The sequence below is a fragment of the Polyodon spathula genome, chromosome 3 (genome assembly GCF_017654505.1).
Source record: "Polyodon spathula isolate WHYD16114869_AA chromosome 3, ASM1765450v1, whole genome shotgun sequence".
In the NCBI taxonomy this organism is placed as follows: domain Eukaryota; kingdom Metazoa; phylum Chordata; class Actinopteri; order Acipenseriformes; family Polyodontidae; genus Polyodon; species Polyodon spathula.
The window spans coordinates 28,673,953-28,746,041 of record NC_054536.1 but is presented as its reverse complement, the minus strand read 5'-3'; the positions used below and the strand labels follow the sequence as shown (position 1 = coordinate 28,746,041).

The 72,089-nt window shown below is 37.4% G+C and overlaps 1 protein-coding gene across 1 annotated transcript; it reads left to right on the top strand.

Annotated features, from left to right (window-relative positions):
* Nucleotides 1-20,119: 20,119 nt before the first annotated feature.
* Nucleotides 20,120-60,447, top strand: vwc2 (von Willebrand factor C domain containing 2). The gene is made up of 4 exons (XM_041244941.1): nucleotides 20,120-20,396; nucleotides 31,470-32,193; nucleotides 34,520-34,649; nucleotides 57,132-60,447. The coding sequence occupies exons 2-4, from the start codon at nucleotides 31,528-31,530 to the stop codon at nucleotides 57,281-57,283; spliced, it is 948 nt and encodes a 315-aa protein (XP_041100875.1). The 5' UTR covers nucleotides 20,120-20,396; nucleotides 31,470-31,527; the 3' UTR covers nucleotides 57,284-60,447.
* The last annotated feature ends 11,642 nt before the right edge of the window (nucleotides 60,448-72,089 follow it).

The window sequence follows — 72,089 nt, the reverse complement described above, 5'->3', positions numbered from 1 at the left end:
CACCTGGCTACAGCTCCTGCTTGATGGCAGCAGCTTTCCACACTCTTCCTTTGGGCCTCCTGCTTATGTGCCCTCTTCAGGCCTGGTTCAAGTGAGTAGTTTTTCGAGATTTACAATTATACTGTATTTACAGTATAATTGTAAATCTCGAAAAACTACTCACTTCTAAATCTTTTGTAGTCATCTTTGTATTACTTTAGTATAAATACATGTTAATTTGGATTCATATGTTGTTTTTGTCTGACTTTATGTGAACGAAAAGACACACATTTGCCTGTTTTTCCATTGGAAATAGTGATATTTTGAAATATCACTGTCCTGGTCACAAAAGCAAAGTCTGTGGGGAATAATAGCCATGTTCTATACTTTTGAGGCATAAGCAATTAGGAAATAACACTTACTACCCAGGAACAAAATTATTATTTTTTTTTTTTGGTACACAGTGTGACCAATGACCAAAAGAACTTTTTCTGTAAAATTTTAAAATTCCAAGCGAATTCATATCACTGAGTCAAACTGGTATGAAATCTTACAAAGGCAAGTTATTGGAACACTATTATTTTCAAGTTGTATCTAGCTACCATAGGACGCTGTTACTGTCACGTTGTTGTTAGAATGATTGAGCTTAGCTTTGATAAAGGGTGGAGTCTTCTTCCGAAAACTTTTATCTCAAGTAAGTCTTCATAGTTATTATTTTCTGATTAATACTGTAGCGTTTCGGGTTCTTCGGGATAGAAATTAGACTGAGGCTGGACTGAATTGAAAGGCTCAAGCTGTTTATTTTTACACAATAATCAAGAAAATAAAAGCATAAAGTAGGAAACTGGGAGTCAAAAATGAAATATAAAGTGATTATTTTTGTTAATTTCTCTAAACAATTAGTTCTCTCTCTTTACTCTTGACCCCCACTTTACCAGTCATTTTCAATCACCTCCTTATAGCCCCTTGATCCCAGCCCCTTACGCTAGACCCTCGCTCCCCGAGTCTTTCACACCACCCCAGCAACCCATTCCCCTACACACACACACACACACACACACACACACACACACACACACACACACACACACACACACACACACACACACACACACACACACACACACACACACACACACACACACACACACACACACACACACACACACACACACACACACACACACACACACACACACACACACACACACACACACACACACACACACACACACACACACACACTACACACACACACACACACACACACACACACACACACACACACACACACACACACAAATGTACAATAAAATATTACATGTACACAACCCGATGCCCAGTTTTTTTGCAGCACCCTATAGAATGAACTAATAATTTTGCTTCATAAAGTCGAATGAAACCTGTTGAATAATGTTACATTAACATATTAAATTACATACAGCTTTGTCATTCCCATATACTTCTTACTATTATTTATTAATAAACACATCATCAGCATTATTAAACAAATAATCCATAAGAGTTGTAATTTACATTTCTGAAATGGAGCGTTACTACAATGTGATTGACAAATTATTCTGCTGTTCTTATTTTCACATTGCTGAGCACACAGTGGTCGACAAATTTTTTAGTTAAGATGCTTTTTAAAAAAAAAAAAAAAAAAAAGTGAATACAGTAGCAAAACCGGAACGATTTAACAGTTTTACTGTTTCCGACCGGGACAAAAAAAAAAAGTAGGCCATAATGCAAGTGACCTAAGCAGCAGTTTGTTTGGTAGCATCTCCAATCATTCATACTGCACAAGGCTAAAACAGTAATTTGGTTGGTAGCAAGAGGATGTGTATGCAGTCATGTACACAAAAAGAAAGCAGTGTTCACTTCTATAATGCTTTCCCCAAAATAGAAAATCCTCCTGCAGCCAACAGATTTCTGACTGGTGAGAAGGAAGGGGGCCAAAACACTCCCCCCCTCCCCCGGCACCTTCGAATATACAAAAGTGAGGGGGCCCTTAAAAGAGGTAAGGGTGCCAGGACTCTCTTGGCCCCCCATAATTCGAGCACTGGCTGCAAATGTGTTTATCATTTCAGTGCTCACTGTACCAATTCAAATCAATCTGCTTTCACTCTGCAGCATCATGTCCCATAAACCTTTGTTGCTAAATGTTTTCTGTCAGATACCATTCCTATTTTGGTCTTGACAAGCAAGAAAAAATAATTGTGAGATGCTGACTTCAGAGACATGTCCACTAGATTGGCAAACACTTGAGAGATACCCTTTGAAATGTTGTATATCTTTTCTGTAAATTAGCCTACTTCAAAAAGAGCAATACTGGAAGCTTTGATCAGTTTGAGCAAAATATCATTTTTTTTCTTTTTTTTGTGACTATCTGGCAAACCACTGAAATGTAACTTTGCACTATAGCTGTCAACCCTAAAACATAACAAAGAAAGAGCCTTTGAAAAAAAATATAAAGGGCACTGACATGTCGTGGAATGCTTTTGATTTTATGAGCGACATCAGTAGAATTGAGTAGGTGGACCGGTCACATCGAAAGGCTTTTTTGTCACATAATTTATCTGGAATGAGGAGGACTTTTCAGTCATGGGCAGTTATAATTTTCCAGGCAACCTCACTGACAGATTAACATAAATGTAGATAAAATGACAAGCTCTCAGTATTGGATCAACAGAACATAGAGCTACAAAAACTAATGCAAACATCATAGAAAGGCAAGTTAAACGTGATACAAATATATCAACATTTCATTTGAAGCTCTACAACCATGATAGCTTTGGATGATAAATGATTACTTCATCACAATATTTAATTTGCTTTGTTATTTGGTACTTTTTCAAAGCAGTTATAATGATGTTTGCACCAAGAGAAACTTCAAGTGGTCTTGGGTACTGGAGACAATCAATTCTTAACTCCTTACAAATGGCATTCAGTAGCAATGCAATGACAATAAAACGGCAAGCCAATGGATCTGTATAGAGCAATTAGCGCACTAGGGCAGTTACAATGGTTTTAAACACTGGCAGAAAGTTACAACAGTAGTATCACATGTCGCAATACACATAGGTAATCTATACCAGATAGTACTTGACTGAGTGCTGCTGTATTAGGACCATTGTGCAAATCAATTGTTTTGATATTGATGTTCATTCTGTAATCACCTCTGGTTCTGTTTTCCTTCAGCGTATTTGTAACAGACCTAATATAGACTTTAATTTAATTCCTCCAAAAATCAATTACTATATTAGGGTCAGCTACACTGACACCTTGTGGTGAATAAAGGGAGTAAACAACAGTCTCTTGAATAGTTCCGGTTCCAGGTTACCTCTTCCCAGTCGCTTCATGGCGTTTTCTCTGCTTTTATACTTCAATTTTATTAACATGAAAATGCCCAACAGTGATTGAAAGTTGTATATACTGTAAAATAACCCCACCCCCCCACCCCCAATACTGTAATGCATTATTCTCATATAAATTTGCTATGTTTTTAATATATATATTGTTTTTATGTGCATTAATTATTATTGCATCTACACGTGGTTGTCATGGATACAGTACCACAATGTGGCCGAATCAGAATTGCTCTTCGGGTATATTTATTATTTTATTTTGTTATAGGAATTGAGGAAACAAATGAAGCTGCCTGAAACTGAAATGCATTTTTTTTTTGATATGTTGTCCTCCCTTTTATCTGTTGTTTATAATAGTGTTGAATGTTTTTTTTATAAAGCTGTTTATATATAAATGTTTAACAGCAGGATCTATTATAACGATGGTACAGCAATAATATGTAAGCAGGGTTTTATTTTATTTTATGCAAATACATGTATTTCTATACACTGTTTTTACAAATGTGCCCAGTCTCTTCTCGAATGGAAAGAGGGAATTGAGGAAACAAATTAAGCTGCCTGAAACTGAAATGTGTTTTTATTTTAACAGTTGCTGTGATATTATGCTGTTGAATAAATTGCCTGCCATACCCAAGCATTGTTGTCGTCAGTTTGGGAGATGAGGAAAAGGGGATAGAGTAGCAGAGAGGGCCAACTAGAAATAAAATACAACACAACGCAAAGACATTAAGCCGGACCAAAGTTGAACCGGTTATATATTCTCTAACAAAAATATTGTAAATGTAATAAACCAGCCAAATTAGAAAGACTATTAGCTTTACTGTATAATAACGTTCTATCTACAAAAGAGCACAAAATAAAAGCTAAAAAAAAAAATTTAATCAAGACTTAATTGGCAATAAAAATTGGGAGAATGTGACATCTGGCAAGAGGTAAGCAAACAAGCTGCAGCACTGCAATGTAGTAACACATGCCCTTAAATAACGGGCAGGGTTTGGGTCCAAATCTGCTTTTTGGTGATCACTACATTTTTCAGCTGTGTTTTTCCAATTTGAAAGCCTTTCATATTAAATGTCTCCTCTGCACCTACTGCCGCCAAGTAGTATCGGTTAACAATGAAAGACCTACTAGCATTCATTCCAACAAAAGCCTCTGTCACACGATGGCTCGTGTGGTGACATCAGGACAGGAAGCAAACAGACAGACAACAGTGCTGGGATATGAATTAATGCACCAGTGTGCCGATTTACTGTAAAATAAATAAAAGGTTTGAACAAAACAAAACACTTTACAGAACCAAAACAGCACAGTGGCCAAAACAGAGAAACAAAACAAACAGACATGGAACAAACGCAATTGTCCTAATTTAAGCTTTTTATTCTCTTTCAGTCACGTCTCGTTCTGCCTCTGAACACACTAAATCCCGTTCAGCCAAATCTGCAGGTCTTTTATAATGTGGTAGAGGGGTCAACTGGCTATCAGTTACCTAATTTACCCCTCAAACACATTCAGCATGGGTTTTATCATATGGGTGGTCAACAGCCAGTTTATCAATAAGCACTCACTGTTGACAATGCATTCTCACGATTTTATCTGGATGGGGCATTCTAACCCTATCCAGGCTGTCAAACAACAACAATAAAATGGTGTGTTTTAAATACATAAAACATCACATTTAAATAATAATACAACTCATACAAAATAACACAAAACATAATATGCACAGGGGCAGGGAGTACCCCATCACAGCCTCACTATTTAATTAGATAGCTACAGTTAAACTGTTGTATTTTAAAACAACGATAATACCACTGCCTCCCCAAAATTGTTAGCTAAAAACTGCTTCTAACTCAATACCATGTCTTCAGTTGCCTGGAAACTGTACACAAGAAAAACCATTGAATCCACCAGAGGCTATAGGAGGCCCTTTATGTCTGCAAAAGTCTCTTCGTGGATACTGGCGGCGATGGAGGATGCAGCCACCGATACCTACGGAATGCAGATACCGATACCTGTAACAGACAGCTGGTCTGGATCCTGACTTGCCATAGCTGCTGTTGCATTTGGACCCCTAGATGAGTGGGACCAGGTAGCTGGAGGAGAGGAAGACCGGTTCGGCAGTCATGACTTCGCAGGAGCATGAGGAACATAGCACTCCTGTCCAATCAAGCTGGACTTTCCATATTCCTGTCGAATAACGCTTTCAGGAGTTTGTTTGTCGGCCAGTCCTTGTAGTACAAGCGTTCTGCTCTCAGCCGGCAGGGAGCAGCTCTCTTCTCAATGCGGGGCTGGGCCGCAGCATCACGGGACTGTCTTCCTAATCGGATGGAAGGAGATCTGCGATCGGCGATTCCATTTCCAGGCAAACAACAAAAGGGGTAATATGAAAGAATGGTCAGCCAGAAACAGGTAGGAATAATCCGATAAGGATAGTCGATAAGCAAAACTGTCAAACCAGGTTTAGAAATAGTAGATAAGGAAATGGCAGCATTTATCCTATGCAGTAGATTGCATAAAAGGTCAATGAGATCGGGTTACAGAGAGATCTGGTTGCCATGTTAACACTTAGATACTTTTTATTCACATTTTAAATGATAGTAATCACGTTTTGATTTAATGTTAGTTTGTTTTGATTGTATCACCTTGTTTTAAAGCACGTTTATTTTGTATTGCACTTTGCTTTTGTAGTTTAAGTATAGATCCCACTGACACATTGATGCTCTCCTGTTCTCAGCCCCCATAGGTGTCAACTGGATAATTTTAAGAAGCTGAACATCTGGTATAAATGTTCCTGATTTCATCCATTCGGGAGATTGGATTTTGTCGTTGATGCGATCCTGGGTTTGTCTGGAGTGGAGGTTGGATGCACAGCTAGCAGAAGCAGAGAAGGAATTAGAGTTGTTTGTGTTCAGCGGTGGGTTGGCAACAGAATTTATGAAACAGCCGCCGACATTTAGAGCGAGGCTCCTGCTGTGCTTCCTGTCTCCCTCCGTGTGTGTGTGTGTGTGTGTGTGTGTGTGTGTTTTTAACTGTTTTAGATTTAGTATTTCTAAAAGGAATTGGGGATATTGAAGGAGTGCTGGAGACGGGGAGCTTTACAGTATTGGTTTTATTGTTGTTTTTAGTAAGCCCCATCTCCCTGATCATATTGAGCAGCACTGCACTTTGTTCTTTAATTACAATTAACTATTTATTGAATAGTGCAAACCCCATGTTGTGACTGTATTCTAGACTTGTCCCATTTGTTAAATATAGTTAACCAGCTGTGTTTAATAAAACGATGTTCGTTGCCTTGCATAGTGTTTTGGTCTTAGTTTATTTCCTTCTGGTATTCTGCGAGACCGATCCCACCCCCTACACTTTGAACAGTAGACCCAGACACAAAACTATAGTTAAGTGCCTTTTCCACACTTTTATTACACAAAACACAAAAACCTAGCTTCTACTTGGAGCACTAGATAAACTTTTCTCCAAAAGTGAACTAGCATGGGACCACTAAGCGGTTTACCAGTTTCAAAACAGTTGATAAATTTACAACACACAGTTGTTCATTGCTCACAATACAACACACTGTTGTAAATATTCTTCAGAGTGTCCACACAGGATTAGGCATCCAACTCCAACACACTCCCCACACCAAGAAGAAACCCCAGCTTTTATGTCAAGTGGCTGAGGCTTAATTGATTAACAATTTACCCAATTATGCCTCAGCCACATTCCAGGCAAGGACTTAAGGCAGGATAACTCTATCCCTGCTAACCAAAAACAAAGTTGAAAACCTACAGAACAATATTAAAATATTAAGTGAATATTGATTTCAATAGTGTTGAATTAGAATTATATTGATTTCAAAAATAAAGTTATGGAAATATTCTAAATAAACAGAAATAGACCAGTGAATCAGAGAGAGAGAGAGAGAGAGAGAGAGAGAGAGAGAGAGAGATTCTCAAACACAGTACACAACCATACAAATAAAACCAGTAGCATACATCCCCAGCCACGGCTGTAAATTCAAGATTCAAGCTATCTGTGTGACAAAAATGTTGAAGACTATAACACACATCAACAGTATGTACAGATTAGTAAAACATAAGAAATAACAATGAAAACTGTATATGTCATTAGGTAAGTACATGATATGTTAGTATCATGATAAAGTATATTCAATCCAAACCACTAATAAAGCCAAAATAAATTCCTCACCAAAATTTCCCGTTATACAGTAATCCCAGGTAATACACAGAAATGTGTATTGCACTTTTCCAAACAATGGGTTACAGTCCCGAAATAATAAATACACATAAAGACACACACAATCACAAGTCCAGAGTGAGTGTTAATGTGCAAGTGGTGTAATACAAGTTATTAGTGCACAGTGGTGAAGTGTTGTCCAAGTTGGTGCTGGCCTTAAGCGACAGCTCCCGGTACATGTTAGCCATCTAATAAGAACAAATGAGTACAATTAGACACGACAAAACAAACAAACATTGAACACTCAAGGTTACTTTTTACTCTCTCCACGTGTTTGCTCACAACCACAGCAAAGAAATAGATCGTTTTGCTATGTCCCCTTTTGCACTGTCAGTCATGCCCCCGTGGTTAGCGAGTGCAATAATTTCTCCTCCAATCTGCATTTTCCACATCGCTTCCCATCTGGGGCGATGACTTGATGTACCGAGGCACCACCCCCTTTTAGATGGCCAACTTCCACCTTTCCCTGGAATTAATTGTCAGACGATCCAGTCCGGGGCACTCAGCTCCCTTCACACAGCGCCCTTATAGATCGGGAGGGAGATTTATAACCAAGATTCATTCATTCTCTGTCACAATGACATTTTGAGTTTTTCACATTGTGCTAATATTTAGTTTTTTTTGATTCAGCCGAGCATAAACATCAAGCACTTCGGGGACTGGACAACATCAATGAGCTAGATTCTCAACTAAAGGGGATTTTTGTATTAAAAACGTTAAAACATTTTTGTTGATTGTGTATTTGTGGCAGGCTGGCGAGTGAAAAGAGGCCCAGAGACAGACTGCAGTTCAAAAAAATAACTATTTTATTATAAATAAACACAAAAATGAAAGGGCACAAGGGCCAAAACAAAGTAATTTAAACACAAAGAAAGACAAAAAGCAATACTTACAAAAATAACAATTTCCAGGCTGGGCAATGCCTTCACTGGATTCAAACTTTCCAAACAACCAAGAAAAAAAAACCAACCTGCTTCCTCAGCTCCCTCTCTCTCCAAATGAGAAGCAGAGGCCTCCTTTTATATCAAGTGGCTGGGCGCTGATTGATCGTTAATCAACCTAATCAACTAATCAACCCCAGCCACCTGAACATAATAAACCCAGGCAGGTAGGGGAAGTTAACCCCATCCCTGCCAATTTAAAGGGCAGAGCTTTGCTCTGCCACACACCTCCCCCCATGTACAACGTACACCGGCCGCAATCGGCCAACTCCCCCCTTCCCCCCACCCCCCTCCCCCCAGAGTCCAATTATGTCCCTTGGGTGGGCTGTTATGGTGGGTGGTGGTGGGCGGGGTTGATGTCGGAGCCCCCAAGCCTTCTTTGGTTGAGGGGGCCCCGAATCTCCAAGGTAGCACGGCGACGGCGGCTCGGCTCCCTCTGGTGGCGGAGGCGGCGACTGCGGCTCGGCTCCCTCTGGTGGCGGAGGCGGCGACTGTGGCTCGGCTCCCTCTGGTGGCGGAGGCGGCCCCTCCCTCTCGGGCTCTGAGAGCGGCGGCTCCTCCCTCTCGGGCTCTGAGAGCGGCGGCTCCTCCCTCTCGGGCTCTGAGAGCGGCGGCGGCGGCTCCTCCCTCTCGGGCTCTGAGAGCGGCGGAGGCTCCTCACCCCTCTCTGGCTCTGGGAGCGACGGCGGCTCCTCCCCCTCTCTGGCTCTGGGGACGACGGCAGATCCTCCTCCCTCTCTGGCTCTGGGAGCGACGGCAGCTCCTCACCCCTCTCTGGCTCTGGGAGCGACGGCAGCTCCTCACCCCTCTCTGGCTCTGGGAGCGACGGCAGCTCCTCACCCCTCTCTGGCTCTGGGAGCGACGGCAGCTCCTCACCCCTCTCTGGCTCTGGGAGCGACGGCAGCTCCTCACCCCTCTCTGGCTCTGGGGACGGCGGCTCACCCCTCTCTGGCTCTCGGGAAGGCGGCTCACCCCTCTTTATTGGAGTGACCGGGGCATCTCCCATGTCTACCGCCAGGTAATTAACCACCATGAGGGCAACCTCTGGGAAGGACGCCGGGTGGTGTTGTTCCTCCCACTGTTCCCACCTCTCCCCATCTCGACGCCACAGCGTGTTGATAACTATGGGGAGATCGTGGACGAGGTCTGCCTCAGGGTGCATCAACCAGTCCCAGATCTCCTGGGACGGTGGTGAAGGTGGTGGTGCTGGAGGTAGTGGGGTGGCCCCTGATGCCCGGGGTGAACACGGCACCTCTTCCTGGGCCTGGTTGTAGGGGCATCCTGCCCAGTTGTGGCCGTCCTCCTCACACCGGCCACACCAGTTTGCCGGTGGCACGTCTGGGCAGGACCGCCAACGATGGTCCTCCTTCCCGCACCAGGAACACCAGGGGAAGAGGCTGGCCGGGTCCTCCAGCGGTGGCTGCAGCAGCTTACATTTCTTCAGCTGCTGCTTTTCCTGCCTTTGCCGCTGTCTGCTCTTCTTTCCCATTTTTTTTTTTTTTTTTTTTTTCAAAAAAAAAAAAAAATAATTATCCCAAAAATTCCACAAAACAAAACAAAAATACTGCTCTGAGCCTCTAGGTGGCGCTATCCCACTTCTGACACCAAATGTGGCAGGCTGGCGAGTGGATAGAGGCCCAGAGACAGACTGCAGTTCAAAAAAATAACTATTTTATTATAAATAAACACAAAAATGAAAGGGCACAAGGGCCAAAACAAAGCAATTTCAACACAAAGACAAAAAGCAAAACTTAAAAAATAACAATTTCCAGGCTGGGCAATGCCTTCACTGGATTCAAACTTTCCAACAACCAAACAACCAAACAACCAAACAACCAAACAACCAAACAACCAAACAACCAAACAACCAAACAACCAAACAACCAAAAAAAAAAAACCAACCTGCTTCCTCAGCTCCCTCTCTCTCCAAGTGAGAAGCAGAGGCCTCCTTTTATATCAGGTGGCTGGGCGCTGATTGATCGTTAATCAACCTAATCAACTAATCAACCCCAGCCACCTGAACATAATAAACCCAGGCAGGTAGGGAAGTTAACCCCATCCCTGCCAATTTAAAGGGCAGAGCTTTGCTCTGCCACAGTATTTCAGGCCATTCCATTATACAATTATTTTTTGCATCTAAGACTATTAGGTCTGAATTAGTTTTTTCCTGAAGAAACGTTCTACATAAATAAAAGATGTACTCTGAGACGGTTCCCTAAATAGCTCTTATCTCCCGTTGAAAACAGATATTATGCAAATTCTAATCACTCACCAGGTGAAGCAGACACAAGTAGAAAATAAATAAAACACTCATCTCTGTATGTTTCAACTGTCTACTTCACAAATGTATTGAGGAAACCTCAACCCTTTAGCCACTAAATGCTATACATTTTATCTTTCACAGTACATGGGCGTAACAAACAGAAGTGAATGCAAGAGTTTTTCTCATATGTTTATTACTGTAGTTTTGAAGCATGAAAAAAACACATTATAAAGTGTTATGAAAATATATTTCTCAGATACTGGCTGTTGGAAGTAGTTCAAATAAACAGATTAGTAGTGCTCCATTCCGAGTATGTTAATGCAAAGGTAAAGAAAAATAAAAACAGATTATAATGTGTTTTGAATCCCTAGAACAAACTTATATGTCAGAGAGAGGTAGAGAGTAACTTCTAAGAAATTAAGGTGTTTCATTGATGTAAACATTGCTGTTTTGTATGAAGCTAAACAGGTTTATGATGTGGTTTCATATTTCGTATTTTCAACACTGCTATGTTATTAAGATGAAATCATCAGAATGCAAAGAGGTGTAGCTGACAAATGCATACTGCAAAACACACTTACGTTTTCGAACAGGGGTGTCAGTTTTGCCACAAATAATTTGATATTTCCATTGCTGACCATAAAACAGACAAGAAGTCTTTTGTTACAGGACCTTTCTTTTACTTATTTATTTTCTTGTTTATTCATTTAGTTTTTTTGAGGTTCTTAATTGCAGCAGGCCAAAAACACAAAAAAGCAATACACCTAACCTTCATTAAAGTTAACTCTTATTTTGATCAAAGTGCAAGATCTGATTATATATGGTGCCTCCAAAATCTGTCAGCCTCCCTACACGTCAGGGCCAATGAGATTTGATGTTGTCTCTTTGTAATTGATACTGTACATTATGGAGAATGCGAGAATAACCAGAACAAAACTGAAAATGAAGGAGAGGAAAAGCAACTCTGTGAGAGGATGGATACAAATGTGTACCGTCAACTGGCAGAGTAGATGTTTACTAGATGTCTCTGATGCTTGCTAATCTAAAGACACTTAAGGTAATCTAATATTTGTCATATATATATATATATATATATATATTTAAGCAATATAGCCTGTCGAGGCAGGCTCTACCGTGTGGTAGACGACAGTGACTGGAGTTATGTGTCCCGAGCCATAGGTCACCTACCACACTGTACAGCCTGCATCAAGAGATCTCTGTCGCTATTAGAAAACTATTTATTTCTTTATTTTCTCTTTAAAAAAAACTTTAAAACCTTTATTTACCTTGAACTTCTGACATTTCGCCAGTTAACATTCCACTGAGGAAAATAGTCCCTAACATAATTAGAATAGAAAAATGACATACACATAGAGAAAACGTTATTATTATTATTATTATTATTATTATTATTATTATTATTATTATTATTTATTATTATTATTAACATATTATTTATTGGGGTCTTACTCTTTCTTTGTATAATTTATCTGGACATGTACAATCGTTGAATATTTCACGTAGTACTGAGTCTGACTCGAAACTTGTTGTTGGAGGCGGGACGTCATTCAAGCAGGCAGGGAGTGGATTGGCTGGTGCTGAAAGAATTGAAACAGGGTTGGGAGTTTGACTGGCTATTTTTGAGGGAGGGTGTTGTTAGGATCCAGCCAATGACAGAAGTGTGGACCAATCATGTCTTCCCTGTTGATTTGCTGCCCAGTAGTTGTGAATTGAGCCTTCATTATGGTGTGCTGTCACAGATATGATTTCGCTTGTCTATAGACCAGCGTCAGAAAGTAGTTTTTTATGTTATCAGATTAGTTGTAGATTAGAATGTTAAGGGAAAAAGATGGTACTTGTGCAAGGATTGATTTTAAAATATAATTCACAGTTAACCCTCCTATTATGTTCAGATTTTAGGTACATCTGTTATGTTTTGGGTCATATTGACCTGGTGCAATTTCAAATGAATTTAAACAGCCTTATATTGATTACATGTTTTTATTTGCAAAGGTTTTGCTCTTTTATGCTCTTTTAGTCCAGGAGCTGTGATAAAACTTATTTGACTTACAACCTGGCATCTTTACCGGTGAGATGCTGTTGCAATACTGACAGAGAAATTTAGGCTCTGTCTTGTAGATATATGTATTGTTTGTTTTTTTAGTTATAGTATCTCCAGACAGGTGCAGCCATTTCCAGAAGTAATAATACAAATATAATAATAAAATAGTACATTTAAAAAGTTTGTTTTATTCCTGCACACAAATCTATGCAAAACAGAAGCCTGCTAGATCTGTAAGCTGATTGACTGTTTGCACTCAATCATTTTCTAAACACGAACTAAAAAGCTGCTTCCGAACTGTACCAAAATGCTTAAACACACTTATCAAAAAAAGAAAAAAAACATTATTTTAGTAATTGCAATTAGAACCACAAGGTAAGGGGACATTTTAAAAAAATGAAAATGTAATTTGAAGTTAATTACTCTTGACATACTGGTAAAGTAACACCCCACTTTGGTAGTACATTTTGTTCTGATAATATCAGATTTAGAGCTGTAATCATAAATCTATTTCAATAAACTGTTCTGGCTTGGTCACTGTATCTTTGTCTGTCAAACACGATACTTGTCTCTTAATGATTCTCTCATGCTGTGCTGGTCTTCCTTATCAGTTCCTTAGTACAGACTTATTCCCACTGAGCTATAGTCTCTCTTGTCAAAGGAATGATAGTACATATATAAACTGCAAACTGACATCTGCCAATGTTGATAATTTTTAAATACAATCAAGATTCTGTTGAAAAATATATTGCTGTAGCACTACAAAAGTAAAATAACAGAAATCTTGTGAATCCTGCAGGGTTTTCTATAACCTTTGTCATGAATTTAGGGTTTCATCTTTCAGAAATATATATTTTTAATCAGTGTATGCCTAAAATATGACAATTTATTGGTCCATAAAGGGTTAAACATGTTTGTATCCAAGGACTCAAAAAGTACTTTAGTCTGTAACTCAATATTGGATAGCAAGCTGAAGATGGACAAACCACAGTGCTTTCCTTGGATGTGGAACTGAAAACACTTTCCCCATCAAATGTGCTGCTGTTTTGTTACTGAGTTTGCAGGAGCAACCTATGAATAATTTATTTTTAATTTAAAAATCCCAAAGAAAAAGGGCAAACATCACTAAACTAAATTGATTAAATATAAAGCAAAACAGATTGAGACAGTAAGTCAGAGGAATAAAAAATAGAACCTCAGCTGGTGATCAATATAATGACATTGGACGCAAAATTACAAATACTCTGTAGCTCATTCTTTTATACACATGACTGTCTGATTATTGTATTATTCAAAAGGTAATTCCTGACATGTACTCTGCAACATTTAAAAGAGAGATAGGCAGGGAGGGAGGAGGTCAAGACTGCCAACCCCTTGGCATGGCCCAAAAGGAGTTTGAGGTGACCTCAATGCATGGCACAGACTACAAAGAGAGATGTGTTTAAGTTTCCCTGCCATGAAAACTATTGGCAACTGCCACTGAATGAAGGTTGACACTTGGGAGTTGCTTGACTTTTGGTGATGGTTTCAGGGATTTTGCTGTCAATAAAATTATCACTTTGAGGTGTATTTAGAGTTTCCTGCCTGAAACTTTGGATAGCTTTACTTGTTTTTTTTTTTTTTTTACAGCTGCAGAGTAGAAGTTGGAATCTCAGCGTTAACTAATGGAATGTGACTGGCTGTTCAAAAAACTAAGCTGCGAAAAAAAAAAGGTAAATGACATCCAAGAACTAATTGGGAATAAGAGTCCTCACACGTCCTGTCTGTATTGTTATGCACATTATATATGCTATGTTATTTCAGCTGACACCTCTTCGTGCATCCCTGAATAAAGTGCGTTTTTGATTCTTCACCTCTATTATTCAAAGTGCAGAGTTGATGGGAATCCAGACTGCTGCGGGCTTAGACAGACACTGCAAAGCAAAAGGTTTCAGCAGCTGGAGACAGGAGTGTCAGAAAGGGCAAAACTCTTAGACAAGCTTACAGTTGAGGTGTATTTTTATTAAAATCTACAAAGTTTTTTTTTTTTTTCTTCTTTTTAAGTTGAGTATCGAATCTTCTAAAAATAACTAAAAACGGCCCAGGATTCCTGAAAAACAACACATCCTGATCCAGATGCTTCTTAAACAGTTGAAGAAGCATTACCTAAATGTGGTTTCTGTTTGAAGTGACCTGCTCATTTTGAAACAAAAAAAATAGCTGATTTCTGTTAATCTGAAATATTTTTTTTTTTTTTTTTTTTTTTTTAAATTTATCTCATTCAAATTCAAAAGATTTCAATAAGGCTGTTGGGATTAGGGGGATGGGTCTGGGACCAAACGACCTTGGTTTGTCCATGTCCAAACTCCTGGAACATTGCAAATGCAAAACAAGGAGCAGTTTACGGGCTATAACTGTGGCCACTCCATAATAAGAAATGCAACCACAACCAGTGTGGTGGCAGGTTTTGGGGGATTTAGTTATGATAACCATGTTAGTTTAAATTTAAGCAAATTTAATTGCAGCGTACCAAATTTAGTCCACTTGATGCGTCCAATAGGGGGAGTAAGTGGTTTACATGTAAAGTAGCTGCACGCACTTTTGTTTGTACAGTCACAAAGCTAAGTGATTAGCATTTCGAGAACAAAAGCCAAAAAGCAATCCGATGGAGAACACAAACTCTCAAGTTCCACGACAGGGTGCACATCTGTGTAAACAGGTGCAAAATCAAATGGAGGACTGGCATCATTGTAGAGATCATATATTAATACCATACTTTTCAAAAGTTTTAGACAGGTGTGAGATTAAACAATTATACCAAACAGGTGCTAATGATCATCAATTTAATATGTAGGTTGAAACACAATCATTAACTGAAACAGAAACAGCTGTGTAGGAGGAATAAAACTGGATGAGGAACAGCCAAACTCAGCTAACAAGGTGAGGTTGCTGAAGACAGTTTACTGTCAAAAGTCATACACCATGGCAAGACTGAGCACAGCAACAAGACACAAGGTAGTTATACTGCATCAGCAAGGTCTCTCCCAGGCAGAAATTTCAAGGCAGACAGGGGTTTCCAGATGTGCTGTCCAAGCTCTTTTGAAGAAGCACAAAGAAACGGGCAACGCTGAGGACCGTAGACGCAGTGGTCGGCCAAGGAAACTTACTACAGAAGATGAAAGACACATCATGCTTACTTCCCTTCACAATCGGAAGATGTCCAGCAGTGCCATCAGCTCAGAATTGGCAGAAAACAGTGGGACCCTGGTACATCCATCTACTGTCCGGAGAAGTCTGGTCAGAAGTGGCCTTCATGGAAGACTTGCGGCCAAAAATCCATACCTCCGACGTGGAAACAAGGCCAAGAGACTCAACTATGCACGAAAAAACAGGAACTGGGGTGCAGAAAAATGGCAGCAGGTGCTCTGGACTGATGAGTCAAAATTTGAAATATTCGGCCGTAGCAGAAGGCAGTTTGTTCGCCGAAGGGCTGGAGAGCGGTACACGAATGAGTGTCTGCAGGCAACAGTGAAGCATAGTGGAGGTTCCTTGCAAGTTTGGGGCTGAATTTCTGCAAATGAAGTTGGGGATTTGACAACAATGTGTAATGCGCGGAGCCAAATAAATGGGTTTACAGTCCCAAACAATAAACGTTATCTGCCCCACAATACTAAAACACGGTCACCAGTCCTGGGTGTGTGTAGTAGTGCTCGTGGTGTTATTTGGTGACAGTTTGTGCAGTGCAGTTTCGGCTTGTGTTGGCCCAAAAGCGACTGCTCTGGAACGTGTTTAGCTGTCTAGTGATACAATAAACAAAACAATTACTAACGATCAAAACAAACAAACACTCACAAATATTCCTCGGCAGTTTCTACTGCAGCTCTCTGTCCTTCCAGGTTTAGCGTTTCTCTGGCCCCTTTTATGCTACCCCTCATGACCCCTTGGTAAATGATTTCAGCTGCGTCTATAGCTTGCAGCTGCTACCTTGTTTACCTTCTGGGTCAATACGTTCCTGCAACAGAGTCTCGCTTCCATCCAGGCTGATCGACTTCCCGACCTTGGAAGCGAACTGTCAGGCCAGCCCGTCCAGATACTTTTCCTTTCACTATTTAGCACCCTCACAGGTCAAGAGGGAGATTTATAACCAGAACTCATTGTATTTTTGTCACAGGAACAAAAATTTCATCCACATAGTGATACTATCAATAGCTGCGGCAGCCATGCCAGTTGCTTGCACACCAACCCTCGTTTTCAACCAAACATGGCTGCTGCGTAAATAAGGCGTATTGGCTCGCTCCACTACGCTCACACTTTGGGTGTTCCTGCTCGTGAGACTGACAGCTGAGACTTCTTGCTGTGGGTGCTACTGGAAAATGAGTGCATGCAAATGATGCACTCACTGAAGTCAAACTGTGGCCAAGAAAGGCAAGGGACATGGATATGGCCTTTTATGAAGAGATCGAATGCTTTACAAATGGCATACATTGGCCTAAGTTCATAACACCTTTGTAACAAGGAGAAAAATGTTTGTTTTCAGCATTAAAATGTGTTAGTATGCTACCCTTTAGCACTGACATGCATATGTACCTTTTTAACCATTTATAACATTGTAGTTTTGTACCTACGTAAATATCAACATATTAATACCTACCAAAATAGACATTGTTTTCACCACTCATGGATGTACATTTGCAACCGAAAGAATACAATGTTTACACTTTCAATACTGTCCAAAAGTCCCTTCTACCATTGTTTTACTTTCAAATCTTTTCTCATCTCTCTTATATTACTCTACTTATTACTATCTTGCCTTGTCTGTTTGTCTATTTACCATACACATTCTCAAATAGCTTTCCCTCGCTTTATTCATTATTTGATGAAGTAAAAAAAGAAGTGATATCTATAACAAAAACATTGTCAATGTAAAAAAACAAGTTAGAAAAACACAACAGCCGTTTAAAGTGGTGATATCAAACACAAAAGCTCAAGTTAGGAGAAGCAATTGGAGCAACCTTGTCAAGCATCAAGCAAATAGGCACAATTGGAAAGGTGCTGGGGCCCAACATTCACACATTTGTTGCTTCTAACTTGGCTTCTTTTTTTCATCGCTCCGCTTTATATTGAAATGCTTTTTGTACAACTTCAAGGGGATTGTGACCATTCCTTTATCAGCTCAAAAGTCACATCTGAAACAAAAAACTTTGACAATGCACAACCAAAAAAAAATGCTCCAACACCCCAGCCCCGGATCTGCAATGCCTGCCCCATCAACTGTCACTCCCCATACACTTACCTTGCATTCTCATTATCCCTTGCACTCATTGTTATTATTGGTCTTGTTCATCAGCTTCATTGCTGGATATATATTGCTTCATGCTCTTTCAGGTATTCTTGTATGTATGGGCTAAATGTCTGTCCATGTGTACCCTGATCTAACTTTGCCTTACCTGCATGTTGTTTGTCTGTCTTCCCAAAGCATACTTGTCTGCACCTCTCATTCCCTGTCTGTCTTTCTCTCTGTAGTAGTGCTTCTAAGAATAACCAAGAACACTTCTGTCTGTGTTGATCGCTTTCCTTGGCACATGTGTCTTAGCATCTTTATTCTGGTTAAACCCAGCTGATAAGGGAATTAGCATTTCAATGTAAAGTGGTGCGATAAAGTGGAGCAATGAAAAAAAGAAGTCAAGTTAGAAGCAACAATTGTGTGAATGTTGGGCCCCAGCACCTTTCCAATTGTGTCTATTTGCTTGATGCTTGACAAGGTTGCCCCAATTGCTTCTCCTAACTTGGCCTTTCGTGTTTGGTATCACCACTTTAAAACAGCTGTTGCGTTTTTCTAACTTCTTTTTTTTACATTGACAAATTTTTTGTTATAGATTATAATATACTTGGAAAAGTGCACAATAAATAACTGGTCTCACTCCAGATGCATTAATAGTCCAGTTATTCTAATTAGCTTTTCCAATTCACATATAATTCTATGACAACATGAAAACAACCATGGTTTTTCTGGTTTTAGACTTCACCTGACCTGCCCACTGGTAACTACACATGTTGTCTGAAATGAACCCACCTACTGTACCAGTTAAGCAGTGTGTGCTGGAAGGCCTTGTCAGAACATGGGTCAGGTAAGGGCGCAGAGACAATTTCCTTTTTTGGAAATATCAACTCTTACCGTCAAGTAAAACATAGTTTTTTGTGTTTAATATATTATATACATTAACATTTGTCCAATTTCAATTAATTCTTGAAAATATATCATTCCTTCTTGGTCTATTTTTAGAAATGCAAACTTTTTTTTTTGTTCAGATCAAGAAAATGTATACAATAACCTTTTTTTTTTTTTAACTTGTGACATCATGCTGACTCAGATCTGTCCTGAGGAAAATTCAAGGAATGGCTAGCACTGGCTTATACTGATCTGAGCTGATGGTTGGATTTCAACTGGTTGTCTGGTTGTATTGGTTCAGGAGAGTTAAGGTTACTGAGCAGGTTAAACTGGTCCAAGACCTAGTCAGCCAAATTATCCTAAGAGATGGCAGCAACAGACAGATGATTTATCAGTGAATGTACACTGTAGGGGTTTTTGGTGAATTCAATTTGTTTTGATTACAACCCCACGCCGAAAAGAAACGGACTTTAAAAAGTTTCGAAGACAACTGTTTGTTGCATAAGCTAATAAATCGTAATCTATTTGCTGTAATTTTATATACAGTAAAGTATGTTTATCCAGTAAACATGTGTTTCAGTCCCCTAACTCCCAACCTGACGTTGCTAAATGTTATTGGATAACACTATGCTAGTGCAAAATGGCACTCCCCTGATCAGAGTTGATAGTGTACTGTTTTCCAACTGGTCATGCTGATAAAGAGACTTAATAACGATTAAGCTACTTTAAGGAAAAGTCCCATGTAAAGTCTATAGTTTTCTACACGTTTGTTATACATCTGTTGTGTAGTCAGTAGGATTTTTCATTTTGTTCTGCATTATTTTAGGTTTTTTTGTTTGTTTTGTTTTGTTTTGTTTTAATTATCAGAACTGCGAATTTATGTAGCCTACAATAACAGTAGCTAATACCCTTCAACGTGACCGCCCTCTTTATAAAACGGCACATTTCATGATATATTTCAATACATGTAGCGCCTCTAATGGAACGTGGAGTTTATTGCACGCTTACAGTAATTTCAATTTTTTTCTGTGTAATTCATGGATTCATGAAATGTGCCTCCTTGCAGTTGAGAGCTCCTCCTCCGAACGTAGTGGCCCCTGTCTCTAACCCAGTTGGTCTCTGCATCCAGTTCGTTCCAGCCGCACTCTGTGGAAAGGAGTTGCTCTTCAGGTCGTCAGGATTTGGAATCAATGAGATAAACTAGCCAGCCAAGTGAAATTGAAAGGTGGCAGCAGCAGAGAGGAGAGCTGTCATTGACTGCAGGGTTTTTGCGGAATTCAGTGTGTTGATTACAACCGCACGCGGAACAGTATACTAAAGTTTAATTGCTGGCTGAGAACAATTTATTAAAGTGGATTGCGACCCAAAAACGAATACCGAACAGGTAACTTTAAAAAAAAAAAAACTTGAATGTTTGTTTGTTTGTTTGAAAAGCGATGGGTTTAACCATTTCATGAATTCAAAAATAAGCGTATTGTTCATGTACTATTAGGTTTGATTGATTATTAGGTTCTTGTGTTTTTTTAATGACTTGGAAAATACTAAATGTTTCTAAAGTAAAACATGATTCAACAAGTTAACAGATGCAGTAGTTATTTGTTTCATGAATTACAATTACAATTACATGTATTCATTATTTTATTTTTGTTGTGTGCTTGTTAAATATTATCAGTATTGCAAAGGCCTCATTTTAACTTCAGTTTGCTTCTTTGGCTATTAATGTATAGCTGTCAGCCACCTACACAATTTATTTCGAGGCAGTTTGGAGCTTGACGGCCATTTGCTGTGTAAACAAGCTGGACAGTCAACATACTGACCTGTCTTTTTTCTTCCTAAGAATGTCAAGGCTAAACTATGAAAGGATAGTAAACAAGCACCTATACAACTGAACAGGACTTATTTAAGAAAGTGCCTAGTGAGTTTAACAACTTGTTTTATGGCTTTTTTTGGTAAATATATATATATATATATATATATATATATATATATATAGATATATATATAGAGAGAGAGAGAGAGAGAGAGAGAGAGAGAGAGAGAGAGAGAGAGAGAGAGAGAGAGATTATTATATGCATAGATATTATATTTTGGGTTTTACTAATAATACTTTAGATTAGAATAATGTGTATTATTGAGCTCCCATGTCAGCAGTAAATATTTAATAAACTGTTTTCTTGGTCTAAGAATACTGGTATTCACAAATCATATAGCCTAGTGATGTGTCTGAAGCATTTCTTGTGAATAGAAAAACATTGGCACAGACACTAGCAATAAACAAAAAGGGAAATGTCGGCTCTCGTAAATTAATCTCCTGGGTAATTTATTTGAAGCTTTTTAACAGTCAACATTTCCATTTCCTTTTGAGGTTTCTGCTTTGAGAATGTGGCTTTGCATCTTAATATACATTTTAATTGCAATTATTTTAATACTAACTGGCCCCTGGTTCAGTTAAATGTAAGAAGTGTCAGTTTTGTAGGGTCCATTGTGCTTAATGCTTTAAGCAGCTGATGCTTTTGGCTTGGGAGTAGACACAAAAATATTAGATTAATACCTGAGGATCAAATTAACTCATTTTCACAATTTAGCAATAGCGACTGTGCAGTGCTAACTAAACAATACTTTGTAAAACAGACATTTAACAGTATACAGAAAATCTAAATTTGTGAAATTGAGAAACTCCCTCCTGACCAGCTCAATGTGAAATACCACTAAGCTATATTTAGTGCAGAATAGGATTAGAAAGCAGTATAAAATGAACTGTAACTATAAATGAGCAGTGCAATAAAATACTGTAAAACTATAAATGATCAGTGCAATAAAAAAAGCTATAATTCAGTGCTCTGACATCACAAAGTCTTAAATTTTGATGCTAAAACAGTGATTAATCACATTCTCTTGCTGTATCCGTTTGGCAAACCAGAAAACGGTTATAGACTTAATAGAATTAGTTCCCTGAATATGTATTATATATCCTGGCATTTAAGCAAAACTAGGCTGCGGGTTGCTTCTAAAATAGCGTTTACCCTATGATTTATTCAGCCTTTTCACATTCACGTTTTTTAAAAACTCTTTGGCTCTTTCTCACTTCAAAGCCTTTACCCTATGAGAGAGAGGGATTTAGTAACAAACAGTAATATAATCCATTAAGGCAGCACTGATCCTTTTTTATTTTTATTTTTTTTAAAGGTAATCTGATGATCAAAACAAGTCGCAGTATGAGCTTGGGGTGGAGATTTGTTGGTCTGGTCTTTGTCCTCCAGCGGCCGGTAGCCTAGAGTCATCAACTCCCGAATTACTGGGTGTAAAAAGACACCAATTGGCCCAAGGGAAAGGAGGATGCCCACTGAGCCTCGGGTCCCTGGGCTGTGTGAGATAATAATAATTGGGCATTCCAAATTGGGAGAAAATCAGGGGTAAAATAATTGGAGTCTAAATTTATATAAAAAAAAAAAAATATATATATATATATATATATATATATATATATATATATATATATATATATATATATATATATAAAAGATTGTTGGGTTGAAGGTTATTAACTTCAAGACTAGTAGTGGTTAATTGTAAACAGGCTTAGCTTCTAGCTGGTGAAGTAAACAAAAACAAAAAGACACTTCTAGAAAAGTTGGTAACATTTTGCTTGTGAGAACAGGCTGAGTCATCAGATTGACCTTCAGTTTGTTATTACGTCAGAGTGCTGTGACTATGAATAACCCATGTCACTTTTCATCAGTGTTGAAGAGAAGTAACATACGTACAAGAAAATCAGGTTAACTGCTCCAGAAAGACACAAACAGGCACTGCATCTCTGATGCTTCCTATCTTATTATTGTTATTTTTTTTTTTGTATAGTCCTTGTCGCATTTTAGATGTCATTTTAAAATGCAGTGAAACCTGGCTTAATGGGCACCTCAGTAAAGGCCACCCAGCAAATAAGGCCATATTTTTTCAGTCAGAATTCCACTGGCTTCTTAATAGACCTTCAATAATAAGGCCACCCCCATATTAGAGCCATATTTTGTTGAGGAGTAACTGAAGTAAAATTTAACTTTTTTTAAATAAAACAAAAAGGTTGCATATGTCAGTCAGTTATTCTGCATATTTTTAATGATCATAAAATAGAGTTGGTCAAACATACTGTAGTGGAGCAGGTAAATCCAAAAGCTGCAGGCTTTATCCAAGAAGCATAACAATTTCCACATTCATAGTTTATGACTAGACATTTAAAATGTCTGATGTAGTGCCAAGCTGAATTTGATTTGGTTACCATGGAAACAAAGTTATACAATTACTGCCCTTTAGCATAGAATATACAACCCAGTGGCCAGTTGCAAAAACTAAATTTCCACTTAATGCTCTCCTTAACTGCTTAAGTTGCAGAAACAATTTTAGACTCCAGTTAATGCACTAGGAAAGTGAAATGTATTGTGAAGCATTATATAAGTTACTTAAGCTGTTCTGTGAAGCGGGACATCAAACTTTCTTCCAAGATTCCACTTATATCTGTGTGTGTGTGCATGTGTTTTTATCCATCTGTTTTTCTATACAGTGCATTATGTAGAATTCAGTATAGGCCTCGGTAATGTGATTATTAAAAAAACATAAAAAGAGCAATGCTTTTTTTTCTGGAGGGGTGGGGTGATTACCGACACCCAGATCAGTTGTAAGCTACAGCATCTGACTGTAAGCATTATACTGGATAACAATTATTACCGGGAGATCAAGCCAGACGAAATCAGAGGATTTGGCAGGTCTGCTTAGATGGTACTGTTTTTGTTTAATACCAGAGCTTTGCAATCTCCCTCCGCTGCACGTACTACTACCAATAGCTCATCATTTAAACTGTCAACATATTGTCAGCGTTGTGGAAACTCATTCAGCTAAATGCCACCCTTCTCTGTGACCTGCGACCTAAGATGTCTGCCACATTGGGGTCATGTGACTTTTTGGTCTCTGGATGTTAAGACCTAATGCTTTGAGACATTGGCTTCATACTCAGAACACATGTGTTTTGTAAATCCTTATGTCTTGTCCATTCTCCAAAAATAGTTCATGCTAATGTAATTAATCATAACTGTAATAATCTACTGACTGATTTATATACATAAAATCCATCCTGCAAGGATCACAACCTTGTGTATGGTATATTTTGCACAATATGTAATAAAATTAAAAATGTGGGAGAGAAAGGTACATCATTATATAAAAAAATACAGAACCAGCTATCAAATATAAAAAATACAAAAGTAAATGAACCAATAGTTCAGCACATTACAAGGAACAGACACACCATGGATGACCCAATGTTTGTGGTTTTATAAAAATTAAATTAGATGATGTACAGTGTAGAATACAAGAAAATAAATGGATAATAGACCAGATAACATGATGTGTGAAGGTTTAAATAGAAAGGCACAGTAGATAGTTACATTAATGACATCACAAAGACATTAGATTTAAAGAGAATATATATATATATATATATATATATATATATATATATATATATATATATATATATATACTTTCCCTTGACAAAGGTATGTTAAACGTAAGAAAACGTGGGGAAGTTGGCTCTTTGAGCAAAAACTATATACAGTCTAGCTTCATCATAACGAACCCCCCAGGGACCTGGAGAAATGTTCGTTATATCTGGTTGTTCACTATAAGAGGGTTTGGCATTTTGCTGTATTAGAATAATAAACACCCAAATTGAACTAAATAGCTTATACAGAAGTTTTTTCAAGACAACTTCACATTGATCAATATTTAAACTGTATATTTAAAAGAAAACAGTAAAGAAATGAAAAAAAAATTAAAAGCACACTTACATGCTGAATAAAGTGATTACGTGCCCTTTCTCTTGAAAAACATATCCAGCGTAGATTGCTTCATATTTTTCATGTTTTCTTCAATGCACGCTGTTACCTCCTCACGTCTGTTGCCATGGTTGCAGTTGTGTTAAGATGGTAACGGTTACATACATCACACATGATTCACACTACAATAGGTTATCTATGAATCAGCCTTATCTTTGAATTAGCCTACCAATGTCTTTGTTTTCACTGGACGACACATTCACACTGGTGAAAGTTCAGTTTCAATGACTACCAAGTTCATTTTATCCGAGTGGATTTTGTAAAAGTGATTGTTCTATATGGCTAATTTTCATTGAAAAACACAGTTCCTGCATGGATCGTTAAAAAAGAGGGTTCGTTATAAGAAGGGTTCATCATAGTGTAGTAATATATTTTCATGGCAATTATTACAAATGGAAATATTTACATACAGTATATAGAGAGCAGCATAACAGGAGTGCCACACATGACTGACAGAATGCAAACAAACACTTCTTTCTGATGTAATCAGCGAGCAGCTTGCTCTGTAGCCAGGGTAACGTGGTCACGTGAAAGTTGCATGTGTGTGTAGTGCATGGTTGGTTTACGGAAGAGTTGAAATTCAATACCGAGTCAAAAAAATAAGATCAAATTTCTTTACAAGAAAGAGGAAACTGATTTTGACAGTGAGGAAAGTAGTGGTGTTAAAGAGAAGGAAAAAGCAGAGCCGAGTGTCCCCGACGAATCAAATAAACACACTGGAGGCAGAGCGTCCCCGACGAATCAAATAAACACACTGGAGGCAGAGCGTCCCCGACAAATCAAATAAACACACTGGAGGCAGAGCGTCCCCGACGAATCAAATAAACACACTGGAGGCAGAGCGTCCCCGACGAATCAAATAAACACACTGGAGGCAGAGCGTCCCCGACGAATCAAATAAACACACTGGAGGCAGAGCGTCCCCGACGAATCAAATAAACACACTGGAGGCAGAGCGTCCCCTACGAATCAAATAAACACACTGGAGGCAGAGCGTCCCCGACGAATCAAATAAACACACTGGAGGCAGAGCGTCCCCGACGAATCAAATAAAAACACTGGAGGCAGAGCGTCCCCGACGAATCAAATAAACACCCTGGAGGCAGAGCGTCCCCGACGAATCAAATAAAAACACTGGAGGCAGAGCATCTCAGACGAATCAAATAAACACACTGGAGGCAGAGCGTCCCCGACAAATCAAATAAAAACACTGGAGGCAGAGCATCCCAGACGAATCAAATAAACACCCTGGAGGCAGAGCATCCCCGACGAATCAAATAAACACACTGGAGGCAGAGCATCCCTGACGAATCAAACAAACACACTGGAGGCAGAGCATCCCCGACGAATCAAACAAACACAAACTGACATGCACCTCTCCTGCTCTACCTGTACTGCACTCCCATAATAAAAATTGCTTCGCTCACTCTCAGGGAGAGTCTTTGAAATAAAGACCTTATAGGCATGGAACATCGTCTCCCTCACCCCACAGAAAGGACAAGGATATTAACCAGGGGTTCCTCCAAGCACAGATATACACTGTCCACCTCCATAGCCCACTCCACCTTAAACAGGACCCAGGCACGCAGCAAGCTACTGTAGAACTGTGGGAGTTGGGAGTGGTCCAGTTTTGCAGTGTTCAGCAGGAACATGTCTCTGTCATACCCCTGCCCCCCAACTTGTCTCAAAAAAGTAAAGGCCCAGGGTCTCCAACTCAGTGGCTCTGTGGAGTACAGCACAGATCAATCAGACCCTAACCCCCCACCCCTACAGTACAGTACACCCTGCCAGAGCCAGTGCAGCCCGTCCCAAAAGAACCGCACCAACTCACTCTGTAACTCCCTGAGCAGTGCCGCAGGCAGCTCCACACAGGCCATACGGTGCCACAGCATGAAGGCCACTAGGGTGTTAATGATGAATGTTCTGTGTAGGAGAGCTGGGGGAGCAGCCAGCGCCACCTCTGCAACCTGCTCTTCACCTGCTCCACCGCACCCTCCCAGTTCATCAGGGATGTTGCTCTCTCTGTACCCACGAACACACCCAGACACTTCACTGCCCCTCGCTGCCACTGTAGTTCCCCCTGGCATTACAGGAAGCTCCCATCCCTGCCAGCGGCCCAACACTTGGCCTAGTTGATCTGGCCGAAGATGCTCTCTGAGGCCTTTTGACAGTGGTGCAGATTCTGCACGTCCTGCTGTCCAGTAATGAAGACAGTGATAGTTAAATGATTTGTGCTTACAATAACTTTATCATAAATAGATACCACAATAGTTGTTTAAAGAGTGGTTGCTTTCAAAATAAAAATGACCCTTTTTACGACCAGCCCTAAACCTGCCAGGTCTTGAAGTGTGGTCTGGGTCACCTTTCTCCCTCTGGTGGAGAATATCCAGGCCAATTGAGAGTATTGCATATCTAAGCAAATGTTTTGTAAATGTAAAGTAATATGTAAATATGAAAAAAAAAATTGTATCATTGATATGCCCAGAGGTTAAAGACAATGCAGCGGTGAAAAGGGTAACTTCTACTAGACACCACCTGTACTAAAACTTTATTGAGAGAATCATGTAACTGGACACCACCTATAATGGAACTAACGAGAGACTCAATAAATACAGCTAGATTAAAGCATGGAGCAGTGAATGGGTTAAATTTGTTTGAACAGTACTGGTAAGGGAACTAAGAAAATCAAAGAATACACATGTGTACCAAACATAAACTGTACTGTCTCGATGCAGCAGTAACTTCAAAGGTTATGTTCTGCAGGGTGGCAATATCGACAAGAAAGAGAATTGAGGCTACGTCTCATCAATCAGTATTTCTCGAGTAAGCAGAACAAAAAGAAAAATATGCCATTGCACAACATGACTTACAGTATTGTAGATGCGTTAAAGGAGAAAGAAAAAAGGTGTTGTTTTTTTTTTCCATCAGACAAAGAATACATGTTTAAATTAAAAGGTAAGCAGTGCAGCTTCACTCTACATCTCCAATTACTTTTTGTAATGAATTTAAGTAACATACTAAGGGCCTCATTTACTAAAGGGTGCTAAACGTTATGGTGTGTGATAATGGAAATGAGTGTGCACGTTTGTGATTGCCGTATTTACTATTGCAATTTTATTAATTATATTGTACAATACTCTTATTATAGCACGCAGTAAATTTAGTGCGTCACGCTATGGTAATTAGAATGAATATGTGATTTTTATGGAATACATGCTGATTTATTTAAATGAGCATCCAGCTCAGAATAATGAGATGAGCTGTATTCAGATGGTAATTACTAAAGGGCGCTAATTTTAGTGTGTACATTAAAGTGATCATTTATTAGTGCGTATGAAAACCAGGCTTTAACCACTGACAGGTGCTCTATTTAAACTTTTCTGGGCTGAAAACTAGTGATGCGTAGTTACAGATTCGATCAGTTTTGTGAACCAGATCTGTTTGTTTGATTCACTGATTTGCTAACGCAAACTAAATACATCTTCCTGAATTACTTGGTTGTGAAAATTTGTTTGAATGGAAAAAGCCCAGAAATTGATTGTCTAGGTAGTTGTGCTTACACATGAAATTAATGCATTCTCTGTTAGTAAATGTGGCAGTAAATTTAGATTTATCCCACATGTTAGGCTCACTACTTTACAAAAGTAAAGTGCATTACTAAATGTAATCTGTAATGTGCACATTAAGGAGTGAGCCTAACGTGCACCATAAATCAAATTACTAACAGAAAACGCATTAATTTATGTGTACCATTTACGTGTACAGTATTTGTATAATTTACGTACCATAGCCTGCACACTACATGTATTGTGAGTGATAATTGAATTTGTGCAATAATGTCCAAGACTTACCCGTGACCACCTTGATAGAAAAGCCCCAGGAGTCCAGGAGTATCTTTGGGTCAGTGGCTTATTGTGAAAGGTGGAAGTGGCTTACATTGACCGCAAGTGAGGGAACAACAGACAGCACTCAGCAGGGGACAGGCAGAGACAATGCAAACAAAAATTGCAGAGGAGTAAGAAATTCTAGTGGAGGAGGTGGTTTTAAATTATAATACCTTATTTTGTCCAGTGTTTTATTTAACCCCTCTATTATTTGTACCAATGTAATGAACTATAAAATAAAATATAAGAAATCATAACATTAATTCACATTTATTCACGCTTAATGTAACCTGTTATTTACAGGTAATTGTCACTGCTCTGTGTGAAAACTTTAATGCAAGTAATCCCTCCATGATACCAGATAGATTTCAGACCAGAAAAATAGGTTTAAATAGTGTGCCTATCAATATTTAAAGCCTGGTCATTATTGCTCACTTTAAGGTGAACAATACGATTATTGCCCTGTAGTAAATGCGGTGTGAATAAAGTTCCTTATTATTTAGAACAGCATGCCTTATTTAAACACATTATTATTTATTACCATACAAATTACATATTCATGATGATTGCTATAGTGTGGCACAATAAAATCAGTGTGCTTCATAATATGCCCACTATTTTGCACGGTAATGAATAAAATACGAAAATCAGGAACGTGCACACTAATTGCTATTACTGTGCACCATAATGTTTAGTGCCCTTTCGTTAATGAGGCCCTATATCAGGAATTACTTGTTAGGTCAATGCTAAATATCATGCTTCTATAAAAGAGTGCACCATTTCCCTCATATTTTGAGCTTAGCCGCTCCACTACTGGTAGGAAAATAGTATCCAAAATCTTAAATAAAGTAGATGTTATCTTTTTGCTCACTGCTCCATTTTGTGAAGTAAAGTAATTAAGGTGCTTGATTCTATGACCTTTTTTTTTTCTTGTGAAATAGTAAGTCCATGTAACAAATAGAGTGTTATTTATTTTCATCAATGCTGGTTAGTACAGCAGTACATTGCGCCCACTTTATTGAATTGGACTTTTGGGGATCGAAAAAGAAGAGAGTCAATGAGAGTAAATGGTAGGATGGAAATGGAAGGCACTGCATTGTGGGGCGTCTTGAAACACATACGTGAGGTCACTGCCGCACTTCTTTATATTTTCTTTTTACTCTTAAAATGTATTCTTACCAACCAAATCTTGTATTCTTACAAACACAAAATAAAAGGCATTTTCAATACAACTTAATAAGGACAGTAACTGCAAAATGCCTAAAATCTAAGAAATAAAATTGAATTTAACTTATATTTTCACTTTCTTTGTTACAAGGTTATTGGACTAAATGTAAATTAAATAGAAAGTAGGACTTTTTTTTTTATGTCGTATTACCCTATTTAGATTTAGGTGCTTTGACCACAAGTTCACTGGCCTCTCTTCAGTTCTAGTTGCCTATCGTAGTCATATGTAATGTTGACTAGATCAGCCAGTGTCTTTATATTAGTAAGCACCAGTACCATCTGGGACACACCAGTGTAACACCAGCAAAACATTTCCCTCAGAGATGAGAATAACTAGATGGCTCTGTCTCTTCTAGAAATTCAATCTTTACATATATGACAGGCTACTAGACTGAAAAGCAACTCTCAACTCAGGTGAAACGTATCGAAAAAAAAACCACTAAAATGCTTAAAACCCTTAGGGCCCAAGCTATTTCCGCCTGTTTTTTTTACTGTTGTTAGATTTGTGGCTATGACTCTTTAAAGGTTACAGGTACATGTCCTATATGAAATGAATGTACACACTCTAGGCTTCCATAAAAAATAAATAAATAAAAAGTGAAATAGTCTGAAACTCACCCTGTTCAATACAGATAACAAATTACACAGAAAATGAGAGAGGCTTTTAGAAGAAAAAGATCATTCATTGTTTGTAAAAAATATGTTTTCATGTCTATCTCAAATTTGACAGTGTACAGTGAAACTTCCACATGTGGGGAACATGAAAACTTTTTATTGATTTATATATTTATTTTTAACAAATTGGATAATAAAGGAATTATGGCCATATATACAAAAGGGACCAAATACACCCAAAAAAACTGATTAATTGAAAATGTGCAAAAGAAAACAAAAAAAATAAACACATTCAAATTATTCGTCCCAGAGACCCTGATCATGTGGCAAGGTGGGGTTATTCACAGTGACTTGAACGGCCAGCACAGTGACGACCAGGGCAACATAACCCTAACAGCTCTTCTTTTGTCCATCTGATCCACAAACAAGAAAAACTAATTATATATATATATTGTAAAATAGGTCCTTATGCCTATGATGTTGCCATTTCTCTTATTTTGGAAAGATTTGGGGTGAAAATATTTGTTTACTGCACGAGGTAGGTCAGGTAGGTACAGCACAGCAGTAACACACTCCTGACACACAATTATGATAAAGTGTCGTTATTTTGTAGTTCTGTCTAGCAAGTTTCCTTTTGAAACCATGATTAAACTGTGAAACTGTGTAGCCTGTTCATTATTCAGCAGTGTAATGCACAAGGAGCCGTGGTTATTGATTTGATTTATTTCTCCGAGCGATCATAGGTCCCTTGTGACACGTAGCAAAATGAGAAACAACTTGGTAGTGGTAATTAAGAATACATTTTTATTAATTTCATGTCTTATTTGTATGTATTTTTCTTTGCAGGCAGGTTGTGATTGTGATGGGAATTTAAACTCTCGCACCCCTTGGGTGTCAGTGAGTCATGAGGCACTCTCTTGTTCTCTCAAGAGCTCTTCTCATTGCCTGCTGCCTGATGGGCATCTTCTGCAACCCAACAATCCCCCTTCCGATGAGCCAGGAGAGGCTGGAGCATGCCTTGACCCAGAGCAAAGACGACCAAGCATCCAAGAGTGGCCTGAGCCAGGCCATGCAGGACCAACTCAAAGAGATCACGAGAATTAGCAGAGAGGAGGCGGCAAAGGATGGGAAAAATAAGGGGAACAAACCCAGCTGGGGTAAACAGAGGCCAGGCTGGAGTCAGGATCTGGGGGTCAAGAGCGAGAGGCCCCCGGGGGACCAGGTGCAACAAGATGAAGATGCAATAGAGCAGGTAGATGAGGGGCCAATCCCCGGGGCCAGTTTCGCTCCTGACACTCTGGATGAATATGCCTACCCAGACTACCGTGGGAAGGGCTGTGTGGACGAGAGCGGCTTTGTGTTTGCCATTGGGGAGAAGTTCACTCCGGGGCCTTCTACCTGCCCTTGTCTTTGTACCGAGGAAGGGCCCCTCTGTGCCAAACCAGAATGCCCGAAAGTCCACCCTCGCTGCATCCGCGTGGATACCAGTCAGTGCTGCCCAAGGTGTAAGGAAAGGAAAAACTACTGTGAATTCAGGGGCAAGACCTACAAATCTCTGGAGGAGTTTAAGGTGAGAACGCTTTTTTTTTTTGCTTTTTTTCAAACAAGTAGCTTAAAAAAAGGTCATATTTCCTTTGTGTTTTTATGATGTTTGCAATTATGTTGAGTGCTTCTGGGTTCTGTTCATCTAATTTTGATGACCGCTTTATTGGGACCTGTACGTAATGTCAGAGTGGGCCTCCATTTGACCTGATCACAGACTTGGCACAAAGGTTTTATTGTCCTGCTGGGATTACTTCACATCACATTATTAACCTTATTTATATCTCTTATTAAGGGAGATGCCAAATCCAATCACATAGGCAGGTCCTAATAAAGCGGCCAGGCAGTGCATTAATGTTACTCACATGCTAGTTATTATATATATATATATATATATATATATATATATATATATATATATATATATATATATATATTTTTTTTTTTTTTTATCAGAAATAAAAAGTTATTTGATATTTTTTGTCATGTTGTGCTCAGCAACTCTGTTTGGTCTTTTTAGTAAATCATACAATTTTTTAAAATTGCATTAAAAATAACCACAGCCATGTTGAGATTGGAAACGTGCATGTATTATTAATGGGATGAGAACTGAGCTTTTTCATTTTGCTTCTAGATTGCTTGAATCCTGAATAATTTTAACACTTAGACTGAAGCTGCTAACGTTGAGGGTTAAGTTAATTACAACACTTATTTTTAAAGAAATATTTATCTTGTGTTTCAATAACTCCATTAAACAAGCACTATGTTCTGTACTACCAACTAAATTAGCAGGTGACAGAAGGATCCCGTGAATACTGCAGTGAGGAAGCTTCAATAATACATAACCTGAAAGCTAGAGACTGTTTTAGTTGGTTTCACTGGGATCCACGAGCTACAGAGATCCCCTGGACCTTCAGGTGTTTTTAAAATACATCTCATGATTCCGTCTAAGAGCAGCATGTTTAGTTCTCCTCTGTAATGCATTCTGGGCTTTATTTGCAGAAAAATACTTTGAAGTAAAACAAAAATTCTAGTAATAATGATATTAAAGGGAAAATACTGAGCCGAGTTATGTGACAGTTGCACAAACACACAAAAATGCGCAAAAGCCCCTGAGATAATTTTGCTTTCTCATTATTGTAGCTGAATAGCTTGCATAGGTCTACTGGATTATATGACACATAATTTTAATATGTAAATGTGCATACTTTACAGGTCAAATGTGATGAAGAAGAAAAGAAAATGAAAATAGGGGAGTGTGAACAGGCTGGCTGTAGGGTGACGTCAGGCCAGAAAGGAGTACACACGCAGACAAGCAGTACTGGGGTTGAAACTGAGACACTGCTGCGCTCACTACATTTATTGCAAATAAAAAGTTTAAACAGACAAAAAACACGGCGCACTGGCCAAAACAGACCAACAAACAAAACAAACAGACACTAACAAACAGGGTGGATGAACACTAAACACAATCCAGTATGGTGCTGGTGCTTCCAGCACTCGTAGCATTTATTTATTATTACCTTTTTATTTTACTCTCCTCTCCCCTGTTCTTTTGCCCTGAACACACAACCCAGAGTGAGTAAAATGTGCATCTATATATACTGTTGTGCCGGGATTCAGTTACCAATTAATTATTCACATGAATCCCAGCACATTAACTAATTTGTGCAAACCCGTGCTCACATACTATTAAATACTTTAAATGCATGTGAAGTGCAATCCCTGTGCATAAATACCTATATATTTTAAATCACTCATGCTACACAGACCCCTTTATATCCCATGCGGCAATATCTGTACACCAACATTAACACACCACATGCAACATATAACACAAAATACACACGGGGCGGAGCATACTGCCACAGGGAGACATTCTTTTTGTGATTTGTATACAGGGGGCCACAGGGTGCAATACATTTTTGTTTTATAGTCTTCTTAGCTCAAACATCAAAGGCACGCCATACAATTATAAAAACCTAAGCAATCTCTTAATGTAAAATTAATTATACAAATATGTAAACCTTACTGATACATCTGTGTAATGTAAATGTAACTCGTTAGTACCACAAACAGACTTACAGCCCTTCGTTTTCTGTCAGATTCCCGCAGTTAAAGTAGTTGAAAAGCTGATGAGCCATAGGGTAGCCAAATACAGTAAAGTGAAAGTATTTCAGTCCGAGCTTAATCAACAATTTGCTCTTTTATATTAATTCTTATTGAGAAAAAGTTTTAAGTTGAATGATTTTTTTAATAGTTTGTAGCTGGGGTTTTACTGATTAACATTAGGTCTGAAGAACCTGAAATCTGAATATTGTATTGGTATTGTAATGTGGGTTTGTGTGTTTCAGGTTTCCCTGTGTGAACAGTGCCGTTGTGAGTCTAGCGGGGAGGTGCTGTGCACACTCGCAGCGTGTCCACAGACTGAATGTGTTGACCCAGAATACGAGCCTGACCAGTGCTGCCCGATGTGCAAAAGCGGTATGTTTTACTAAAGGAACCCACCACTTTTTATATATTGTTTCGATAGCATATGTTGTTCCCCAACTTTGTTTGCAGCTCACAGACAAGCTTCAGCCAATGTCCTTGATTTTACCATTATGACCGTTTCACTTTAACGATGCCATGTAATGCCTCATTTATTTCAAATGCAGAAAATGGTGAAACTATGTAAAAAGCTTTCGGGGGGAAAAAAATTAAATAATTGACTTGCAGCAGCAGACAAAAGTCTTGGTACCCTGCACTTAATATAAGATCATTTAAGAAAACATTTTAAATATAAGCATTTAGTGAACATTAACCACTAATTAGTATGATAAAGACCAAAAAAAAATAAGGATTACTTAAGCAATTTCAAATATTTGTTCATGACAAAAGTATTGGCACCATAACATTAAAAGTCTGTAAAAATGTAATATAACTAATTAAATATATCAATTGATTGAAAACCCTTACAAAAGTAACTAAGCTGCATTATAAAGTCAATAGCCAGAAAAATAGGTTGTTATTTCCAACATCTGTTGAAAAAGAACATTTTGCAAAACAGCAGATGGTCAAAACAAAGGAGTTGAAGTCATGTTAAGAAAAGCACTGGTAGTAAACTGCAGCAAAGGAAATGTCTACAGAGCATATCAGAGAAATATAGGAAACCAAAATCCACAATCAGCAATAATCAAGAAGTACCACGGAACAAATTCAGATTCCAGTAAAACGCCTGAAAGAAGTGGACGTCCAAAGAAAATGACAGATACAGCAGGTAGGACAATCAAGCAGATTAAAAAAAAACAGCTAAGGACCTAAAGAAAGATTTAGAAGCAGCAGGCATAATAGTGCATGAAAAAAACTGCACAAAGACGTCTGAACACAAATGTTACAGGGCTGCATTATAACGAGTATGTTATAATTCAATAAATATTAATTTAAAAGGGACTGTAACAGGGGTGTTCTGTTACTAGTGTGGGTACCCGCTGAGAGACAAGAGGAGACACAAAGGGTTTGGTGTTGAAAACGGCGCTCAGGTGTCCAGGTTTTATAATTTATAAATATTACAGACATTTGCAGTGATACATGGCTGCCACCAGGGTACCAACAATCCCTAGTGTGGGAGGAAGTATACATAAATGTACATGAATACGGGTAAAACAGCTAAAAAAAAGTTAACCAAAGGGAAGTCCCGCTCCAGGATCCTTCTCCCTGCACAAACTAAATGTACTTTGGTGTGGGATTAAAATCCCCTAAATTAATTAATGTTCTACAGTATACCAAGGATCCTGGTTAAACACGCGGTGGTCCTCGGTCTTGGTTCACTCACCGTGGTTGCACACACAGTCGTTAGGCTTTCAGCTTGTAAACACAGCACAGAACAAAGGACTGGCTTTCTAGACCCTTTTTAAAGGCATATCAGTAGGAGAGAGTTCAGAAAACTGCAAAGCAGCAGGCAAATGCAGCTCAACCTGGATTCAATGCTGCACCCAGTGACACACTCAAGAGAAAACAATGCCAGGTATCTAAATAAAATAAAAATAACACTTCTGATATCTGCACCGGAAAAGTTGAGAAGTGTTACATCTGTGTGGATTGTGCTGCTTAGGTGCTACTTTGAAGTCTGTTTCCCTGAAGCGCATTCACGTTACATAATGGGAATTGAGTTCATTTCTTTTTTTTGTGTTACTTTAAAAACAAAAAAATAATTTTGTTTTTACAGTTTACACCTGTCTATACACTCATTTCTTTAGAAATGTTTATTTTATTATAGTTTTTAGTTTTTTGAAGTAGTACTTTATATGTGATAAGTTGGAAAATAAACAGTTTTATGTTTAATTGTTAATTTAAATACAGTGTTTCAGCCGTGCAGATGTTTGATATGATGTGCGTAAATAAAACTTTTGAGTTGTATCTGATATTTTGTCTTTCATTTTAATATTGGTGTTATTTAAAATGTAACTGTCATAATGACTGCTGGCGGAGGTTCTAGGTATGAGTAGAATCGCAGCGGTTCTAGGTATGAGTAGAATCGCAGCGGTTCTAGGTATGAGTAGAATCGCAGCGGTTCTAGGTATGAGTAGAATCGCGGCGGTTCTAGTTATGAGTATAACCGCGGCGGTTCTAGGTATGAGTATAACCGCGGCGGTTCTAGGTATGAGTATAACCGCGGCGGTTCTAGTGTTAGGACCAATGCACAAAATGAATGAGAAAAATTTACACCTTGTGGCAGGAAATGGCCGAGCCGTGACGTCAGACGAGGAGGAGGAACTGAACACACAGGCAAGGTATCTGCAGTTTCAAAAAGATACGGCATGCACTGTTTATTCAATGAACAAAAATAAATAAAATGTTTAAACAGAAAACACTGCTCACAGAGTGAAAATAAATAATTAAACCAAAAAAATCTCGAGCACAATATGATGAGGCTGGGCAATAGCCTTCACTGAGCTACTTTGTTTTATTTTTTTCTCTCCCCTCTCACTCTCCCATTCTCCACTTCTGAACACCCCACACCTAGAGCAGGGAGAGCTTTAATACCGTGGCTTTAACTAGCTGGTAATTATTCTATTACCCCTCGGCCACAATCTGCATGAGTTTATTAATTTGTGTGACTGCTGGATAGTTTAACAACGCACTAGCCGACAGCCACACATTACCACAAGGTTTTTAATCAGCAACTGGCAGAGGACGGACTGCCAATTTCGTCTCTGCCAGAAAAACAATAACAAAAACAAACGCAAAGCGTTCCGCCATCATATATATATATACAGAATAAAACCCAATACAATAAACAAATAAACAAATACAAAATAACACAGGGGCAGAGGGGGAGACCCCGTTCTAAAATAAATACAGAATACTGTACAGGGCTGCTCGCCCTGTTACACGCCTACATACAGAATTAAGGTTTTGCATCATTCGCGTCGCCTGTGGTGTGCATTAGTTAATTTAAATCAAAACGTTTATGGTGTGCATTGTCTCTAACGTCACGTGACAGAAAGACAATGATTCTTGGTGGTAATCTCCCTCCCAGCTTGTGATTGCACTAAGTAATGGGAACAGAATACTCTGGACTACTTGACCTGACACTTTGTTTCGAGGGTTAAAAGGAAGTCGGTCATGTAGAAAACGGAGCTTCGGTACACTAACTCATTGACCCGGAGGGCACATTATATGGCAGCTGCAAATCATAAAAAGCAGCTGCAATCGTTTACCAAGGGGTCATCAGTGACGGTATAAATAGGGGTCGAAGCAGTGTTATCTGTTCCTTCGTTTTGGTTGTGTCATTGACCTGGAAGGACCTGTACTGTTGGTGAAATAAATAGTAAGTGTTTGTTTGTTCTGTCTATTGTTGAGTGTATTCACTGGACAGCTAACACATTCCAGAGCTGTAACTAGAGGCCAGCACAAACCCGGGACAGCACTTCACTTATACCACTGTAAACTGTATTGTACCACAATCACTAATTCACGCACTAACCAGACTTGTGTATGTGTTTTATGTTTAACCCTTTGCGGTCCTATGTCGGACCAGGTCCAACATCACAATTTTCCCTTTCCAGTCTGATGTTGGACCCTGTCCGACATAATCAAAAAGACGTAAAGCACAGGTCTCTAGCCATTTTTTCTCCGGAAAAAGCCGAGAAAACCTAATGGACGAGTGAAATCGATAGGAGCCGAATGAATCTGAAAAAAAGGGCGTATCCCATTGCCCCATGTGCTACAGAGATAACACGGACATAAACAAAGGAGATAGCTGCTTCGGCATCCAGCGCTCAAAGAACGTCATGGACATTTGAGATGTTATCGTACTAAAATAATGAGTTGGATAGCATTATTGAGAAGTTTGGTGATAAAAAGAGTGATCAGGAGAGGATTTATCAGGGTTAATGTTGATATACGATAACGGGACTATTATTGTGGGACCAGCCCAGGGATTCTAAATGTAAGTAATACAGGCCGCTGTATTACTTACCAGCATTATTATTTACTGTTTGTTTCGCCATCAGGCACTGGACTTAAAAATAAATAAAACAAACCTTTTCACCTTGATTACAATTGTCTGGCTGTTCTTTAATCACCTGCATCTGCAAATTATCAACCACTTTGCCACACATCGTTATTTATTTTACTGACAAGTTGTATTGTTTGTGGAAAAAATAGGCAGAACAGCAGATAGGTGACTCGGAGATTTGTCTGAGCTGCTGGACAAAGCATTGAACTTTAGGAGTTACAATGTGGAGATCAGGATTCAACCACTGGAAAAGATCCTTCGAGAAAATATATACACCTGCTCTCTATAGACGCCCTTACCAAATAACTGCCTAGGTAAAGAAAAGATTGAGAAAATAAGTGATTGGTGCTATTTTCTAGCAAGTACAGTAAGTAGCATCTCCTTATGAATCCCTTTGGGATTTTCTGCATATGAACATAAGAAAATGAATGAAGGAGAGGAGGCCATTCTGTCCACCAATTCTCCTGGGGTTCCTAGTGCCAGGTTGGCCTCAAAGTTTGTCAAGTCGGGGCCTAAAGGATCACGATGATTCAGTATCAACAACATGGCTTGTGTAACAGTCACTGTTGTGAAATACGCTGCCATTACAGATTCTGCCCCGCGTCGATGAGGTGATGTGATGGGTTACACTCCGCCCCTGTGTGTGTTCGTGTTATTTTATATTTGTTATTATTATTAAAATGTATTGTTTAATTTGTGTAAAGCACGACGTTTTGTTATTGTTATTTTTGCGTCGTGGATGGGGTTAAACTTCCATCCATCCATCCATGCTAAACCCGTGCAGAATATGACCGCCTCCAGATTAATTGATTGACTAATTTATTATTCATTTGGAGACGGTCACATGTATATAAACCTGCAGCTTTGGCTGATCGGGGTGGGTTGCCCAGTGGAGAAAAGAGACAAGTGAGAACCGATACTGAAAGTAAACAATTGCTACTCATGCTGGATTTGAACCAGCACGATACTTGTTTCATTTAGTGTTTTGTGTTTTGTTTTGCACGTACAAACCTGCGTTCTGAGTCTCTTCCTGATATTCACCAGCCTGGGTGGTGACGTAATCCTTACCACAGATGAGATGAGGTTAAAAGCTCTAAAACTATGAATGCAGACAAGCCCAGTTTTTTTTTTTTTTTTGCATAGTGGGCAAGATGCTTGCTTGTGATCTTCCAGCTGTTGGCACTGTCACGAGGCCGCTGTTCCTTGAACACCATGGTCTGTTTTAACTTAACCCAGCATCAATGAGGAGCCAAATGAAAACAAGTACGTCAGGAATGTGAATCCTCCACCATGACTGTGTAAGAACTATCAGTGCCATGGAAAGGGGTATATTTCTTTGACCTACATCCACAATATGTGCATTTAAAATACTGGTACTCTCAATAACTTGTGCAAAAGAATGTACTTTGTAAGTGTAATCCCCATTGGACAAGTTGTTCTCTAGATGCACATACATGCCTTGACATATCTAATACATACAGACAAGCGCTCCTTCTATCCCCATTGTGGCATGGGATAAAACTTGAATTCCTATGTAGCCAGTTGCCTGTCTTTCAGTGAAATGATTTCTTCATCTCTTTGTCATATTAACTTTTGTGAAAACTGTGTGCTGGTGGTATAAAAAAACAAGATTCCACCTTATTAGATGCTACATACACCTCTGGTAAATAATTCCTATCTGGATAAAAAAAAAATCATTATGTCAGAGAGTCATCTAAACAATGGAGCACGAGCAGCCAAGGCCAAACTTACTATGAACATTGATTTGCTCTCCGACAGCTCTAGAATAAAACATTAATGAAGGGATTAATATTAATATTTTACAGTAGTTGAAATAGGGACAAATCCAATTCTCTGAATAGAAAGTTTGCCTAGAAACTGTGAAACTTGCTTCTTTGCACCTTGTTTGACAGTTGTCTACTTTAACACTAGCACTGCCGTAGCTGCTTTTTGAACGGCTTTTGCAATTCAAATTTAAATATCTCTGAGTATGTGAATATGTCGTACATGTCTGTTCTTAAGTGTTACTAAATATTTGAATTAAATACCCTTACGGTGTTTCAGCTGCAGAATTGTAAAAATGAATAAGTTAGAAGCACTTGCTTCCTCAACCATCAGACCCGCAGTTTAAGCGGCATATTGAAATCAATACAATGTAGCCGACAGTTTAGTCTGGGCTTTGTAATAAAATCAACGTCATTGTGAAATAACATATTATAATCCTGTTGAGTGCTTGAAACACTGATGAAAGTCATTCTACACATATATTATTATTGTTATTATTATTTACACTACATTTCTCAGGCAGAATGACTGTGCCACCCTGAGTGTGACAGTGCAAATTTTTTTTTCAAATGTGCATATTCTAAGCTCTGCACAGATCAGTGACCATTGGGACTGATACTAATGTTTAATTTAGTCCTGGCAACCACTTTGGTTTTGTACAAGGAGTGCACTGGCAACACAATTACTCAGATAGACATCATTTTGCAGCTAGCCCTGGAGCTACGGCAGAAACATTTTGATAAGAGACATGAAAGCCGGCTGGCAAATGCCCCTCAACCTTCAGCCAGTGCTGCGCCCACTGGCACACGGAATAAAAGACAATACCAGGTTGATAAATGCAATAAAAACACAACTTGTGATGTCTGCACCTGTTGTGAAAAGGCAAGTCTGTGGCAAATGCACTGGTACAGTTGAAAAGTGTGTTTTCTGTGAAGATTGTACTTAGAAAGCTGTAATAGAATTTTGACAGCCTTTGAACTGTGTTTCACTCAAAGCGCTTTCATTTTGCATAATTATAATATTTTAGTTTTTTGCTATTTTTATAACTAGTTATTTATGTTTTATAATTTGATATGTACATACAGCTTTCTACACCTGTTTACACAGAACTTTATTGCGTAAAGTTTCTTTTATTACAGTTTTTCATGTTTATGTATATGTGCTCTTTTTGAAAAAAAATAAGAAAAGGTTTCAATTTCAATGTAAATATGGAGTTTCTGCTCTGAAAATGTTATGTATGATGTTCATAAATAAAAATATTAAGTTGTATCCGATTGTTTGTTTTTCATTTTCATATCGAAGCCGTTTTAAAATGGAGCCGCACATTTTGCGGGTGCGGCAGTTGAATGTAGTCTGAAATTTTGGCAGTTCTAGTGTTAGCAAGGTGTAATAACCAGGACACATGAAAGATTCATAATTTTGTTGAATAATCCATCCAATATTGCTTTGAGTATTGAATTAGTCTATTCAGTATTTGATTATTTTTAAGAATATGTATTTACCCAAAACATTAAGCATAGTTGTAGATGTTTAACCCTGCAGTGAAGTACTAAAATGTTGAATATTCGGTGACAAGTCTAAAGGCTGTTGCACAGTGGGTCAGTTCCATCATTCTCCTCCTAAAAGTTGCACGTCAATCCATTGCATAGTAGATGTCTTAATATTGTACTTCAGAGCACTGGTGTGCAGTGGAGGCTTTGTAGTAAATATACCTGTTTCAGTATTTTTATAAAAATGGTAAACTTGGTTGCTTTTCTGGAAGAAGAATCCTTTTATAGAAAAGGAAAAATATGTGACTAGGGTTTTTTTCTTTACCTGAGTGATGAGTGGTTCATATTGAGTTCCACAGGGTGTGTGGTCAGGCAGGAGAGGTCAGGCTCTTTCCTTCTGCGCAGTCATGCTCTAGGGCATGGGCCATGTCTCAGCTGCTTCATTTTCATTTTTTTTTCATATTTTTGGGGGTAGGTGGCAGGCGCCACTATGGGTTGCGTTAATCATTTATTATTATTTTTCCATTCATGGTTTGGTGGCCTCTTCTTTTGGTGGGAGGTGGACCATAGCCACTTCCTATCTGTGGCACTGGGATGTATGATATCGTTCATGTTTATTATTGACTCGGGCTCTGAGCACCCATCAGAGTCATCGGGCCCACCACATTAAATCATTAAATCATTTGTCAAATGAAAATCAATAAATCATCACACCGGACTGAAGTAAATACAATTTTGTTGTTAATTCTTACATAACTGTGAACACAAAAAAATGTTAAATGTAGTATAAACGACTTTATTCTTTAGTGCACTAAGATGGAAGTTAAAACGTTTCCTAATTGTTACATTTCTACTAGATATATAATAAAGTTGTTACGCAGTACATAATAAAAACATTGTAAAAAAGACATGATATTGCACAACTGCATACAGTTGTCATAGTATCAGAAATCATATGGCCAATATTTTATTTCAAACACTCGGTCCCGTAATAAATATATCTGAAAGTTGGGAAGCTAGCAATGAGCTACTGGAAATACTTTACCATAATGACCTTCTGCTGTCTGTGTATGGAGTCATAAATTCCATCACTTTCATGTACTGCCTCTCTTTTCTGATTGTTAAGCCCTGACCACTCTTGCCCTGTCATGCATCTTTCTCTGATATGTGTCTCCAGGTTAGGCCATTGTTTCTTTACTTCCCCGACTACAATTGAAACAAAAAGTATATGCTTATTATAACCTATATTGCACAAAATCCACTTGTTTATACATGCTATTAGGTCATAATTTCATGCTTTATAATACATATCATTCATGCCCAAATCCATGGCAATATCCTTCCAAAGGTTTTCTTTGTAATCTTTGTTGGATTATCATAAAGTAATTTTTGTTTGGCGACACACGCAATTAGTTTTCCATTTTGTTCAGGGAACTGCAAGATTTTCTTATTTTCTTAATACAACAATTACAGGAAACAAGTTAATCACTTCAGTGTCACTACACCAGTCATTCAAGCAAAAAAGGAAAAAATGCTGTTGAAACCAAAAATAAAGGTCATTGTGTGAAAAAAATGCCTTTTCTTGCTATTAAGCGTTTGGTCATATTGCAAAGATGACTTAGTTTTAAGTGTGCTCTGATGCACAGCAAAAAAAAAAAAAAGTATTTACACTGATAACACTTGCCTGTGACACAGTGTATAAAGTGAATGCTTAGGAACACTGATGAGGGCACGCATGCATAACAATCTGCACTGTGAAGAAATACATTGGCCTGGACGGAGAAAACTGAAAAGAGGTTTAGATACTTTTTCAATTAAAATAAGTAACATGGTTTGATGAATTAGATCACTAATATATATATATATATATATATATATATATATATATATATATATATATATATATATTTTTTTTTTTTTTTTTTTTTTTTTTTTTTATTATTATAACATGAAGCACATTTAAATGGTCCACTATAGTGTAGTAATGTGGTGTTTATGAAATACCCCACAGGAAATTTGTGTATGCTTTTTTTTTTTTTAAATAAAAATGTTAGTGTTGTTACAACTTTATTTTAATGATGTGTATTTAAATATTTTTGTTTACTAAATTGACTGATAGTGAGTATCCACCCAGGAAGTCTCTCATTGTAAAGGCACGTCCTTGTGATGTGCCGGGTGAGTCATACAGTCAGAGAAATGCAGTGGGCCCCCGAATCTTCCCTGGTAAAGACACAGCCGCCTGGTGTGCAGGGCAAGACATACAGTATTGTGAGGGTCACTGCAGATTTGGTGCATATAAAATAATTACAAGGGGTGTGCAAAGAACCCATTACTTGTACTTGTACTTGTACTTGTACTTGTACTTGTACTGGGAAACCAATACCCGTACTTGGATTTGCTCGGTGACATCACTGGAAGTTGGTGTAGCTAAATGGATGTGCTGTTAAAGTGCATCACTGTCCCTCAATTTCACTCACAGTGACCATATAGGGTTTCAGTGTGTATTTAACCCCCTGTCAGTGACAATAATTGATCTCACACGGAAGGCGGAAAAGGGTGTAAATGCACCCCACAGAAACATGGTTAACTTATCATTTAAAACTAAAGAACAACGCAAAACAGGTTTATATTTAAACAGCTCTATTTTACATAAACATTGTTTTGAAGTGTTAAGCATTTTTTAAATGCTTTATTTTTTAAAAAATTGCAATCAACAGTAAGCCTTTAAAATGCCATAAACAAGTATAAACAACAAAAATAAGTATTATGTTGTACTTGGATATTTAACAATTTATATTAAGATATTTAATCTTGAAAAAATAAACATTTTGTCAACCAATACCTGTACTTCAATAGGAAGTTGCATTGCACATAAAAAATAAGCAGTTTCAGGCTTTTCATTGAAAAAAAAAAAAACTTTTCACGAGAACTTGCACACAAAAGTAAAAAAGAAAGACAGGCTCCATCCCTCAAAAAAACAATAAAGAAGAGAATCCAAATAATGACGTTATTAGAGTTTCAAAGTTGTGTATGAAACTTGCAAAATAAAATCATATATTTTTTCAAAAATGTACTGTAGGAGACAATAAGCAGGCTACTGTAAGGAATGCTGCAGTGAAATAGTGCTAGAAACATATGTAATACACAGACTGAGATAGGAAATTGACACACTATATATATCTGTAGGGCCAAATCAATCATTTTAGAAGCGGTACGTCTTTTCTACATCTAATCCAGCTCCCTTGTAACTCTCAGAACTCTATTCTGCAAGTAAACAGGAGCTGGTTGTGGTATCCTATACAGTATATGTAGCGTTCCGCATTTCTATTTTATTCAGAATTTTACTGAACAGTTACACTTTTCTTTTTTTATTGAACCTCGGTTTTTACTGATTTATACCCGATTTGTAGTCTACTATTCCGAATTTTCCCAGTACTGTTTTGTTAGGAAATACACAATATTTTTATTCAAATGTTGTTTTATTTTGACTCCAACATTGTAATAAGCAGCCCTACACTGACCTAGGGTACAGCAGGTACGTTTAGATGCAAGAAGATCAAATAATGTTCAAACGTCACATGTGATTGGTTCTCTGCTGCTTCTCAAACACATTATCACCTGATTCTGTTGGCCAATGGCCAGTCAATCCGATTATTGTGGCAAGTGCTAGGCGTAGTAACTAGCTTGATCAAAAACGAAATTGAAATACATGAAAATATAATAGATTTCTTATAGTAACTTTGTAATCCAGCAGACTAGTAATATCGCTGAAAAGAGTTTGATTCTGAAGCAAACGTTCCATCTGCCTGATCTCCTCACTCGCACAACACCGAATGATGTTTAGCTCCACTTTGTTACATTGGTCCCTCCTCCTTCCCCACTAGAATGGTGCTCGAGCTCTAAACTTGATTGACAGTTGTGTCATTGCCCTATTGGAGCCAGGAGCTGATTCATTATATTTGTAGGTATAACTTTTTTCTCGGAATAACGATTAAAGGCAAAATTAATTGCGTATTCCTCGTATGTGGAAAAAAAAATGGCCATACTTGTTACACATATTCATTTGGGCTCAAACTCTGGCACACCCCTAATAGATATGGCTACTCTTTTGGTTTCATATATTGCCCAATCTGCAGATGCAGATCTAACACTCATCAATCCCTCCCCCCACCCCCAAACCGCAAATTGATGTCACTAAGATGTTAAGATAATTCTTTTGCAGCACAAAATCATGACATTGGGAGAGTGAAATTGTCAGGGATTTAAGTGTGAAAGACTACGCCAAACCACCCAAAACATGTTTCTTTCTTCTGTCTCTTTCACTCTTTTCCAAAATAATCATACTTCAGTTTGTTGGTTTATTAATAGGAGTTATTCATGCAGCAATAAGATAAGCATATCAAACTCATGGCTCCTGGTCATTAAACAATATACTTAATTGAAGGTAGTTCTGAAACCCAGGACTGGGTGCAGGTCTAGCGTGAGTTTCAAGCCATGGTTAATGACCATGTAATGGTCCACCATCTTTATTTCCCTGTAATCCATTCTGTCAACATGTTTTACTCTTCTCTTGCTCTTTGTGAATGCCTCGTGGGAATATAACTGATCAGTTCTTCACACTGAATTAGATTTTTTTTTATTCTAAAAGCAGAGACATCTGATCTTCATTTTAAATAATTCCTTTGAACATACTGATTGAAATGAAAACCCTAAATAATATGAAATGACAAGCTTCTGGGCCTGAGTGATTATAGCTAAATGGAAAATGTTGTAAATCCTATTTCCTTAAAGAGGAAGAGCTCCCTTATCCATTTCTCAGTAAGCTGACATGTGTAACAGTTGCTATAAGCATAGTGCTTTCTCCCATGAATTATGTATGGCTGCGAGTGTTATCCATCACAGGTTTATTACTATTTATTGAAGAGTTGTATTGTTGAAATGATAAGAATATCGAGTATCAGGAGGTTTTGTGTTGAATACTCATTATAACTAAAATGTCAGTGTCTCAAACAAGATTCATGTTGCGCTAGTTTTTTGCGCGAGCAGGATCATAAAAATCTCCACCAAGTTTAGTTCATCTCAGCAGGCAGTCTAAGAAAAAGAAGGATTGGATAGGTATGTTTCAGTAATAATTGCTTTATTATTGGCAGTGACAGATCTGGAATATAACCACTTATTATTAGGAATGTATTCAACCTGCGCCACTAATTTGAGTGGATAACAGATCAAGTCTCATTATTAGTTTTAAAAGACCTTTGATCTGGAGTATCGCATTGAAATCTGGTTTACAAAGAGGGCATTCTTGGAAGAGCTGGGGCAGAATACAAAAAAAAATAAAAAATCTTCATTTTAAAATAGGCATTACAACAGTGAATGAGCTCAAGTAGACATGTTCCCTATTACGGTAGATGAAACTGAATAACACAGAACAACCATTAACACAAGTTCCTGGCTTCAGTGTAAGATGTATTTTGCATTACAGTGAAAGGAATTGTCACACAAGTCACAATACATTAATTTAGTTCATTTTCTAGCTAATTAAATGACAAGGACAGGGATATTTGAATGCCTGTAAAAGAGTAGAGTGAAATTCAGAAGTTGGTTTTACAGGGCTGTAATACATTAAATGTCCAGCAGGTGATGTTAGTGTATATATACACATCAGTGTCTAACTCACAGCTAAATTAAATTAACACATTATTATAAGTAAATTAATGTAATTGTGCAACATGTAGTTAAGGGCATAGACATCAGATATCATCAGTGTAAGTTGCTGATGATGTGATGTTACTTGCAAGTAGTTCAGATAGGTAGGTACTGCTCTCCACTGCTTTGTAATTTATTGATACACACTTGTGGAGGAGCACATTAATCAGTTGAGGAAGTCAAAGCAGCATACCCAGCTCGCTCTTTAAAAGAAATGTAGACATGCAAAAATACTTCAGATAAGCAGATCAGATCTCAGAAGTAGAATCTAATTAAATAAGTGGAATCTGTAGAATATGTATCTTGAAATGGTTCCAGTGAGTTAGTTGTTAGTAGTAAGACAGCTCCTGTCTTCTTGAATGGGTACTTTCTAACTGCAGTTAGGTCTTGTTTTTTTGTTTTTATACTTCACTTGTTAATAAAGGCCTTTCTTTCACAAATGGTGGTTTAGGAGATGCAAGTCAGACTTACTGTGCAGGGGCAATCAGAATGTTTGTATTAACATAAAAGGAATTCTCAGATCAAATCTGCCGTGTGTGTTGATGCTGGTTTATACTTAAGTTGTTTATTTTCGGCTGTAGCTAAAGAAGCAGAATGTTACCAATTACAAATGCCACAATAAATAGAAGACAGTAAAACTGACATGAATGTTCAATTGAAGGTCTTTTTTTTTTTTTAAGATACGTTTTGGGCCTGTTTTGTTTTTGCGCTCAGGTAGGTGATGTGCTAATGTTAATGTGTAAATGTGCAGCAAAGGGCAGTGCTCCCTTTCTCTTCTGAAGGAGATGGGAGGCTCTGGAGTCTCTTCAGAGCTGCTTTTCATTAGTGTGGCGCTGTTTGATGCACAGAGCAGAAAACATTTGTTTCCTATGTATGCTTGACTCAATAACTATAAAGAGTAAGCAGCTTTTAAATGCTTTTACATTTCCTTTACTATTTCATGGTGTTTGTAATTATTCTGAATGGTTCTGGGTCCTGTTGCTCCAGAATTAATTTATTATAATTTTCTCCAAATCTGCCTTTACCTCAGCCTTGAGCTTGTCTGGAGATCCATGGGGCTGGCAGAGTTGAAAGGTCTTATTTTCACATGATGTGTGTGGAATTAGGAAGACCGTTCAACTGGAATTTAGGATTATCTAGATAAGCTCAAAACTCAAAGCCACTACACCATAGAAAAGTACTGTTTATAAACCATTTAATAGTATCAGTAGAACTATTTATGTTAAATAACTATTGGGGGAAAATAATGCTGATACTTTAAGAAATCACTGTTATGGATTTGTCAATATCCCAGTACATCTTTTCCTGTGTACAAATGTTATGCATGGACACAATTCCGAAGTTTGAAAAAAACAGCAACCCTTTTTTTGTTTGTTTAATTGTTCAGTAGTTCTGATTTTTTTTTTTTTTTTTTTTTTTTTTTTTGTGGTTTATAACAAGTGAATCTGTTGTGTGTAAGATGTTTCTTTTTATAAGAGACATCATTTTGTACACTTTGAGCAGACAGAACCATTAACATTTTGCCGAAACTGCACAAGATCTCTTATAAAATATGAGACACAGAAATACTGTACATCCCTTAGCTGCAATATACATAGGCATATACATATAGGCAATTTCGCTTAGAATTTCTGTTAATTTGATTTTGTATTGCACGATACACATCACAACCAGAAATATACAAAACAGTTAAAAAACAAAGCATTAACATTGTACTGCTATCATATACACGCGCATTGCACAATAACACAACGCAAATGAAATATCTACTTCCTGAAGCGGTTTTTATTTTAGCCAACCAGTTGTTCAGTTGTTGCAAGCAGCAATGTAGCAAAAGGCACAGGGCAGTGACGTCACTTCCCTAGCAACAAGCCTCCTATGTTGGGAAAGGGTTCTTTCAATGCAGCGGGTTTGTGCATTTGAGAAAGGAGAGGAAGACTCATGAAATTAATTCTAGACAAGCTGATGAGAAGCAATTACCCCCCGCAGTAGCAATTAAAATGGTGTGCTTGTTTGTATGTGAAAAATTTGAAAAAACAAGTCAACAAAGTGTAAAAAAAATATTTACGCATTATTCGTAAGTGAAATGGAATTAATACACTGGGCCGCAGTCAGACGATAAGCGGTCCACATGCATCCCACGGGCTTTGGGTTGCATGTCCCTGCTGTATATATTATTTGGAATATTTGTCAATACTGACAAATGAAAATACCTACTTTGCTGCAGATGTAACAAACCTGTAACTACAGGGTTTCTGAAAGTAGTTAATGTACCTGTAATTTTTGGTGATCGTGATAATGTTAAGAACTATTTCTTTAGGTTTTTTTTTTTTTTTTTACCCTTCCCCTACCTTTTATGGTGTTTGAAAATTCTATACTAGAATGTTAAAGTACAAAAGGTCCATGTTCTGGAATAAGAAATTCAAAGACAATGGTCAAGTTAGCATTCCACAGCAGCACTGATTTATGTTGAAATGTATGCAGGGATAGAAATAAGACTCCTGCTATATAGTGATTTGATCCATTCCTTTTTTTTACTTTCTGAGTTTAATAAGACACACCTAAGGTTGTTTCCTATACACGGTGGCTATTCAGGCTGATTTTAAAACCTGGACTGGGGGAAACTGTTGTGCAGTAGAGTCTTATTTCCACCCTGAGGTGGAATACATAATTAAATTCAAAGGCATTTGAAGCTATTTTTTTGTCCCAAACTTGTTTCACTTTGTCAGCATTATTATGGGTTGTAAAGAGGTTATCTTAGACACAGTACAGTTTTAAAACAAACACTTATTTCTCTTTTTGATTATTGGAAAAGTGTAAAATATGCCTCTCATTTTGAGTGATGCTTTTTTTGTTTGTTTATTTCATTTTGTTTTGTTTATTTGTTTCATAAAGTATTATTTTTAATATCTTAGTTAGCATTAATAATGTAATTTACCAAAGTAATCAACTGTAGAATACATACACACATTTGAATTGGATACTGGAGCACACACAAGCGTATGCTGGGAGGGGGTTAAATTAAATGTGCTGTGTAAATGACACAGATGGCTTAACAGCTATCAAGTGAATTGTTAAAGGAGAGTATGCAAGTTAGGATAAAACACCGAAAATCAGAATGATACCATAGACAGTACTTTTAAAACAATGCCATTGACTGTTATTCTGAGTGGTAACAACCTTTATCTTGAAAAAACAAAACAAAACAAAGCAAAAAAACAGTATGGGGGTCTAAAGTATATATAACTGAATCAAATCTCCTTCAGATCTCAAAGTCAGAAACTTTGTGCAAGGGTTTCAATGTTGTTGAGAAAAAGCTTTACAGGAACTGTTAGGAGGACAAACTGCACTGTGAGCTTGGTTGTGCTCTGCATGTGTAACAAGGTTAATGTACCATTTATTGTTAATAACCCCAACAATTGCATTTCAGCCGGGGCTATTAAAAAAGAAGGGTCATTATGGGTCCTCCTTTGTCAATGCAATGGTGCAGAGAATTTATTTCTCCCAAATCTATTTCTCCCAAAACTAGAACCGTATTGTTAAATGCTGCATTGTCCTCCTCTGAAAAGCAGAACAACACCTTGGTGACAGGTTTTCAGTGGCATTCACTTCTATCCTAATGTCAATGGGTACTTTCAAAAGGATAATGCAACCAGCCACTGTGCAAGAATTTTGGTGGTTTGAGGAGTGAATAAATGCTAAAGCAAGTAGCTGGACTTTACTAAAGGAAAAATGTAGCAGCCCAGAGAGATCTGGTAAAACACATTTTAAAAAATGGCAAACCATGGTAAACTAAGGTAAATATGGATAAATATGTAAACCTAGGAATTATAAACTCTGTTGGCTACCCTCAGCCATGGATTCTCTGAGGTTTGCCCCTAACAAATAAAAAGCACCCACGGACAAGGCCTCTGGCCAAATTTATTCATTCGCTCGGGCCCTGAGCGCCCATCACATGAAATCATTAAATCACCTGTTTGCAAATCAACAAATCATCACATTGCAGATTCTCTGAACTGAAAAGTATGGAAAAACTGCAAAAATTACCTGTGCAAATCTACTATGGAAAATCTTTATAGTGGGAAAGAAGGCAAATTCTGTTAAGAGTGCAGAAACTCTTCAGATCTCTTGACAGTTCCCAAACCAAGTCCAGCACATTTTATTTTGTTTTTATTCTATTTATTTTGATGCAGTAGCAGCAGCAGTACTGTAGGCTGGCTCCAAACATAAGTTTTGAAAATTAGCTTCTGAGGAATAATTTGTGCGAAACAGGCTAATTGAGCCAGAAGCACATTAGGAGGATCAGTATAGAGTATGCAAGCAGCATAATGAAACACAGTACCAGGGAGACGAGAATTGCTCAGAGGCAGATTCTAATTAAAGAAGAAACTGTAAGATGGAGCAATAGGCAGCAAGGGACGTGAGAGATACGCAGACTACTCACTGAGCATTATTGCGTATCAATAACTAAAAACTCATACAGACTAATGTATAACTCATGTTTTTCAAGATGTTTGATGCCACAGTACATCAAACAGAAAGCCTTGAAGAGCACACTGGCAAGGGCCTGAAATATCAATGTTATTTTTAACTAATGTTTTATTCTTCCTGTTTAGGATCACTTGTATATAATTTTCAGTTTCAGTCATTAAAACTTTTTCAAACTCAGAAGTTACGCCTAAATGTTCCCAAAATTGATTTAAAAAAAAAAAAAAAGCATTAGTTACAATATCTCTATATCAGTAACCATTCTATATCAGTCTATCGACAAGCCTTGACAAGCATTATATTACCAGCAATCTTAGCAGAAGCAATAGCAGACCACAGCATTAACATCAAAGGCAACACCATGGAGCATGTTTAATGAGCAGATACATATTATTTAGTTTACGTTTCAGTAAGCTAAATGTTTTAGTTTGGCTCTATTTGAACTCCCTTTAAATAAAGAAACATTAAAGAAAGAAAGAAAATGCAAACAACTCTGGCAGACATTATGCAAATCCTAACAAATAAAATTGGTTCTTACTCAGTCTGTCTTATATGTGACCAAGAAAGGATTGTCCCTGAAGATAAGAAAGTTAATTGAATGAATTAATTCAGCATGAGAAATGATCTGATTTTAGGCTACACCATTCTGAATGGAAATCTTGATTACTAGTGCACTGTAAAAAAAGGCACCAAAGAATATGAAAACCAAGGCTCCCATCGGAGGGTTTTATCCTTCATCAGTGAACAGTTATATCAAATAATTTGTCTTGCCATTTGCAGCTATTTGTGTACTTCCTATGATTAGAAATCAGTTTTGTCATCACTAGCATCAGAAAAGGATACATACACAAAAGAAATCAATGTGTATTTTTAGTGTGATTTTACATTTGCAAGGTCCTGCAACAGTAGTATAACCAGAGGGAATGAGATGCATCTTTCAAACTGCATTAGAGTTGCCACTGCCATTTCCCCAGAGCCCTGTCTTGACAGTCATCAGATCTAATACAAACCCATTGAGCCTCAGAAGCCTTTGGTCTAAGCAGATTGTGTTGTGGAACAAATGCATATTCTGTCCTTTTAGTATGAATAGAAGACTGGTAATATGCAGTAAAGTTTATTTAAGCTCCACAAATGGTAAGATGTAGTTATTGGAACCGTAAATTCATATGGTCCTTCATATTAGATGTACAACCAAGGTCCTATTGTAAGTGACTCTGCCGCAGCATTTGTGATGCATAGTTCACCCCCAAGTGTCTATAAGTCGCTTTGGATAAAAGCGCCTGCTAAATGATTGAATAATAAATAATATGATACCTGCACAGGCCAAGCAGCGGAAGGCCTGTGCAGTTTAAATGGCCTGGATAGGCGTGGAAGTCACAGATTTGGAGTTTATGGGGGCTGGCTATTAGTTGTGGACTTCTTTTTGCTAAGTAGATACGTACAGTTTTGAAAGAAGCATGTGTTGCAGCAAACTTTTTTTTTTTTTGGACATCTGGTACTATACTTGGTTGAAGAAAACCTTTTTCTTTAATTATGCTGTCACTGCTTTGTATTTCCTTTCATGTCAGAAGTGGCGCTTGCATGTCAGAAAATAGGGGAAATATCATCTTAACTTATGACAACAAAAAACACATTGGGGTGGGGTCAATCACTGTCCAGGTAAAATGACTTAGGAAGTCCAAGACTACCTAAAAGTAAGACATGAAAAAGAGTTTTATTCTAAATATTATAATACCACTAGGTGTCATTTTTTTAATTGAAATATATGTATGCTATAACACATGCTTCTTCTAAAACTACTGTGTTAGGACAATTTTTTTTTTCTAACATGAAATAGACATACTTTTAGACTACTGGCAAGCTCCTGGACTCTTTATTTCTGGTTTGGTAAATTTATTGGGTGAGTTGTGCCTTTCTGAAGAAATAATGCTAATAAGATGTGTATAGAGCTCTGAGAATCTAGCCATGTGTATTTTACTTTGTAAAAATTGTTTTAAAAACCAGCAGATTATAAAAATGTTTTACCCAAGGGTGGTAAAGGTGTAGCTTTTAGTTGAAGTACTATTTTCAATTATTTTGTTGGAAGATCGACTATTTTCAAATTAAAATCTGATTCAGAATAGTAAATGAGGTGAACTGTCGTGTCCTTTTTGAACTTGAAGAGACCTTTCAGTTTGATAGCAGTACACATGTAACAAAGCGCGGAGAGCACAATACACTCGCAGTTCCATCTCCTGAGTCATCTATTGTCATTAATGCTTTAGCTGCAAGACCAAGCCAAAACTAATTGATATAGTGCTCGAGCTGTAATGAGTCAGTTACAAATCACTTTTACAAGCTGTTAACCCACCCCTGCCAGCTTGCATTAAATACAGCGACTTTTATTTTTGTTTGTTTGTTTCTCAGAAAAGTAATTCCTGAGGAAAGGTAAACATTGAAACCTGTCTCTCTCCCCTGAAAAAGGATCAAGCAGTTAAAATATGTACAGGTGGCCATTATTGTGTTCTGTGTATTATTAGTGATTGTGAATATGTTTTTTTTTTTGTTTAGTTTTTTTTGTTTTTGTAAAAAAAAATTTACCTGCTTGTAGTTTTATGAACAAAATGAGGTCTTGTAGCTATGCTGGTTTGAACGGTCCAAAAACACCTCGCTTTACTCACCAGTTAATGAATCTCACCTGGGAATTGTTAGTTGAACCTGTTTATGCAATGCTGAAAGTCTCAAATCAACAGCACAAATCAATCCATGTAAATATGCCTTCGAATGAAACCTGCATCATAATTGAATTAGACATTGGTTCATTCAAACACAGGACATCTCCTTTTTATTACTAAAGTTCCCTACCAGTAGAAAGTGTAAACCTTAGTTTCCAAAGTTGCATAAATTCAATAATCGAGCAGCATCACCTGGTTAGCTTGGGAGTGATTACACTTGGCCAGCTTTGTGTAAATGTTCCTTCAATGATCAGCCACTGTAACTTATTCAATATGTACTATAAGTATATGTGACCCAGTTTTGTCAATAACTTTTATACTTTAGATAAACGTTTCAGATCAGTGGACTCGTTTGGGGGAAGGTAGTCAACAGGTTGGCTATAAAGTAGTAGAAGTAAAATAGAACCTGTACACTGTTTCCATTATTATAAGATAGTGGACCACAACAACTGCGTATACTGGAACAATAATGAGCACTTGTGGCAGAGTGCGAGGGGATCTGAGCTGTAAATCTCCCTCCCGACTGTAGAGGGCGTTAAGCAGAGGTACTTGCACACCTGTACTGAGACGGGCCGGCTTGGAGAGAGGGGCAGAAAAGGCCATCTTAGTGCAGGGCGGAATGACCAAATTAGGGGACAAGGTTACTGTGATCAGTTGTGCTGCATTAGACAACTGTCAGGTGTGCTGAGGTGCGCTGATCATGGGGTGGAGTCTCCTGGTATATTAGGGCTGTCATTTTGGAAGTGCTGGGCTTTTGGAGGTAACACTGAACCTGGGTTGCAGAGCCATGTGTTTGTTTGCTACGTGTTTTTGGTTTGTTTATTGTCAGGACCGGGGTCGGAGTGAGTCGTCACGACAAGGAGCTGCTGCACTACTGCCAGCACTTTCACCTTGGACACCACACACCCCATACAACTGAACTGGACACGTCAGCACCTGAGCACCTGCACTTTCCACCACCCCAAAAGTGCACAATAAAGCTGAGAGGGACTCGCTCTATTGGGACCTATGATTTTTTTTTTTTTTTGTTGCTTTGGACTGCATTCCCATAAATAAAACACACCCTCTACCATTGCTGGTATTGGAGTTATTTGCACCTGTACCAGTGACTCTGTGACATCTGTTTCACCACCGCACCGTCACAGCACTAAATAAAGTTTAGTATTACTAAATGAAGTTTAGTATTAATGACGAAAAAATAATAATAGTAAATTGACCTTGTGTTGGAAATTGCATTCTAAAAGTTTTTTTTATTAAAATATTACAGGTTTAATTTAATATTTTTGTTTAAGTGAGATTCATTAATTGGATAACAAATCACTGATGTTTTATCATTTATTTCTGAACTTGTAAATCAGCATCTATCTTTGTGTCACCCCAGATCAAAATCATTAGAATGTATGCAACAAGAGTGGTGGGGCATGTTTTATTGAGTACACAATCTGTGGGTTATTTTTACTGTATGAATGTGAGCAATAAAATAATAAACAAGAGGCAATAAATTAAAGGTGAGCACATGCATGGTAACCAAATAGATACATTACACATGTCAAAATGTGTGACACCATTTTAATTGAGGGTCTGCTGTATTTACAATATGTATGTACCAATTTGCATGTTTTTTTCTTCCCCATCATTGCACCAAGAGGTAATTGCATGAATTTGACAATTTGACCAAGTTAACGAATAAATGTCCTTTGTCAAATTGACTAGTAAATACCTAGCAAAATGGTGGAAAAGTAAGTACAAATTACAAACCACAGATCAGTGCCAACAGCTGGTAATTTCAATTTGCCTGGAAAGTTTCCAAAATGAACCTTGTGTGCCATGGGGATATTTTCAGTGCCTTAAACTACAAACCCATGGGCCTAATAAAACCTGAAAAATGTATTTATTGATTATCACAGCTCGGTACGGGTTGTTGTTGTTGTTTAAATTCTGTTGACTTTAAAAAACAATTTTAAAGTGGTCTACCCCCGTGGATTCAAAAGGACTCCCAAACATGTACACTAGAGTGTAGCCAATAACCAGCCCCTCTGCAACATGCTGCACTCAGTGGATGTAACAAATACCGCATAGAACAAATGTGGGGCAAAATAATAAAATAATATATTGGTTAAGATAAGCGTGATAGCTCAGAGCTGAACAAGGTAACTCTTCAATGTAGTTCACTTTGGCTTTTGTTTGATATATCTCAAGGTGTCGGTGTTACAGTATGTGTAAGTGTGGTATAGGTAATTGTATTTATCAGTGATGTTTGGCTTTTTTTTTTTATTATTAGGGCCAAACTGCTTTGCTGATAACACAGTAATACCAGCTGGCCGGGAAGTGAAGATCGATGATTGCACAATATGCTACTGCACATATGAAGAAGGCACTTGGAGGATTGAACGACAAGCCACCTGCAGCAAACACGAATGCAAGCTAAGCTAGATATCATCTTCAGATATGGAACACCGCACTGGTAGTGACGCCTTTATTCAAATGTATTCCCAGCCACGGTCTGACCCATTCCAAATGCTCTGTAGGAGTTTGATGGCCTGAATCACTCTGCATACTAAGGAGCAACAGCAATGCCTAGTGATCTAATAATTTTCATCTTAAAATTGTAATCACCTCAACTTTCTATGAATTTTATAATCCCATGTAAGGGATTTTAATGGACTGTTAGTATAGCCAGTACAGAACCAAAACCTCTTTTTGTATAGGATCAGAAACTTTTTTAATACGTTATGAAGTTAAGGAAAGTTCCAAAAACACCCTTTAGAATGTAAAGAATTCATTACTTTTATGAAATTACCAAACCTGGCCTTGTATTTGAATTAGCACCACTTATATTTATAACCGGTGAGCTAGATTCTTAAAGCTATTTACTCCTTATTGTTGTTTGCATTACTTTTTCGGAAAAACGGAAAAAAAAAAAACCAGAAAGAGATAACTCAGACATTTGTTGTAGTGGTAGTAGTCTTAAGTTGTTTCTTACTTATTTTAATTGTAATTGGTGCTTATGATGATTTGGAGAAAGCATGTGTAAGCTGTCGGACTGACTTTCAGCAACCATAAGTATTTAGAACCAGTATACACACACACACACACACACACACACACACACACACACACACACACACACACAAATATGCTTGACTATTTGAGATGTGTGGGAAAAATAAAGTAGTTTGTCCTACATCACTTCCCCTTTAAGGTTGTATGGCTTACCTTGACCTAATGAATTTTACTTTTCAATTTTGTAATTACACTATGTGTTTTAAAGATAATTTCATTTTATTTTTTATTTATTTATTTATTTTCATTTCTTAATAGCCTGCTATGCAGAGTTGTTTGGGTGAATGGTACAGTAAACTTTGCCTTTGAGCCAGATCATTCCTGCAGTACCTGTATTACCTATAAGGTGGTGCGGTATATTTTTCATTACATTCCAGGATGCTGTTCAGATTTCTCAAGATTTTGATGGAATGTAGAAATTATTTTGCACAAAAGATGAAAGGTCTGTATATAGTAAGCTTTACCTTATAGACGCCACACTAGACAGATAAGGCATTAAGGGAAAGTGTAGTCTGCATTATCTGCACACCCCTAATGCTTTTTGCATTGTTCTTTTCCAAACGAATGAAATTCAGTATACCTCAGTTCCATCAGAATTTACATCAGTACAGTGTGAAGTAAATTAGTTAAAACAAATATTACACGTATATGAGCCCTGTTCACAAAACTCAATGGACTATTTTAAGGAATGGGCTGTTTTTGAACTGTAAACAGTGCTGGGGGAAAAAAGAAAACAGACTAATAGACCTTCTCTAAAATAGACAAACAAGGTATCTATTCACAAAACTTTAGTTTTTGTTTATCAATATTTAATTTATTATTATTGGAGCTGACTTTTGTCATGGTCTTTTTCCAGTGTGTTTCTTATGAATAAAATAAAGTCTGTATAATAAGGCTGTTTTTGGCATCTTTAAAAACAACAATAGATTGGTGACTATCAAGCTGTATGTTATTAATAAAAAGAAAAATGTTGGAAACAAGGCTCTACCTTCTCAATGCCATTTACTCCAAATAATCAAAAAAATAATAAAAAAATATGTATCTTACAGGATTTTTTATACTCATTTTAGAATTGGAATTGGCACTATGGCAGAAGAAAAAAATCCAAACTCTTTAAAGTTTTGTAAATAGGGCTCTATAATCAGCAATGTAGATTCCCTTTTTTATTGAATGTGAAAAAAATGTATACAAAGGGTTGTTACAAAACATACACTTGGTACAGTGCTGCAGATTAACTAATGGCTAAATGTAACTCATTCAAATACAGACAAAAAAAAATTATACTATTTCAAATGTTTGGAAAACCATCTGAGCTTGATCCTTTTGACTTTCAAGACTCAATAAAATTGAATAATATTAACAAGAATGTAAATTTCGGAAATAACAATGTTAATTTCCTATTTGGAAACACTGAGAATAGTTTTACACTTACATTAACAGGGTTGCATATAAGTCTATTGACTACTCTGAGAATCTCAACCATAAAACACTCAATAGTAGTAAAAATTCAATGACATTAGTTTCAACTAGATTGAGGGAATTCACTAAACTTGTCACTATTGTGTTATAGGAATTTTTTTTGTCACAACTTAAGCAAATGCTTGTCATAGATTGTAATAACTGGGTTGTTTATTTGAAGTTTTGTAATGTCAGTTACTGTTTTTCTGCCGTTTAGAAATGGTGCTAATGAAATTGTAGTAAATGGCTTTGTGAATTCCACCCACCTCTCAGTGTGTTCAACTTTGAGAATCTAGAACACAATAGGGCTTCTTTATACTAGCTTCTTATTGAGTCTGTAAGAATGACAACAAAGGGTTTAAAATGCATTCAAATCACAGTGATTTGAACTAAGCCTGCTTTGTTGTGGCATGAAGTGATGGGCTCCAATGGTAATACTGCAACAGAATTCATTAAGCGTCAACAATTTTGCATACATGCTTTTATTTATTTATTTATTGTGCTACGAAAATCCCATATCCTCTTGTTTGATTTCCTGGTACACCATTAACATATTAATAATAAATGATTTGAAAAGGTGAAAAGAACCCTGTATTAAATTCAAGTTCAGTGAAAGAGGGTGTACAAATATATTGTGTTCCACCTGTTCGTAGTGTAGATGCAAACCAAGTTTGCTGTACCTGCACACGGCCGACATTAGATGTCATTAGAATATTAAATGCGCTACTGAAATGGAATATTTTTCATACTTGAGACTGAGAGGTAATCAAGGGTCTATGTGTTGTGTGTTGTATTGTCATGCTCCTACAGAGAAATCAAGTGATGGAACAGATTGCTTTCTGGGTGTTGGTTTAATTGGCAGAACTGTTTCTCTGTTGCTTATTTGATGTTACATATTCTATTTAATAAGTAAAATACTAAACAAAAGCTATTTTGTACATAATGCTAAATGTAGCTTTCTGTATTCTTTTAATTAAACTTAGCAATAAAACATGTGCACTCTGTTTTGTCACAAATGAAATCTGTGTTATTTGATTATGGATGTTTTTTGTATTAATCCTTAGGCAGTGGCTATTTCAGTAACAGTCCCCAGTCTGCTATCTAATTAATTAATCAAACATAACAAAAAAATAACCTGAAGGGAAACTATATAAACAACATACTTATGAATTACAAATCCATAACATGCGCTGTGTTAACAGCCATCAACAATTCTGTCATAGTAATTTCTTATCAGTAGGCTGAAAGTAGACATAATTTCAGCTACTGAAAAATGAAGGGCTGAAAGAAGATATAATTTCAGCTACTGAAAAATTAAGGGCTGAAAGAAGATATAATTTCAGCTACTGAAAAATGAAGGGCTGCTCTGTTTAATAACTGTACAGTTCTCAAAGTTTAAAAAAAAAACATTTCAGGGTTTGGAGGGAACAGACAGAGAGAGACATACTGACACAGATTGCTGTGCGGCACATTATTTTTTCAGTTTGAGGAATTGTTTCCCCTCAGTACAGTAAATTGAAAATGTTCACATGTTATCTTGCAGTTTGCTACTCTTCTGATCTAAAAATGCACCACAAGGCAATGTTTTGGAAGTGCGTATTCTATTTTTTTCTACAGTGCGTGGCCCTTAAACTGTTTAATCAAAGATGTTTAATCAAGTATTTCTGGCAACTGTAGATCTGCCAAAAATGTATATTGTCATTTTAATCTTGTGGCAGAATTGCGTCATGGCTCAGAAATGAAGGACTCCGAGACAGAAGCTGCGGTTTAAGCACTGTTGCGCACATCTTTTATACAAAAGACACAAAGAAACAAAGAAACAAGGGCCAAACTATAAAGTCCTGTAAATTTGTACAGCGTACCAAACAGGTGATCCCGGTAATTGGTTTAACTAATCGGAACAAGTGAAATAATTGAAACCGATAATGACGACTAACCTACAGCTATGGCCAAAAGTTTTTATAGTTTTCCATATGCTTAAGGAAAAACTTACAAATTAAAAAATGTGTCATTTTGAAATCTTATATAAAATATTGAACTAGTATTATGGCTTCCGGTAGACTTTTGTGATATCCAATTGTAGTTTCTTTGATTACATGTTGTTAAATAAATGTTCATATAGTTTTTTTTTAAGGCTGTCTCAAGCTTAAATTCTAAAGTGATGCAATACTTTTGGCCATAGCTATATAAACCATTCTTTACTAATCCGATATGTGGAATTCAGTGTCAGATAAATATATAAAGGGATCCCAGTACAAAAAGAAAGACACATTTTTATTACGTCAACATATTTAAGTAAAAATAAATGTCATGCATTGTTGCACACATTTCAAACTGGCAGATCACTTGCATTTTAAACTGCTGACATTACTACATAGACACAGATATGTTTAATTGCATGATAATGGGCCATTAGTTGTTTATAGTTAAAGCATATTAACTGACATTGTATTGCGTTAAACTGAAAAAATATTACCTTATTGTGTGATACTGTATTCTGACTGCCTGAACGTGACGGGCATAAGAAATCTATGGATCTATAGTCTCTGCAAAACATTTTATGCAGTAAATGCTTTGGACGAGCAAGCATACTAAGTTAGTCTTATCCTTCACAGTACTAAGTTAATCCACTCGAACAGGATCATCACGAATCTGATTTAGTATGCTGCTGCAATTGGGATCTTGTTTCATCCGATTTAGCAGATGATCCACCTGTGATGATTGACTTCTGGTATGCTGCAATTGGCATCAACTGAACTAAACCTGCTTAATCCACTATTAGACACATCAAGTTGACTAAATTTGGTATACTACAATTGACCCAGGCTGTCTCCCCTTTTTATACATGTGGCCACTCTCCAATTAGCACTCAGTTGTTGCCAGGGACAGATTTAACCCCATCCCTGCCAACCTTACATTCCCTCACACAATATTTACATCTGCAGGGCTTTCGTTCTGCCACAAATCTATATTTATTGTTCAAATAAATGAAATCAACATAAATTGAAGGTTATGTGAAAAGGGTTAGGTTCTCAAAGCTGTTTAATACAAGTTGTATTTTTATGAAGTAAAAAACACTGAATAAAATTCTAAAATAAATCTAAAAAACACATTCAGACTACTTGCAAACCCCAATGTCTGAGCTGTTTCTTTCTCGTTTGGAAAATTTATTGGGTGAGATTTTCCTTTCTGAAAAGTATGCCCTAATCACAATTTGGAGTACATTTGGAGAATATAGGCCAACGTGCTTTCCAAGTTCCAACTACTCAATCCAGTTAGGGACTGTAATATTTCCTTCGGTCTCGAGGGATTCTGAATTGTCACTGGTCTCCTCCAGCACATAGTGCAGCAAAGCTCAACAGCACAGTACTATTACCAGCTCTATCACTAACTGTGTTGGGGCCAGCAGCTGTGATTATATACAAAGGAACAGCAATAACTTTCCTTGAAAAACCTTATAGTGTGTAAGAACATATGTTTGACTGTTAAACATTTTTATATTGCTGCTTTCATTTATTTTTTAATTGATATGCTGATACTGTACATCCCTTCTATCATTCCCCGTAAAATGAAAATGTAAGTTATGGAAAGTTTCAGGCAGGAAAACTGTAAATACTCCACCATCCCTGCCACCATTATCAAAAGTCAAGCAAACGCTGGATTCATGATTCAGGATTCCTTGTCAACCTGTAAACAGTGGCAGCTGCTTATAGTACATTTAAGCCTACCTCTCCATCCAGTCTGCTATGGGATTACCTGCTTCTTTCCAACCTAAAACAGATCTTCCACATTTCCAGAGGTGTTGGTGGTTGAACTGCCTCCCTGCCTATCTCTCAGCGCCAGTTGGGAGATGTCATGAAGATTTCAAAGCACCACCCAGAAGGTGAGCACCAAAACCAAGCAGGTTTGGCTTCTCTAATACAATGTTATTTTTAAATCACAAGACTGAATGTACAGAAGTTTCAGACAGGCAAACATTGACTAGTGGAATCTACCACCGGGTATGTATTGAACTGACCTGGCTTCTGGTTACTTGTTTTCATATTCTGCCGCCTCAACTTTCCTTCACAGGTTTATTCATTAATTCACTATTGGTGGAACCTTAGAGGCAAGTTTTATCATCAAATAAATTATCCATTTGATGCACACACATTGTTATATAGCTCTCAGCTGTTTAGTTTTGAAAGAAACTCAAGTTTATCAGTTTATCAAACATTGATTTTTACTTTAAAACATATTGGTACAACACTAGCTTAAAAAAACCTCTGTTTAATCCATGCTTTTTTATAGTCTTGCACTTACTTGATCATTTCACCTGGAGAGTAAACATACCACTTCTTGGTCTTCTTTCATGTCATTACTAACCAGCTGCTTCCCCTATTGAATGACACCCTTTAAGCCTGTAACACGATTTGATCCAGGAGACATTGCTTTATTGACTCAGGAAGTAAAGCAGAAACAGATTTCCTTGAAGGCAAGACAAGTAAGCTAAGAACCTAGTGTAGTACCAGATAGCATGTTTTAAAACAAAGACACGTGTTTGTTACAACAAATGTTACATTCAAAATTGCACATTTGGATTCCTGCAGTGAATGGAAGTTTGTGACAGGTAAGACTGATAAAATAATTTTGTTAGCTAGAACCATTTTAAGATTTTAAACTAAACGCTAAAATGTTCATGTACAAACTAATTGTATGCTTTGTCCTGAAAACATTTCAATCTCACATGGACGGCCTATATACAGCTCTGGAAAAAATTAAGAGACCACTGCAAGATTATCAGTTTCTCTGGTTTTACTATTTATAGGTATGTGTTTGGGTAAAATGAACATTTTTGTTTTATTCTATAAATTACTGACAACATTTCTCCCAAATTCCAAATAAAAATATTGTCATTTAGAGCATTTATTTGCAGAAAATGACAACTGGTCAAAATAACAAAAAAGATGCAGTGTTGTCAGACCTCAAATAATGCAAAGAAAATAAGTTCAGATTCATTTTTAAACAACACAATACTAATGTTTTAGGAAGAGTTCAGAAATCAATATTTGGTGGAATAACCCTGATTTTCAAGTATGCGTCTTGGTGTGCTCTCCACCAGTCTTTCACATTGATGTTGGGTGACTTTATGCCACTCCTGGCGCAAAAATTCAAGCAGCTCGGTTTTGTTTGATGGCTTGTGACCATCCATCTTCCTCTTGATCACATTCCAGAGGTTTTCAATGGGGTTCAGGTCTGGAGATTGGGCTGGCCATGACAGGGTCTTGATCTGGTGGTCCTCCATCCACACGTTGATTGACCTGGCTCTGTGGCATGGAGCGTTGTGTCCTGCTGGAAAAACCAATCCTCAGAGTTGGAGAACATTGTCCGAGCAGAAGGGCAAGTTTTCTTCCAGGACAACCTTGTACTTGGCTTTTTATATTATGTACGTCCATATATGATAAAATATATATGCTATATTTAATGCAAAATATATGGACAGAAATGCATTTTATTGATTTGAAATGATAGATGCATTATTTTGATATTGCTCATTTATATGCAAGATACTAAATAATTTAAGATACAGTTATATTATATAATATTTTCAAAACGTTGCAGTACTCAAGCTTATATTTGGTTAATATGTTTTACTTAATTGAAAAAAGTTTGATTTTTATCTAGTATTTATTACTAGATTATTTTGAATGATATGTATCATTGGTACATGTGCACATTGTACAAGTTTACAATTAAATTAAGTTTTACTGTGGATTAGTATATTGTTTGTAAAATAAGAAATAGTGTTAACTTGCAGTGTACCCCATTCAAGTCAATTGAGAATGGGGTAGAAAGCTGATTGGCTGCCCCGGGGTTAGTATGCAAATGAGGGAACAATTTTGTTTAATCACCAGGACAGTTGTGCTATTTTTTCTGTATTTAGCTTGTCCTGGGTGGCTTCTTATTGTGAACGGTTTTTAATATTGTACTGCAGGTACCTAAAACAGGACCAATTCCTTCTACTGTGTTCATTATGTACATATATTTTTTTCATGCACAAATTACACACAGTGAATAATTACATATATTGTTATATTAACTTTTATGTGGCCATCCATTTTTAATGTTTCATTATAGATGTATTTAAAGTATATGTTTCATATGCCATTAAATAGCCAATTTTGCTGTATATAAAATATATTTATATGTTTTATCATATTTAAAAAATACAGAGACGATGTAAAATATCTTACACATATTTTAAATATATGGTTCTTCCATTTGGGATATCATTAACCTGACTAGCCTGCTGTAAATGATATTGATTAAACATTTACCCACAGGGAAGTCAAGGGTGTTTATTATCCCTTATAAATAGTTATTTATTTAAATGTAACCTTTATTTAACCAGGAAAGTGCCATTGAGATTAAAATCTCTTCAAGGGAGATGTAAAGCGTCAATTTACCCTTGTTGTTGTTTATTTCTTTAGATTTAATTTGCACATTTATTATTAACTTAATGTGTTATTGTAGTTCTATGTTTATTTCACTTTATTTAATTGTATTGTTCTAATTTTATTTATCACACTCCTTTTGTTGTGCGCTTTGTTTGTTAATATAAATTGGTAGTCTCTTGCACTGATTGTGACTGCTAAAACATCCTTCATCTAATCAGGCAGTAATTGATTTAACATGCTTTTAATGACAATCAATTAATATTAATCTCCAAGTAGGTTTAAAAGGCACACGGTACAGCTAGTGAGCAGACTGCTTTGTGCTGTGGATGTTATGCTGCCTTTGCTTTGTTTTTAAGGGGCGATTGATTTGAGTATCGTAAGCTGCAAAAGAGACTGACTTGACTGACTGCACCGATCTTTCTGAAGCTCGCTCATATCTGTGTACTGGGACTTCTAAATAGACTCTCTAGTCAATGCATGGACTTTTATGAATGTGATAGAAGTTAAAAGCCTGTTTCTTGTTTTCTTTTGTTGAAATGAGATATTTTATTTTATTTTCTTATCAAAGTTTAGAGGGGGGGGGGCTTGTTTTATGTATTTGTATGTGTTTTCTGTATCTGTTTTATTTTTTGTTTATTTATTTTTTTACCCCCCTTGGCTGATCTTCGGTACCCTGCGTTAAAGATGGTTAACTTGAGCCTACTCTTTGTGTCCTGTCTCTACATAAGCCGTGTTCCTATTGTAATGCTTTATTTATTATATTTTTATTTTCTCTGCTGTCTGGATTTGAAATGCTGGCCCTCGGTGCTAAAGGCAGACACATTACAGTTTGGTAAAGGGGAATCCCCCCGTGGCAGGGTTTGTAGTCATGTCTTTTATGCACACACTTACAATGTGCCTATTTTGCCATTAGGGGTCACTACATGTAGTCATGTTTATGTTATCTGTCATGTTTATGTTTTTTTTGGCACTGGAAGAAGTATTATGTAATGAGTGACCCCTACTGGCAAAATAGCCACATTGTATGTGTGTGCATAAAAGACATGACTACAAGCATTTTCAGTCTTGGCTACTTTGTACTGTTCAAATTCCGGGGTATTTATTTGATGTATTCAGAGTTTTAATTGATTTAAATCATGTTTGTAATGTAAACTATTTCCTGTGACATCAGACCTTTGGTGCCCGTCCACCAGAAGTTGGGGCCCACCCAAATTTCTATTTCTAGCTATGCCCCTGTATGCAGATGTTAGATATGATGTTCATAAATAAAACTTTTGAGTTGTATCCGATAATATCTCTTTCATTTTCATAACAAAGAAGTTTTAAAATGGATGGGTTCTAGGTAGTTCAAAATTCCGGTGGTTCTAGTGTTAATATTCAAGGAAAGAAATGAGTTCAATTGCACTGCAGTTCTTGCCATTCTGGGTTTCAGTTACTGTAGATATAACACAGCTTGTTACCTACATACACACAAAAGCTCATTAGGTTGATTCAAACTGCTAATCAATAGCAATCATATTTATTTTCCTGGAAAACTTGGTTGTATTTCTGGAAGGAGAATCCGCCCACTAATCACACATCATATCCAAGCACCATCAAAACTCTGTGTGGCTTGCATTCATGTCACTTCTTTTTGCTTGGCCTCTCAGTCAAATGCAGTGAGGTCAAACAGGGAGACGGACATCTTTAGAGCCTGGAGGAAGGGATACCATCAGCCATGGATTCCCTAAGGTTTCCTCCTACCAGCAAGTAGGGGTTTTTCCTTACCTGTGTGCCGAGCGGTTTGTATTTAGTTTCTGTAGGGTGCGTGGCAGGTTGGAGAGGTCGGGTTCTCCCTCGGCGCATTTCATGCGTTGGGGGTGAACCCGTGTTTCAGCTACTTATCCTATCCTATCCGCAGCACTAGCTTACGTGATGACATTGTGTTTTCGCTAGTCGGCCAACATTGCGGATAGCTGTCAGCACCCATGGACACAGTCTCCAGCCAAATTTATTATCTTCATTAAATCGTCTGTTCAATTGCAGTTTAAATCATACACATTGTGGATTCTCCGTACTGAATGACATACATTTTCAATCCATGGGTTTGGGTCTCTGCTAGACATGAAAGTGTTGATTCCTGAAAAAGAACAAAAAGATATAATGAAATGGTTACCTGCAACAAGTCTGGTCTTGCACTTAGAAGTGACCCCATCTGATGGAGGATTAAGTGGGCTTCCCTTGTCTGTATAGTTTTCCACCACAGTGGATTGTTTAAAACCTTCCTAGTGCTTTATCTCATCAGGTAGAATATGTATTAATTGTACATTGCCCTAACCTTTCGGTTTACTAGTTTGTTCTGTGACTAGGAACTTTAGTAAATAGGAGGCAGAGAGATAAATATCATCCCTGCCTTATTTACCTGTACACGTTACAAAAAGAAAAGATAGAAACTGGAAACAGGAAAATGCCGTTAACACTTTGTATCGAGAAATAAAATATTAGACCTATTGCAGAAATTAGCATTTAGGAAACACGCCAACCTGTATATGTAAATCAAAGTGTTATATAGAGCATCACCTTGGTGTTGGGTGGGAACTTCAATGGGGTTGGATCTTTTTTTTTCAAATGAGCCAAAATAAGGGCCTGAGTTTACACAGGCATAATATAATCATTTGGAATACATTTGTAATATTAGAAAATAGTCATAATGATCTCTTAGAATTCTACAGTAGTCACTAAAGGGGATAAAACAACTGGAGCTCTCTGATCAACATCCACATATTCTGAGTGGGTGAAACAAGCAATGTTCTCTGTTCTCAATAAACACTGCATTAGAACAATCAAGTACAATCATGTTTTGCTAAATTGCATTACAGTTTTTTAACTGTCAATCAGCCCGCCCAAAGAACTCTGTCCTCGCTGCTTAGCTCTCTCACAGGTCGGGAGAGAGATTTACAACCAAGTCATTGTATTTCTGTCACAATAACATGTCCGTGTCAGATGTTCCGAAGTGAAACTACAGCAGAGCACAACTCAGGCTTGAGCCATGTGACATAAGTCAGATCCCAAAGTTTCGTTTCTTGCCTATTATTCGGTGGCTTCAAAAGATGCCATTCTGATTCCAATGTAATCCGAAAGCACAGGCTTTGAGCTTTCCAAAGACATCACACATGCCCGGACTTGTAGTTTCTACAGAAACTCACCATCCAATACATTCAATAGTGCAGTGCTGTATTGTGCATCAAATCGGTAGGTGTGTTAAAGTGCCTCTAACTAAAAATAGGTAGAAACACATGCAATATACTATAAGAAAGCAGAGGCTTTGGGCTTTCCAATGATATCTCATATGCCCAGATCAGTTGTTGCTAGAATAAACTACAAAGTCTAGAATACAGTGATGCATTCACTTGTCAGGAGAGCGCGGTGCACATTGGTGACAGTGCATCTTGTTCATGTTGCTTAGCATAAATACGATTATAACACAGTTTCCAAAAGTAAAGGAAAAGCACAAAGTAAGGATTACAAAAAAAAAAATGACACAAGGACAAATGTTTATTAGGCTATTTCAGCAATGAGAACTAACTTAGTGATGCAACTGCTGAAGGACCAGAAGTACTTCAGAAAGGTAAGTGCAGAAGTCTCTTTCCCAGTGTAATATGAGCTCCTGTTCATCTCGCGTTTCAAATTACATCTAGCCTGCTTACTGTCAATAAGTACAGTACCTAGAAAACAGTGCATCGACAAGTTCTTCAAATATAAACTTACTGCCCAGGAGCTCCATGACATTTTATTGGAAAGTTTGGCAGCAGAAAGTTTAGGTGAAGAATTTCTTCCTTTGTATTAAGAATTGATGATTACAGAGGGGATTGATCCAGTTTTGGATCGGTAAGTATTACTTATTTTACTTATTTATTTTTATTTTGTTGTTTTATTTATTTGCTTTAATTTGTAGATTTACAAAAAAATATATATATATATCTGTGCCGATGAGTTCATATAGTATGATTGCGTTCTGCTGCTGCATGGTGTTTACAATGTACGCGTAAAATAATAATCATAATTATAATTTTTATTTTTGGCTGTGTGTGTTTCGATAGTTTCTAATTCTATAATTCTATTTGTTTTAGTGACTGAATCAGACACAGAGGCGCATGGCACGCTGTCTCAGCAGGAGTAATGAAAGAGGTAGAAGGTAGACAGGCACAAGGCAGAAAAGAGCCTCCCACTCTCCTATGGCACAAACAACACCTGCAGCTGGTGATGTGGTTAGGGTCCCTGGTCCCCCCTCACCCTCCGTTTTCACCTGTTAGAAGGCCAGGTATTCTGATTGAGCCAGCAGATAATTGCAGTGTATCAGATCTCTTCAAACTATACTGTTCCAAGAACACTGTGAAGTTGCTATGTGAGCACACAAACAAAGCAAAAAACCAAAACCAAATCTACTATTAGTCAACTCAGTCTGACATGTATGGATCACCATTCTGCAAACAACCCCTCAGCAGAACTGATGGCAGTATTGGCATGACAATAACTGAGGCCCTTTATACTTGTGGGACACTTTTTTTGTACTAAAATATACATAGTTATGTTTATTTTTTTTTTTAATTGTTGTTTTTTTTTGAAACCAATAAAAAAAAAAAAAAAAATGTGTAAAGGTTCCCAATGCTATAACTTTGTTATTATTTGTCTGTTTCTTACTAAATTTGGCACTTATACGCAGAAGCAATAGAAGTTTTATTTTTGCAGTGTAATTTTGTCCTTGAGGTCTTTTGTTCTCAGTGAGTAATTTTTTGTTATGCGTTTTTGCTTGGGGGGGGGGGGTAGTTTTTATAATATATATCAATAACTGTTTGTTTGTCAGTGAAGAAAGATAATTTTATGGCTTTTCATTTGATGTGTGTTACGTGCTTGTAATTCTTATAGAACAGTTAGAACAGATAAAATGCAAATAGGTTAAATTAGATTTTCAAGTTGTTTTTTTTTCGCTGGTTTGGTAACTTTATTAGGTATATTTTCCTGTCTTATTCTAATGTCAATTTGGAGTATAGTGCTTGGAGAATCTAGACTGAAGTATCACAAACTTTATGGACTGTTTAAGGAATGTTTTTAAAGAGTGTTTATAAACAATTAAAAAAAAAAAAAAAAAGATAACTAATTAACCCTCACTAAACAGCTGTTTTGAGTGTCGGGCCCTGAAAAGACTTATTTGCAAAAATTCAGGGATGGGATATAAATACCAGTATTCTAAGAATTGGAACCTAGACACTGTGAAAAACATAACAAATGCTCTGGCTTTTCTGTTCCGTGTTTCATTATTGCTGTTATCTGTTTGGCAATGTGGGCAATAATCCTTACACTATCAGTGCACTAGAGCGGACATTTTAAAAAGAGCTTTGAAACAGACTTTAAAGTTAGACATGTAAAAAGTTGTTAGGATGTTAACAATGACAAGGAAAATTACGGGTACTTTATGTAAACCGTTATAACAACACAGGGGGACGTGTAACACTGTTTTTCTGAATAAAAGAAGATAAAGACAATTGTACAGACCTTCTTTACAGAATTATCAGATGGTATAGATGGAAGGATGGGTTTTCGCTTCAAGTTCAATGAAAAGGAAAGCTGCCTACTGCATACCTCAATTAGATTGTTTCAAAGAGACACCGTCGTGTTGTGCAGGGTGAGTCATACAGTCAAGGCAGCGCAGGTTTGCATTCTGGCTGTGTGAAGTTATGATATGTTTTTAACAGCCTTTTAGAAAATGCAGTTTTCATGAACATGCCGCCTTTTCACATTTTTTGGAGCATCACAAGAGCACCATCTTTTGGTAGAGGACATTTTATATTTTAAGCCGTTCCATCAACAGATACACATTGTACTCTTAGGTGCAAGTTCCCTGCCAAAAGAGGACTAAGAAGAAATGTTGAAATTAACTTGTGTACCTGTAGTTATGAAGAAAATTTTGCTGACCACATTGTTGTAATAATAATAATATATTTATAAATGTATGCTTACATGTTCATTTGTTGCTTGTTTGTTTTGTTTTTGGATTTACATTTATAGCCAGTTAAAGTATTGGAAGGTAGTCTTAATTACGCAATAGAACCCAAGGAAGAGGGCTTTACCGTCTGGTTAGACCCACCTTTGGCTCGGGGGGGGGGGCTGACGTGGGTGGGATTTTCTGTTTCACTATCTGTGAGCTGTCCTTTTGTCTGTCATTTTTATTTGAGATATAAAGATTTGTACTTGTAATACCTTGTTGTTTAAAAATGAATATGAACTTATGTTCTTTACATTAT

Excerpts from the sequence above, each read along its gene's own strand:
- vwc2 (XM_041244941.1), top strand. The coding sequence starts at position 31,528 with ATGAGGCACTCTCTTGTTCTCTCAAGAGCTCTTCTCATTGCCTGCTGC. Across the intron at positions 32,194-34,519 it reads AATCTCTGGAGGAGTTTAAG|GTTTCCCTGTGTGAACAGTG; the intron begins GTGAGAACGCTT and ends TGTGTGTTTCAG. Across the intron at positions 34,650-57,131 it reads CTGCCCGATGTGCAAAAGCG|GGCCAAACTGCTTTGCTGAT; the intron begins GTATGTTTTACT and ends TTTTATTATTAG.